The sequence below is a fragment of the Sipha flava genome, unplaced genomic scaffold, assembly GCF_003268045.1.
Source record: "Sipha flava isolate LNK unplaced genomic scaffold, YSA_version1 200_pilon_pilon, whole genome shotgun sequence".
Taxonomy (NCBI): Eukaryota; Metazoa; Arthropoda; class Insecta; order Hemiptera; family Aphididae; genus Sipha; species Sipha flava.
The window spans coordinates 230,100-302,188 of record NW_020272785.1 but is presented as its reverse complement, the minus strand read 5'-3'; the positions used below and the strand labels follow the sequence as shown (position 1 = coordinate 302,188).

Sequence of the window (72,089 nt, the reverse complement as noted above, 5' to 3'; positions counted from 1 at the left end):
TCTATCTTTTTCATATAAATTTATTAAATGTATACAATTTTCTTCGATAAAATAACACAGTGATTTACGAATTTCTACTCCAACCTTAATACAATTAAACCAATTATTTTTTTAATATTGTATAAATCAATGTTTTTATAAACATAACATCACATCACTTCATTGAAAAACAGAATACATTATATGCATGACACAAATGTAACAGAACTTAATTTAAATTAAATACAAAACCATTAAATATAAGTAAAATAATAAAATTAAATATTTTATTATTTATATGTAAAAGTAAACTTACAGATTTACAAACCATGAGTATAAGAATAAGCAAATCTTCTCTTAAAGAATACTCATTTGTAACTTGAAGTGTATCCAAAATTGCTTGATTTAAGTACAATAAAATTCTATAAGAAAATAATAAATATTATATATCTATACATAGCAATATGTTCTACTTATCAATAAATGATGATGAAGTCTAACAAATAGCAGGTAACCTTAAAGTGAAGCAATCATTTAGTAAATATAAATTTTATAGATTATAATAAATCCTCATTTGAAAGATTTTTTAAAATTTTTGTCTAAAAGCAAACAACATATTTTATATAAATAAGTAAAAATATGTTACTAAATTTTACTTTAGCATTTAAATAATAAACTAGTTAGCTATAATTTATAAAAATACTAAACATATTATAATAATTTTAACTCTAGTAAAAATGTAATATTAGCAAATTGAATTAATAAAAGTGCATTATACTGTACATTTGAATAAAAGTATAATACCTATTCAGAAATATTCTGAAAAACTTTTTTTGTATTTAAATTCATATTTTACTAATACATTTTTGTATTCAGATAAATGGGATTGTTACAAATATTTTAATGTGTATATAACATTTTTTTAAATGAACCATTTTAATTATTTACTTGTTTTTAATAACAAATGCTACACAGGAATGAGCATATCCTCTTACTACGACATGTTTCATGATTTTTATTGAAACATGCTTCATATTTGCAAAATCAGACTTATATAATTTGCAGGCCAAATAAAAAAAATCTAAAACCAATACATTTATTATAATTAAATGTTTGATTTAAATATGAATAATATATTTTACTTACCATTCCAATGCTCACCTAACAAATGCCAATAATAACGCTGTGATAAAATATTATATTCTAATATTTTATAATATATTTCTCCCATAAACAATTCAAAAGTATCATTTCGAGTTACATCAAGAATACACTTAAGAAAATCATCAATAGGTAAGTATGGGTGCTCTAAAACATTAATAACATTATAAATAACTTATTTTTGTGTCATAGAAATTTAAAAATGTAAAAGAAAAGTTATTTATTTTCTTCTTGTATGAATAAATGTTCAAAGATAATTTTGTAGGATTGGTAATAGCAGCATGAGAATTTTAAAAAATATTGGTACAGGAAAGACGATACAAAACCGGATAATTCAGCATACTGTTGCGTGCCAGTCTGAGTGTACAGACTAGTGCAACGAGAGTAGAGCACAACCAATTGTGCAGCTTTTCAATCAATGTAGATTACGAAATGTAGTGAGGTAAAATAACTCTTGACTTTAAAATATTAACTTTATTACAAATAAGTCCAATTAATTTATTATGTAAACCAATGTGAAGATGCTTGCACTGACCGGACTAAAACACTTCTGAAAATGGGTCTATTCTGGATTCTCTTTTATACACTGATCTCGAGTGAACTCCCTATCGTTCTTGATCTCATGACTATTCAACATAAGATGTGGTCAGTGATATGTCATTTCCTAAATATCGAGTTTTTCTGTCAGTCCAAGATGCGGCTTTTATCTAATCATTATTGTGAGCCCAGCCTAGGATTGTTTGTTACATTTAGTAGCGTAACTAGTGGTGGGGTTTGGGGGTTGTGACTCCCCGAAATTTTTCTGAGGTTTTTACAAATTTTAGTAGGAAAAAAAATGGTTTATCTTGAAGACGCGAAATGGTTGATTGATATGAAATATGAATATTATTCGTATTATAATTGATAAAAATATTAACATGACAATATGGACCGTTTTATAACGTTCCGTTCAACTTTATAATATCAATAACCTTGCTACTACGATTTCTCGATAGTCGATTGTATAATACTTTTTTTAGTGGCATCACAATATGACATTGAAATTTAATTAGTAATTTAAATATTTTACTCATAAACCTAACTTAATCTTACTTCCTTATCCCTAACAAACACCTGCAGAAAACGCTTATTTTTTCTAAATTCACATCCCTCCCCCGAAAACCAATCCTGGTTGCTCCACTGTAGACACGTAGCTAAGGGAAGGCCTGGGTGTGTCTGGCCCACCCTAATATGTATCCGGCCTTAGCCCGGCCCACCTAAAGTATTCAGAGGGTCCCATTATTACATGATTGCTTTAAATTTTTACCAAATTTTTAATATTGCCTAAATATGACGCAAATAAATCCAAATACATCGGGTTTTAATTATAATCTAATGTAAGTAATGTAACTTGTAACTAAATTTAAACGATCAATTAGGAAATAATTGCTATTTATAGCTAAATATGGTACTATACTACAATGTCACGTTGTTCTTATATTATTTTTATATTTAATTTGAGTAAGGGATATTTTTATGATTTTTGTTTTGTTTTTATAATTTTATGATTTAACTTTATTTGTTTAAATACCTACTTAGTTACATTGTATGTATTCTTAAATATTGTTATGCTTAATATGTTACTAATTGAGGATAAAAATATTTCTTTTAATCTTATAATATTATAATAAAAAGATAATTATGTTGTTATTAATAATAGTATCATATCGTAGTAAATTCTTATTATATTGTTTTAGAGTTTCTTAGCTCACGCATGTGCATCTATTAATTATATATAAATGCATTGTCTCTGATACTACATGTACTTACATGTATGCATTATATTTAAGATTATCCCCTCTGATTACAATATTCCTATGTATGTGTGAATTGTCTTTAACTCCTGAATCAAACCCGTAACAGTACAACCAAAACTACCATATAAATTAATTTGAAATTTTGTTTTATTTGTTATATAATTAACATTTACACCAAACTAGGTTTTAAATAGGGTAAAGTAATAAAACATGAAAAAACTATGTCCCCGCCAAGACTAATCCTATTATATTATATAATTGTCATTCAGATAAACCTTATGAAATGGTTCATAACCATAAGCGCGATTGTGAACACCAAGACCATAACTGGGGGGTCCAGGGGTTCGGACCCCCCGAAATTTTCGAAAATAGAAACATTTTAGCGGTGGATATAGTTTATTAACTATAAATTGTATTAAATAATAATGTTAGACCCCCCCCCCGAAATTTTTTTCCAGTTACGGCCTTGGTGAAAAATGTATAAAAAGTTACTACCAGATCGCATCCAAGAATTGTTACTTAGACTTCAAAAGGTATTACATCAATATTTGAAAAATTAAACAATTATTGTTCAAGGAAGTTTTAGGAATCAAATTATTATTGTTTTTTTAAACTTCCTTGACATTTTTAAGGTTAATTGATAAAATATTTAACCGATATGAACCAGAGGAATATTACTCTATGATAGGAAAACGAGCTATATATTGATAACAATATTTGAATTTAATTCCAAATTACTTTTAAAAGTTACAAAATAATTATATTTGAATATCAGTATTGAAAAAAAAAAAAGTATGAAGAACTTTAATAACATAATATTAAAAAAGTTATATAATAGAGTTTATTCAACAAAACAGGTAAAATGGGATATCATGGCTAGTGTTTGTCTACAACGTAAACCAGTTATTACAAAATCATTAACAGATATCGAGGTAAATTATCAAAATATTTTAAAAGAAATTGAGTTTGAAAAAAGTCTAAAATCAGACCATGAGCTTCGTCATGAAAAAGATATTTACAGAATGGAAAAATTAAAAAGTGGTACAGTTATTGATTTTGATAGTATGGATCAATCATCTAGCCAATCAGCACAAGATTATTTAGATAAAAACAAAGAAGAACTTTTAAAATTCAAATTTGGTAGTCGTTTAACTGAAGCAGATGAAAAAAACGATAATAAATCATTAAAACGTAAGTTAGAAGACAACTTGGTTTTAATAATAAAACAAAAGTTAGGACATGAAGATTTTTGGATTTTACCTCAAGGTTTATGGACAGATGGAGAACAATTAAGAGAGACAGCAGAGAGAATAATAAAAGAATCATGTGGTAAAAATATTAATGTTAGATTTTATGGAAATGCTCCATGTGGATTTTATCAGTATAAATATCCTAAAGAAAAACGAGAACAATCTAAAATCGAAGGAGCAAAAATATTTTTTTTCAAAGCAACAATTTTAAATGGAAAAGTAGAAAAAAAAGACAATTGGTTAGATTATGAATGGGCAACTTATCAAGAACTCAATAACAAACTTAAACAACCGTATATGAAAAATGTGAAATTATTCTTGTCTAATTATAGTATTTAAAAAAATATTAATGTGTATAGTACACATATAAACTTATTAAATTCAAACCTTTGTTAGCTTTATTGATAATGATTTTTAATAAAGTAGAATTGCTTTCTAAATTTGGTTGTTTGTATTCAGTACCTAATTTTTGCTTTTTAATATCTTCTTTTTCAATATCCTTGTAAATATAAAAATAAAAATGTTAATAATAATTAAAAAAATAAAAAAATTGTAATGCTTACAAGAATTAAACTTCTATGGCAGCAATTAAGAAGATATTTCCATGTTACTTGGTAATTATTGTCATCAACATGTTGTATTTGTTGACCACTGTTATAATTCAAAAAAGCTATTATTTCATCACTTTCTAATAGCTGTTGAATTTCTTGTCTTTTTATCTATAGTAAATTATATTAATTATTACAATATATTTGTACTTTTTAAACCAAGTGTGGTAAAAACAATTATTAGCCATAATTCAGATTTTGACAAATTTTAACATTTATTGCAAAATATTTTATAAATTAAAAATATTAAATATTTTGATATAAAACAATAAAATTAAACCTAATAGAAACTTATTAAAAAAAAAAAAGTTATACATATTTTAAACTTTCTTTTCTATGTTGAATAGGGAGTACAGAAGAATATTTCATTCGAATAGTAGGTAAATAAGAATATATAAAACACCGATTGAAAACTGAAATTTTTTAGATATTAAAATATAAGTTACTTTGTTTTTAACTATACCAAATCAAATCTAATATAGTAATATCATTGATTAAGCATAATCAATAATGAATTAATAATATAATTATAATTAATAATAATATATTAATATATGAAGTTTTAGTAGTTAATTGTGATAATTATTTATCTATTATAGTCACATTATATTTGATTATTCAAGAATAAGTAACACCAAAAAATAAACCCTGGTGATATAAGATCTTATAATAAAATTATCTGAACATAAAAAAAGTGTTTAAAACACAATATAAACACTTATAAAAAAAACAGTACACAAGGTAACTCTTATTGAATTTGCATCTAGAAGTTTACTATCTATGAATGCCTATATTGTTAGTTGTTATAGAAGAATAATAATCAAATTCAAACTATAATAATATATTTATCATTATTTATTTTATAAATAAATATTTATTTTATTATATTATTAATCAACAATTATCATTATTATAATTACATATATATTATTTATATGAAAATCAATTTGACACTTATGGTAGTGAGAATAATAAACATGAACCTAATCTAATATATAAGACTGGATTAAGATTTTATTGGGCCTGGAGCCTAGCAGTCCAAATGGCCATTAATCTTTATACTATCTATTACCAATAACTGAATTTCATTTCTTTAAAAAAATGATACAAAGCAATCGATTATATAGAAATACCTTTAACAATTTTTAATATTTGTCAATTTTCATTACATGCAAATATACAATATTATTCATCAAATGTAAAAATATAATTATAATATTTTAAAACTAATTTTATTCTCTTATTTTCTCTTCTCTTTTTGAAACTCCACAAAAATGTCTTCTGTATTTATTTAATTGAGTAGAAATCTCAATTACAGATACAAAAATTACAATTGCGAAAATTAAAAAAATGTATAACCATAATAAAATTTAAACCTAAAATATTTTGAACTGGGTTTATGGTAGAAGGCCACTTACGGACCTTAAATATTTTTAGGCCTGGAGCCCTAGGTTCCGTGTTTAATCCGGCCCTGAACATATACTCCAAATTGAGTTCCTAAAATTTACTAACTTAAAAATAATAATAATAATAATAATAATAATTAATTAAATTATTAAATGTAATAAGATGACAGGCAAAATAAGATTCAGATTCAAATTTCTATTGAAAATATTTTTCAGTGAATATAAGTATGATACAATAACATTAATATAGATTATATTTGTTAGGTTGCACCAACCAATATTTAATTATTATCATCTGCCCAATTGGAAAAGGTTTAAACTTAATATAATTGCATATTTATTTTATATTATATAATATAATTCAATTTAGCTAACTATTAAAAAAAAATGCTTAATTAAAAAAGTTTTTAAAAATATTTTAAAATATGAGCTATAATTTAAATAAAAATACATAATATATATAAGTATATTACAATTACCTTTCTTTCTGTAATTTTACGGGAACTCAAACTTTGCAAACAACTGCTTAAATCACTGTTTATACTATGTCGATTATCACTATCCATTTTTAAATAGAAATGTAGAAAAACTTAACTAGACATTGAACGTTGTATTTTAAGAAATTAAATTAAAATATTTTTAAATTTAAATCAAGCATAAATTTAAAAGAACTATTGTCATTCATCATTATATTGAGAATAGCACCAATGCATCATATTTTAAAGTGTAGGTTGAAATATAATAATATAATTTATTCTAAATATTATTGTGTATTATATATGAATCTGTGTAAAAATGTTTCAGGATTTATCATTTCAAATAAGAACTAGACATAACATATCTTGTACTACCGATGTATTATTGATGTGATATTGTGATATCGAGAAAACCAGTATCAAATTTGGTTTTGGCGGCATTTATTTGTTACTAATTGTGACCATAGATAATTGAATAATTATCCAGCGTGACGATAGTAGCGCGAAGCTAAGTAAAAAAAAAAAGCGAGGCGGTCACTACCGTGGTATATTACACGAACCAGAGTTTGCCCATTGAATGTGTGTAAATTTGCCCGTTTTCTTTAGCCAGGGCTACAGACCTACATGTAATGAATGAACGGATTGGTCTGTTTGTGGTATCAATAGATCGGGCATGATTTGTAGATTATACCTTTGTCATTTTCGAAAAAATTGGTTGAATAATAACGAATATATTAGCAAAAAAGTCAAGTATTTTTGAAGCAAAAAGATATTGTGCTCGACCGTTTTTAGTTATTACGTTTCACGCAGCAGCGCACGAGACCGTATTACCCCTTCTATTCCGTATACGTTTTCGTCACGGGCAGCGGTTGCGACTTGCGGTTCCTGCCGTTGCCCACGTCTTCGCTTATCGTATTCGTTATTTCTGTTATCGACATTCATGTTTCTGGTGACGTTCGGTGTAGATGTGTTTATTCGCCGCCGCCAGTGGCGTATTTGAGGGGAGCGATGGAGGCAATCGCCTTCTCCGAGAATTTTTAGACCAAGACAAATTTAATATAAGTAATGGGTATTTTACTAAGAAACAAAAATTATGATTTATTTTATAGTATTACTACATTTGAAAACTTTTCAAATTTTACACCAATTTAAATAACGGAAAACATTAAATTTTTCATAACGTTTTAATTGTCAATAATAGTAAACGGAAAATTTTTTAAACGCTTTAATTGAATAACGTTTAAATTATTTATAGCGTTAAACACTCAATTGCTTATAACGTTTATATGTCCCATAACGATAAATAATACACCTATATTATTTTGATTGAAGACCCAGTCCACACTTAGTGAAAAATTAGATAAAACACAAGCGAAACTTTCAAAACACGGAGAGGTGTTAAAAAAGAATTACACAAAAGACCATTCAAAGTGGATCTGGCATTAGATTAAAAAAAAAAAAAAAAACCACAAATATTAAGGATTCACCTGGTATAAATATTACCAAAATTTTACTTGTAAATTTTGAGTCTGAATTAAAGGAAAAATTTGAGTCGCCTCCCTCTAGAAATAAGTCTAAATACGCCCCTGACCGCCGCGCCAGTATATAATAGAAAAACCACGTTTTATTTGTTGTTATTGTAGTAGGCCGTACTATTTATAACATAATTATAATTATATTATAATTTGTTATTTGCTATTTCTAAAACATATAAACAGAAATTAAGAAAAAGGAGAAATAATTTAAAAAAAACCACAAATACAATGTGTATGCTGAATTTATTAGTGCTCTTATAAACATTTACGATCCACTAAAAAATGCGTTATCTCATAAATTACAGATAGAATTAGTTTATTCTGCGTGCCATAATAAGAAAATACAAATAACTCAAAACTATATTATTCAGCTTAACGTACCTAATGAAAATTAAACGGTAACTTTTAAAACAACGTTAGATTATTTATTCAGAGAAGTATTAATAGAAGGCGTTAATTGCAGTGTCTGTAATACTAATACAGATCATATGCAGATAACAAATATAGTAAATACTAAAGAATATTTGTACTTTCAAATACAACTTTGGAATAATGTCAGTACCAAAATATCAAACCTAACCATTAATGCATTATCCATTACAATAATTAATAAAGTTGATGGTATGGTATGGAATCGTATGGTTTAAAATCTGTCATCTGTCATCATGATCTATCTATGAATGAAGCCCATTATACAAGCATAAGTTCACATCAAAATAAATAGCTACGATGTAATGACAATGCAATACATTTTGAACGATGGCCTCGAGGGGGTAAAAATGTATATATTATAATAATGAAAAAAAAAAATTGAATATGATATTTAAAAAAAACATATATAGTATATATAATATATATATTAAATAAGCAAACATCATAATAAAATAAATTAATAAAAACATAAACAATTTCATATTACATGTCAGTACATAAAAATATGTTATAAAAAACTACTGATATCCCAACAAAAACACTTCGTCGAACTCCCTGTAAAAAATTGCTAAGTAAAAAAAACTAGTCATCTATAAGACTTCACCATTATAAAGATGTGATATCATGAATAAATGCTAAGTAAATTAAATTTTCAATAAATTTATTCAATTTCAATCATTTATTTACTTGGCGAGAATTTATTTATTTCGACAAATAAACATGTCTGTTTATAACTGGACTATTTAACAAATTTCCATGACAAATGTTACTAAATTTGTTTTATAAAAAGTCTTGATTATTAATTTATAAAGAAAATTAATTCTCGCAAAGTAAATAAATGATTTAGATAGAATAAATTTATTGAAAATTTAATTTACTTAGCATTTATTCATGATATCACATCTTTATAATGCTGAAGTCTTATAGATGACTAGTTTTTTTTACTTAGCAATTTTTTACAGGGAGTTCGACGAAGTGTTTTTGTTGGGATTCTATTATCTATGCACAGAACACGGCGTTATGACAGATTATATAAAATATAAATATAGTTTTCATATAGCCTGTGATTATACCATCGAGATGTCTGATATCTGTGGTATATACATCTCGATGGGTTTTACCAAGGAGCGTCTAAAAACAGGAATGCACCATATGCATTCTGCGCTTGCGCGTAATTTATTCACCACTATCATAATGTTAGGCTGTTATCAATATATTATATCAAATCATAATAATAAGAGTTATGAATCAAACTATTCAAAATTTAACTACATACTTCCTATGTAAATAATATATTGTCATTTTATTTTAGTTGTAAAATAATAATGATCAGTTTCGTTATAATTTTTTTTTGTAGTAGTATATTATTGGGATGTTCAGTTTCCATTCTAATTTAATGTATTATGTATACATTAAATTTTTTCATACGTATTTTATAGTTACTACGTATTTACAATTATAACTATAAACAAATTAATATAAGTAATATAAACCACGTGCTAATCGCAGAATTTCGAGTAGGAAAAAGTTGCTAAACAGTATTAGCTACCAAATGTATCTAGCCATTCAGTATATACGCTCCGCTTATATTTGTTACTATCATTAACTTTGTCTATGTTGATGTTAAATTAAAAAGTGTTAAATAAAATATCAGTAATACCGTAATAAGTATTATTGATAAAGTTATTAATCTATCTCTAATATTCTTACATCCTAATATTGTGTTACCGTGTTGAACTAACAACTCAACACACTACACTACTTGGTTTTGATAATTCATACTTTTACTTACTATTAAGATATTGTCATTTATTTAGATATTAGATAATATTGTATTTTTATGTTTGAGATGTTTGTGAATTGTATTGTTAATACTCAAAACATTTAGTAAATAGCCTTTGTGTAATAAATTTGGTAAAGTCTGGTTTATGAAATGTTCAAATAGGTAATTGGGTAAATATAGATATAAATTAACATTATTAAAAGCCATCTCAACATATTAGATAGTTATTGCTGTTATGATTTTTTTTTTAATTTATCTGGTATGTATAATGATGAATTTACTGAAATGGTCGAAGCACAAAAAAAATGTAAAATACGTATGTAGTATATTCAAATTTTTAATTATTTTTAAATAGTTGGATTCAAAACTCATAATATTATTGTATTATAGTGATTTGAAATAATTATAGACTTATATAATATATACTTATATTATAAGACTCTGGAAATAATATATTGATAACAGTCTAACTTTATAATAGTGGTGAATAAAACGCACATGCGCAGAACGCATAAGGTACATTCCTGTGTTTAGACGCTCCTTTTGACCAGACCATGTTTTGAAAATGTGTGATACCAATATAGTGATGCTATTAAATTTTGGTCACATATTTTCGCGGTTTTTTTTTATTAGATATTATCATAACTAATTTTTACTATGGCCATGATGTTTGTTCTATTAATTTAATAATTTAATATATGTACATTTTATATATTTTGAATAGCATATTATTTCAATGTATCTATAGTTTTAAGTTACATAAACCAGCAACTTAAAAGGACAAAATATATAAATTATGTCAATGAATATTATTATGTTTAATGTTATCACAGAATATTAAATTATTACTATTAAAATCAGTAACCACCAGTGTTGCCAGTATTTCAAAGGGAGAAGGTCGTATAGGAGCTTCAAAATGATCGTACTATCAACGAAAATAACGTATAAAACTTTTGACTTATGGTTCTCGCTATTAAACCGTGATAATAAGAACAAGTCTAAGATAAACGTTATCTATATTTGAATTTTTATTACAGAATAACAAAACTAAGAATGACGTATTTTCAAATCAAATAAAAATCAAACACAAAATTAATAAATCCATAATTATATTTTCATAATTAATTATAAATACAAAACAAAATAAACATTGCTAACTTCAATTTCAAATTGATAATATAAATAAACAAATGAAATATTAACAACTTTTAAATATCAGTTAACCATAAAATAAACAAATAAACAAAACAAATCATAGCACCCATCATAGAGTTTCAACCATCAAATACAAATCCTGCAAAAAATAAATACTCGTTAAATAAGTTAGATATATATTGATTTTTATAACAGAATTATAAAATTTCTATTTCAATATATTTAAATAAATAAAAATTGTAATTTTAAATCTTATAAGTGTATTTTATTATATAAAAAATATTTTTATTTTTAACTTACCAATTATGTTATCCAATGGAATTTCTGATTTGTTAAAAGCTTTAAGAAGTTCACCAAATATCTTCTCAACAAATGCACCTTCATTTGCACTTTTTGAATCAGTAAATAGTTGTATAAGTTTGAAGAACTTGGTTTGAAACTTATTATTAGAAAAATTAAAAAATAAAAAACATTAAAAAATTTCACGCATATACATGTTTTTACACACCCAACATCTGTGCTTTCATCTATGATGACACTGTAAACTCCCGTTGGATAATGTCAAATAGTGATAATGTCAAAGGTCTCTGTGGTCGGGTAGCTTAGTGGTAGAGCAATCGTTCGGCAAGCAAGAGGCCCGAGTTCGATTCCCGATCCAGCGGCTTGATTTTTGACATTATCTCGCCACCGAGAAGCTAACAACACTAAAAAAGTTGATTTTAGAATGATGGCTAATTTCCTCACTATGACTTTTACCAATAAAATTGTTCACAATAGATGTGGCTTTGGTATTACCAAGATTTATACCACTTGCAATTTTTGAATCGTCAAATGCTACATTATATATTGCAGTTATGTAATCTATAACATTAAAGGATAAGTTGAATTCACTTAAAAGGCGATTTAATAGTAATTCAGCTTTCTTAATTTTCTGTAATTCATTCAATTTTGTTTGATTATTTACAAAGCCTTTTATAAGAGGTTGCAGACTCCCGATGGAACGCACATTACGAGTGTGTATTTTTGGGGTAGAATGCTTTTTTATTACTAACAATTCAGCAGTCATTTTTTACGAACACAATTGCACTTAGCCATCAATTGATTATTTGGCACCGGAATCAACTAATAAGAAAGTTTAGAATCTTGTAACCACTCACTTCTAAATTTTTGTTTTTTATGTTCAAGCTTTTTGCTACTTTCCCCTCTGCAACATTTGACGTCTCTGGATCGACTTCATTTTCACTATTCACTGTTAAAAACTCAAATGTGAACAAAAACAGCTTGATGAATAAATGAAAGTAATAAAAATAATTCTCGACTAAATCTAATATTTATACTGAGTACTAACAAAATTTAAAATTGACAATATAAATTGGACATTGGAACACCACACACGCAAATACGCAATACAGCACTGATAACTATACCTTATAAATATTAAATTCGAAGAATAAAAATATTAAAAATATCTATGAATATGTACATTGGTATTATCATTGTTTATTTTTGAATTATTCTATAACAGTAGTATATTTCTCACTCTAATCGCTGATAACTTACTATACTTTAGAAATTCGAAGAATACAACTATTAAAAATATCTATTAATAGGTACATTGATATTATCATTATTCACTTTATAATTATTCTATAAAGATCATATGTTTCTCATTCTATCAATGGTTCTGGTGGAGAATCGTATAGAGGCTAAAACGATTGTATTTCCCAATCAAGATCGTACCATCTGGCTATACTGGTAACCACACGTTCAAAAGTTGGTTAAAATCAATTTTACGGTTTTTATTACACGGTATACCTTGATGTAACAACATGGTTCAACCAATCAAAAATAATTATTTTAGAAGACACGACACGGCATGGTAAATGGTATATAAGACTGTGGTATAATTGTGTTTATTATCTATATAATTTTCACCAGTTTTTGTTGATAACTTAAAATGAATATTATATCTAAATCCTCTATGTGTGTACTCCGCTGAAATATTTACTTGTAGCATTTACAGTAAACTACTGATTAGTGCATTGATCAGTTTTCAGAAATGTAATATCTTATTTAAAGTTTGTTGTACTATAGATTAAATTTCTAATCTTATGTTAAATAGATTGAGTCGACACTGTGCACGAATTTAAAATTCGTGATTTTGTGAATTTACTCTGGTTTAAGATATACTTTATTTAAACATTTATGATATAAACTAATATCTAGTTATTGGTTTATTGAATATAGTTTTAAATGTATAGTTTCATCATGGTATAACGCTATTGAAATATTTATTTGCTCTCAATACTATTTTTCACTATTAAACCTGCTACAATGTCTTTTGAAACAAAGCGTCGGAACATTTTACAGTTGATGAGAGATCGAGAATTGAACGTAATATATATATATATATACTTTTTTTATTCGTTATATCTTTATTTTAAAACAACTTTTGACTATTAGGACCACATAAAGACCAAATATGCATTAAAAAATAACTTGAATAACAAATGTATTTCAAAACTTGGGTTGCTCACTAATTTAAATGGCCATCAAGGGTGTGTTAATTGTCTACAGTGGAATGGCAGTGGAAGGTATCTAAAATATTTTTATATCATACATTTGATAATCTTATTGGGAATATTATTTTATTGTATCTTATAAATATTTTTCTATTACTTTTTAGTACATTGGCATCCGCATCCGACGACTTTCAAGTTATATTATGGGATCCATTTGCACATAAAATTAAAACTAGTATTAAAACATTACATCGTGGTAATATATTTACTGTTAAGGTACGTTTTATGTATATTAAGATATAAATTACCTATTTTAAATTGATTTAATTTATTCACTGTGGTTGACATCATTAGAGTCACTGTATGTATAAAACACCAATTGGTATCATACATTTGTAATAAATTTCATATAGCTTTATCGTTGATATTGTTTAATTAACTTATAATTTAGCCACCTTAATTATATAATTGAGTTAATTATTTGTCCAAAATTAAATTTCTTTATATTATATTTGAAAATTATTCAATGTTATAAAATCTTTAAGTATAATTATGCATGAACATGATAATTAAATTGACAATTCTATATTTTGCACTTCAAATCAAATTATATTTTATGAATCCTATAAATATTTTTAATATTTGTTTATCATTTACTTGAGATAATTATGATTTTTTTAATAATGTTATAAAATATCATGAAATATTTTTTTATTTTTAAGATAGGTATTAAAACTGAATATATATAAATATTTCATATGACAAAGTAGAGCAACAAAATTAAACATGTGAATATTAACAAATAGATAACATAAAATAGAATAAAATAAAAATAAGCTAATCTATACATATTTTTATTTTATTTTTAATTTTTGTCAAGCTAATCTATACATTACAAAAACTAGGTTAACAGTGATAGTGATATTAAGGGCTTAGTGAGACTATTATAGCTGGAAGATATTTGAAACTTTAGATCATAAATTAATGTCCAGGTTTTGTATCCAATTGACTGCATCCCTATTAACTGAATGGATATCGAATGCCTTTTAAATTGAATTAAAAATATATAATTCCACAATAGTTAAGAAGCTTCTTAGACTGATGAAATTATTTTTCAATTTTTCAAGTAGTTTTTCTTGTATTATTCATATGCTGAGAATAAATATGAAATATTTTTAAATATGATTAATAATTAATAAAACTTTCCTGTTTAATATATAAACCTATATACTTATAGGTTTAAATAAGACTGCCAACTTCATTTTTTTCTTAAGGTTTTAAATATGCTGTAAATGATTTTTTTTTTTAACTAATTGTAAAAGTATTAAGTAATTTATTAAAGTGGCAATAAAGTGATTCTGTTAAAAACTCTAAAATTTGATTTTCATTCATTATTTATATTTAACAAAGTTGAGTTTAGATAAATGTACTCCTAGTTAAGTATTTAATAGTTTTGCTATTTTAATACTAATTTATAGAATTTGCTTTCAAGATTTTGTGGTAAAAAATTAATATTGACAAAAAAAAATGTTTTCAATGTTTCAGTATTTATTTATTGTTTAACCCTTAGTTATTGTCTTTTACTAACAATAATACATTATTTTCTTGTTTGATATATTTTACTGTCTGTTTGAAAAAGTAAACATACTTAGTATTTATTTTTGAAATGAATTGTAAATAATATTTAAAACATATTTATTATGCTTAGTTATAATTGCAGTACAATTATTGTTTGATATAGTTTTTACCTAATTGCAATGATGATGTAGTTGCAACTGGAGCAGCTGATTGGAATTCACATACATATAATTTAACTACAGGAAAAAGATTAAGTATTTGCACATGTGCTGAAGGAAGAGTAAAAAGAATAGCTGTAGCAAATGATACACCCAGTGTTTTCTGGAGTGCATCGGAGGACGGCATTATTAGGTATATATTTTTACTCAAAGTGAAATTTATTTGTATAAAATCTGTTATACATAAATAAAATGTATCATTGTAAATATAACATTATTTGTTTATGTTCATACAGACAACATGATATGCGAATGAATCATGAATGTAGTTCTGACCATAATAAAATAGGTATTTTGTCCATTTATAATTATGAAGGAGAACGTATTGAAGCTAAATGTTTGGACATAAATCAACTAAGAACTGAACAGCTTGCAGTTGGTGCTAATGATCCTTATGTGAGATTGTACGATCGCAGAATGGTTCCCTCATTGTCCTTAATTCCAAACCACAAGGCATTTCCAGAATTGTATTCAGGTTTAGTATTCAATTCTAATTCAGATCTAAATCGGTCAAAAAAAGCTAAACGAACCCTTGATGATGTTGTTCAATACTTTGTACCTGGTCATATTCATCCTGATAGACCTGAATTACCTCCTAATAAAAACAAAAATATTGGAATTACTTATTTAACTTTTAGTCCTGATGGACAAGAACTTTTAGTTAATTATGGTAGTGAATACGTATATCTTTATGATTTATCGAAACAAGTTCAAGATGCATTTTCCAACGTTCCAAAAGTGATGAAAGTTTATCGTAAGTTTTTTCAAGACATAGCATTAAAATTTAAAAAATGTTGTGAAAAAATGTTTTGGTTTAAGGAGAAAATGGAGAAGGAACTTCTAAAGACACATTATTCAATCCAATTCCGGCTACACATACTAAGTTACCACTAAAAGTTGAAGAATTGAAGTTAAAGGTTAAATTTTATCAATTATTTTGAAAATATTTAATTTTATTACTGAAAATAATAAATATATATATATATATATATATATATGTATATATTTTACAGGCAAATCAGTACTTTGACAAACAAGAATATACGGCTGCTATTAACTTTTACAATTATGCCATACATATTTTTAAGTCATCTAGTGTATTGTTTTCGAATAGAGCTGCAGCTTATATTAAAAGAAAATGGCAAGGTGACTATTATGCAGCTCTTAAAGACTGTGTGACTGCATTAAAATTGGATCCTGATCACATGAAAGCTCATTTTCGTCTTATAGTATGTCTATATGAATTAAGAATGCTAGATGATTCTAAAATGTATCTCGAAGAATTTAAAAAAAGATTTCCGTCATACAATACCAGTGAAGCTTTCTTAACAATTCACTCCAATATACATCATTCAATACGTAGAAAAAAAGAAGCACTCATTGAAGGTAATCACTACATTGATATTTTGATTTGTTTGTTCATTAGATTTTAGTCTTTTTATAATTTCTCATATACTTTGTTGGGTATTTATTTATAATTTACAGAAGAAAAATTGAGAAAAATTATTAGTGAAGTAGTAAAAGATCGAAACCTGGCACAAGAACCTCAAAATACACTTGAGCCATATCTTCGTAAAAAAGCTAATGATTACCATCAAAGATATTATGGACATTGCAATACATCAACTGATATCAAAGAAGCTAATTTTTTTGGAAGGTAACTAGAGTTTTTTAATTTTTTTTTTTTTTTTTTATTATTTGAAACAGTTAAAGTTCAATTTGGTTTATAGCCAAAGTCAATTCATAGTTGCTGGTTCAGATGATGGTTTATTTTTTGTATGGGACAAATATACAGAAAATAATTTACTTGTATTAAAAGGAGATAGTTCAATTGTAAATTGTGTACAACCCCATCCTTCAGAGTTCATGTTAGCAACTAGCGGTATTGATAATGAAGTAAAATTATGGACTCCATTACCAGAAGTAATTGATTTTACAGTATGTGAATTCAGATTTCTAAAATAATAATTTATGCTATAGGATTTGGATAATAAACATGAAATAAAACAATATAATGCAACAGCTTTGTTAAACCAACGACGTATGGTGGCTGATCCATTTGAATTGTTTATGAATGGCATGAGGAGGTCAGTTGAAGAAGAAATGGATGCGGACAATATGAATGAAGCAAGATCAATGTTGGAACAGTTTTATGGTTACCGCTTAAGTTAAAAATGAATACAAAATATACAAAATCGGTAAGTTTTTAACAATATATATTTTTACAATTAAAATTCTAATATTTATGGTAATTTATCAACAACAATTGTGTCTTTAACAGATTCCAGTTTTAATTCAATATCTTTAACATCTGGTAAATGCATACCTCCAATCTGAAATAAAATATATTATCTATTATCATTAATCAATTATAATACTAGAGTGTGAAACATTACATTTTTTAATATTTAAAATTGCCAATTGTATGTGGTGCTTCTTGTGTAAAATGTTTAAACATATGAAGTATGAATATTTATTAAAACTTGTATTTCGTAAATGATTAGGTACTATTGTTAAATTATTTCAAGGTACAGAATGTAACTATTACTTTTTTATTTTCATTCAAATTTTCTGTTAATAAAACTCACTTAGGTGTTTTATTTATTGTTCAAACAAACTCATAAAATATAATTCTGTATTCAATAACTATATTATTATATTAATGTAATATTTTTATTATTAAGCTGAAGGTTATATAAATCATTATAAAAGTGTAAGTAATAAATAAGAATAAATATATTTATATTATGAATATTATTTTAAAAATATATGTATCTTATTCATATAGTATTGTCATTTAATTTTAATAAATTATTAATAATTTAAATTTGAAAACTTTTTATTAATAAATATGAAACTATTATTTTATGTGATTTCATTGTAAAAAATTTAATTTTTGATTTAATGCTTACGGTAAATTTTTATGTATTCATAAAGTTATATTTTTTAAAATTAAACTAAATAAGTTTTTTTGTTTAGTTTGAATATAAAAAATAAGTAGCTCAAGTCTCAATATTTTTTAATAGTAAATTTTATACATTTTAATAAATAGTTTTAAACTAAAAATTATCCATGTAAAGGAAGATGTCCGATTCAACCACTCATCAACAAACCCAATTAAACTGCAGAACTTAGAAATTAGAAATTTTGGTGTAGGGATTGAGATAAGAAAACATTTTATCCTGATTTTACACTGGAGGTGGTCCAGAGATAGTGTAAAGGAGTAACAACCCATTTTTTTTACATATACATAGTATTAGTTAAGTTGTAGTAACAATCATGACTTAGAACTTAAAGCACTTGAAAATACATTTATAAGTGCTATGCACTGAAAACAGACGTATATGTATAAAAAAAAAATTGAATCTTACTTTTTAAATTAATAAAATTAGCAATAAGCTAAAATGTCTATTGCCACAAATAGTTCACAAATGTTCAACAAAAATACCTGATTTTTGTAGGGTATTTAACAAGCAATTATTTACATGGGCATTGTAACATTGTTACAGCTACAATTTATACAATTCATAACATTTAGTTATAATTTGTAAAAATATTGTTTATTTAATTTTACTATGAATCATGATTATATTTAATACATCATAGTAGTTAGGACTTTCTACGTAGAACCACTGACCTAAAAGAAGAAACTGTTAACATCTGAATCAATTGTTTCAATATAAATTTACCCAACAGCTGTAACCTTACCATAAGCAACATCCAGAAATACCACGGATTACAAAAAATTAAACAATTTATCAGTTAAATCAATTTACTTTTGGCTAATTATTTTAAATTAAAATTAATTTTCAGTGTTTAATAAAGTGAATATTAAAGGGACAACAATGTAGATGTGTAATAAGAGTATAATATACAGAAGTTTAAAAAGCTTAAATTTTACTTACAGACAACAATAAGTAATTCACATCCAATGACAGTTGACGTCGAATTTTATCATCATCAGAATTCACTTTGTAGTTTGGATCTCTAATTTTCTTCAATTTTCTTAAGCTTTCTTCAGTTTTTTTTATTGCTTTCATAACATCATCAACATAAGCAACATATCTGTAATACATATTAATTAATTGTAAAAACTAACAGATATATATTCTAAAATAGAGAAAGTCCAGAGGTGTTTTTGTTCTTCGGTGTCATTTATTTTACATATTTCACATCCATCGCATGATTATAGACCTTTTATGAACAAACTTGGACTCTTATCCCTGGTTGATAGAAGAGTTGCAGCAAATTTGGTGTTTTTGCATAAGTTGATTGACGGACATGTGAATGCTCCCTTTTTTCTTTCTCTAATTAATTTTAAAATTCCCTCTCACATAACTAGGTCCTAATTCTTCCTTTGTTATTCCTTTTTACAGCACCAACTACGGTAGAAATAATCCCATTCATCATATGATGTGCATTTGTAACGAGCACCTATGCTTCTTTTAAAACGCTTAATAATAGTACTTCAATATGTTATTATTATTTTTACCTTTTTTTTTACTTTTGTTTTATATTTATTTTTTATACAATTGCCATTTGTCTATTAGATATTGTTTGGCGTTGCTTACTTTATTGTTATATTTTTCGTATTTACTATCATAATTGTGTTGTACTTTTGAGCTCCTAGCCCGTTCTTATTTATAAATAAATAAATATATTTTTACTTACTGAGTAACAATATGATCCAATACTTGCTTTTGGCAGATTTTGTTTTGTAAAGTTTTCAGTGTTGTCACAATTGATTTCATATAAGCACATGGTTCTCTTGGATAATCTCGATTTGTATGTCTAAATAACCTTGGTACATCGGTTACTCTTATTACATATGACATTACTTCATCCGTCACAGATTGTAATTTACACTTATTTATATCATTTATTAAAGAGTTTAAATTTATGTCTAGAATACAACCTACACAAAAAATGGGTAAATATATAAAATACAATTAAAAGATATAATTATACCAAGTTGTAGTGCACTCACTTTTTTGTAACTCTAAAATGTCAACTGGCACCTTTGTGCATAATAATTGTTCAAACATTAAATATATATCATTTAATTTAAAATAAAATATTTTCAAATCACTTTCCAAGTCTTCAAGAAATGTAATACGAGTGCTAAAGTCATTCAATTCAGTTTTTGATTTAACATTAGCATCTTTTGCCCAAGTTTGATACCTAGATATTAACTGCAGTATAAATTTGAAAAATCTGAAATAATGTAACATTATGTATGTAAATTAAACTTATTTTTCCATTAATCAGTTCAATTTTAATAACCTATGACTCAATTGAACTATGAATATGTTTGGATCTAAACAAGAATTCATACAATCCCATACTGTTTTTGTAACTTTAAGTTTAAATGTTTCATCATTACATAATTCATAACTTTCATTATTCATAACATTTTCAGCACAAATTCCAATTTCTTGAAACCTTAAAATATAAATTCAATTCAATAATTTTAAACCAAAATCTAAGAAAAATGGTAATCTGATTTATTCTAATATAAATACTTTAAAATATAATCAATTTAAAAATGGCTTCAAAGGAAAAATATTAAATAATGAAAGTATGTAAATGTTACCGATATTGATAATAAATCGGCAAATTCCAACATTTTTTAAAATCGTTCCAACTTTGCATTTTGTGTAATGGTTCAGTTTCATACTGTGAGATTGACAGTTCATTTAAATGTTTCATAAATTCATTAAAAGTTACTTTATAATTCTAAAATAATTGTATTTTAGTTATAATATTGTTTAAATTATTTAATTGTATTATGAAAAAATGTATACTTGTATGAAAATATCAGGTTCCCTGAAGTTAAAGATACTTTGTAAATTGTTTTTTATTTGATCAAAAACAACAGGCCAAAAGCTTTTTGAAATAAAATCAAATTTCTCAAACACATAATTTCTGAAAATAAATAAAATATATTTTAGTATTATATATATTTTATATTCAGAAGGAAAGTTTTAAGTTAACTAGTATACAGCATTTTTTAATTAATTTCTGCTGTATCTGACAATTAGGGTAATACACTAGTTAGATTAGTACATATAATATATTTTAAAATAGAAAAAAATTTAAATTTTTATCAGTTTGTAAATGGATTATATTTAGGTTTAAGACAATATTTTTGGTTATAAAATATATTTTTTGGAAAAAATTAATTCCTTCATGAAACACATTAAAATTGTATAACTCTACAGGCTTTAATAATTAGCCACTTTCTATGATAACTTTGAGGATAAGTTATACATTTAATAATAATAAATATTTTTATTTTTTTTTAAATAAATATTTTAAGTATAAATGTTAATTAAATTACTAAAACTTAACTCATTGCTAAACAAATTAAATTTATTATTTGGTCCATTAATACATTAAAAAAATAAAAATTTTAGGAATGCACATAACAGTTGAAAAAAAATTAACTAAAAGCATAACAACTTTTAATAATTAATAGTTTTATGTTATTTAAATAAATTTGAAATAATAAACTTTATAAGAACGAAGGGACAAAGAATTATACAGAGGGCCACATTAGTCTTCAATTATTAAATAGGCTGTAGATATAGTGGCATTGATTATAAATAGTATTAACTTAATACTATTACCTATATGCATTATACCTTACGGTCAATGAAAATTTCTTATTAATTGATATATTTTAGAACAATTCATAAACAATATCAATTTTAATAGTATGTTATAAAAAAAAAAAAATCTCTAGAAAATGTGTCTTTGGAGCAGCACTATTCAACCAATTGTTTTATAATTATGCCATAGTTCACTAACATTATGTATAAATTAATTTAATAAAATAATAAAAATTTAATTAAAAATAAAAATTAGTAAATGGTTAATACTCATAAATTAATATACAGTATGCCCCATAAGTCCCGTATCACCCTTAATATCTCCACGAGAAATCAATATATTTAAACGCGGTTTTTTTTTACAATACTTAGTAGTAGAATTTTTATTCAATTTTAATATATTTTTTTTAACCATTTTAAAAAATATGCTCAAGAAAATGGCTATCTTAAAAATTGAAAGTTCTGAAATGCATAAAAAATGTTTTTTGAATATTTGAATTTTTTTAAAAAAAAATTGAATTTTATGCCATTCAATCAGAATTTGCATATTAAGTATTTAAAAAAAAAAACCGTGTTTAAATATATTGATTTCCCATGGAGATATTAATGGTGATACAGGATACGGGACTTATGGGATATACTGTATAAATAAACAAATAGTTTATACATAGAAATAAATGCTTAATCCAGAGTATTATTATATTTGTAAAATACAAACGGTTTTCAAATTAATAATTCATCATCATAATGTAATACAAAGTCAATAAAATCGAGATTAATATATAAATATATAATTTTTTTATATACTATTTGTTTATCTATTAATATATTAAATTAATTTTGTCTTAATAATTAATAAATACAATTGTATGTGAAATATACTCATTATTTTGATCAGCTGCAGCTTGAAGTAAATTTTTTAAATCTCCTTGGAGGAATGTATAACATTGATTGTACAACTCTTTTAAGCCACCTTTACAATTTCTTAAATAATTTTCATTCAATATAGACTCCATTACTGGTTTAATAATATCAACCTGACAAATATTTTCTGCAGATTTAATTCTACCTAGAGATAAATACATTTCAAGCAACCGTTTCATAGTATTTTTTTTAGTTGCCACCGAAGAAACAAATACTTGATTTAATTTGTCCATTAGTGAATCATTCAGTAATGATTGTCTCTAAAAACAAAATTGTACCCAGCTATAAAATATAAATATTAAATTGAATGTTTCTTTTTACTCTAATTGATTAGTTATTGTAACGGTTATACCTTAAGATGTATAGTTTTCAATAAACTACTACATTTGGTCATACTAGACACAAGTTGATTATATTCAGCCACAGCTCGGGATAAAACAATTATACTATCATAATTTTGTTCCAATAATAATTCATCTAGTTTGTTTAGAGATTTTTGTACTTTTACAATAGCGTTAAGTGCCTGTTTATCTTTACATAATCTCTTATTCAATTGTATTTCACTGTCCAGATCATGCAATGTATTTTCTAAATTACTTTTAGTTAACTAAATAAAAATAATAACAGAATTAAATTTCTAGTTATGTCTTTATGTACGTAATAACATACATTAACAGAATTGCTTAATGAACATAAACCAGGTTTTAAGGTAGCCAATTGTTGATCAATACCAATTAATCCCTTAGATAGAAGAAAATATTTGTCACAGTCATCATTTAATGAATTAATCATCTTGTTTCGTAGATCTTTAAGAAAGATACCCATTTCAACTCTCATGTTTTCTAGTGTCATTTTATTGCGATTTTCAGTTAAAAATTCATCCACAGAAAATGATTCCTATATAAAACATATTTATGAATAGGTACCTAAATATTTTTTAAGCAGTATTATTTTAAAGTGTTCTATAATTATAAAATAAACTTTTAAGTTATCCTAAATAAAATAGATTTTTGAACTTTCATAAATACAAGGTATTTAATTTTTAAAGGATTTAAATTATAATTTAATGTAAAACTAAAATTATAAATTGTAGAATTAAATTCAGGAAAGTGATTTTATATTGTAGTATGAAAAAACAATCATAAACAGAGAAATATTAAAAGCATTAAGTTATTTATTCCTTAAGATTCAATTAATTAATTAAAATTTTGAGATCATTTTAATATTTTTATTTTTTATTGATAAAAACCAATGTTTATACAATGTAACTTGTAAGTAGTAGTATAGCATCTACCATGTTTATAATATATTTTTTGTAGAATTATAACCTATTAGTTAATAGGTATATAGTATTAACAATTGGTGTTATCTTCTTAGTTCTGTTTAATCAATATATTTTATTATTAATTGTTAGAATTAAACACATTATACACAAATTAAAAAAAAAAAAAGATAAATAAAAAATGTCTAATAAAATACCTTTGAGAATGTCTCCATATCAAACACAACATTAATGCCATCAGCGTCCATATCTTATATTGATTGGAATTTCTTATAATGAAAGTTACGAGAAAACGTTTTATATTTATCCGCAAATGAAACGTTAAAGTAAGTGATACATCATTCTACATTAGTTACATTATAAAATACATCGTATAACTGATAGATTTCCGCTGATTGGTCAAGTTAATATTAACACCTATTTGGTATGACTATTTGAAAAAAAATCGTGGATCACATAAAATGCAATATTGATATTATGCCGCCGGTGGTGTAGAAATTATAACTACAACTTACACTTCAGTATTCGTAGTGCAATTCGTATTTTTTTATAACTATACACTATAGTAAATACAACCAAATACAACCATTTAACATATTCAAATGATAATACGTATCACCAACTACGACTTTCTGATAAAAAAAAACATGGTTGTGTGCATAAACATATTTTACAACAAATTAATTTTATTATAAAACCATAGACCTTATACAATAAGTATAAAACAGAATAGAACATAAACAATAAAACATATACAACCCTCCATAGATTGCTTTCTACGCCGTATCGCAGCTGTCTCGACAAACCGTTGCCGCGTCCAATGTCTACGTGACGACGTCTTCGCGGGATAGGTTAATAATATTATTACATTATTATCTCAGAGACGGTCGTACTGAACGTTAAACGTTAACGTAGTCAATCGTTGTGTAAATATTGTCATCCATGTATGAAAGGTATTTATTATAAATTCTGTACTGTCTTTCACAGGCGCAATTTAGGGGGGACTTGGGTGTACTTAGCACCCCCATTTTCGAAATTAGCACCGCCAAATGTGTTCATGTTAATTCACATTTAAATACACATTACTCATTATGTATAGAAAAACAGTTTTTATTCTATAAATATAAATTAATTTATTATTTAAATAATAGTGGTGGAAATTCGTCCTTCATCTCTTCGGTCCTCAAACTGAATAATAGTAATAGGTAGGGTTACCAAATTTTGAAATCCCTAAACGTAAACCATTATACCGAATGACTCTTTTTTTTTTTTATTTTGATATGAAAACAAAATAGGTATATAATTTTGTAATTTAAATGTTTATTAGCTAATATAAAAATACATTTATATAAATGAATTGCTGTTCGTCAGTCTCGCTAAAACTCGAAAACGGCCGGACCAATTTGGCTAATTCTTTTTTTATACATTCCTTGAAATACGAGGATGGTTCTTACGAAGAAACATTTAAAAAATTACCTGAAGAAGTCTAAAAACAACACTTTTCTATATTCTCATACAGAATATTAAAAAAGAGTAAAATTTAAAGTCAATTAAATTTAATTCAATTTTTCAGTTTGAACTTAACCAAAAAGTTAACATCTTAATACAAAAACGATAATTTCCAGACAATATAAGTATTTAACCGTCTATGATAGATTATATATGTTCAAAGCGCTATCCACGGACATTAATATCGAAAACAATTACTGGAAATTATAATTACCCACTCTATCGGCGTTGATCACTAGCAGACAATGAAAGATCAACAATTGTCAAAGTAAATGAACAAGTTATTGAAATAGAAAAAAAAACTTTCAAAACTTACATTAATGTTGAATCTTGCCATTCAGTAAAATCTATCAAGTAGGTACATATGTAAATATGTAACCAAAGGAAGTGATATGGTAATGATTGGATTTGGTGCAGAGAATTCAAATGATGAAGTACTCAATACCAAATGGGCCGCTATGTTAGCAATAATGCAGCATTTCGGTGATTATTTTATTTTCCAATTCATAAAAGACACCTCACAGTTGTTCACTTAGCCGTGAATTTAGAAAATGGAAGGTGTATATATACCTAAGTGTATATTCAACCGATGCAATAGGTCGAATTTATTCTGTTCATCCAAAACCAAGCAATAATGAATGTTTTTATTTATGGCTGCTATTAGTCAATGTGCGTAGTCCAACATCATTCCAACATTTACGAACAGTTGATGGTGAATTGTGTGGATCTTACACAGAAGCCTGTTATCGTTTGCTTCTGTTATAAAACGATACACATTGGGGTCAAACTCTCAATGATGCTGTAATTTTATCACAAACGCATCAAATACGAACATTGTTTTCCACTATCATATGAACATGCTTCCCATCAAAACCAATTGATTTGTGGATAAAATACTAAGATAATATGTGTGACGATGTTTTATTTAATATACGCAATAGAACAGGGAATCTGAATTTACAAATATGTGAAAAAATTTACAATCAGGCATTAATTTCCATTGATGATAGAGGATATGTACTTGATGATGTCAATTGAGGATGGCTGCGCCCAATTGCCTAATGCACAATGCTTTTCATCAAGAGTTACAACGTGAAAAATCGTATGATTTAATACTTTGAAAGAATCGATTCAAATAAATCTTCCACTATTGAATGAAGAACAAAAGTATGTATTTGATACTCTTATGAAAGTAATAAATGATGGAACTGGAAGGATTTACTTCTTGGACGTTCCTGGTGGTACAGGAAAAACGTTTTTGATTAATTTAATATTGACAACAATATGTACGTGTTATAACTTGACATATACTTCCATAGCACTCTGTTACATTTTAAGTCAATCCATAAAAATAAATAAATGCTTTAACTTCCGAGCCCTGCTGATAACCAACTTTGTTTTTTTTTTTTTTTTATGAATAAAATAGTATAATATAATATTCATGTATTTTGTATGTACATTGTACAACAAATTAACATTTAAAATTCATTAATTATATTTAATAATTTAGAACTCTAAGTTCTTACTTCATGTGAATTTGTTTGATTCAATTTATTGTCTTTTTAAATGTCATATTCAGTATCTTTAGATAAATGGTAATCATTCACAATTTCCTGTAAAATTTACAATTATTAGGTACCTATAGAGTCTATAGGTACCTAATAATTGTATAGTATAGACTATACCTGTTAGAACATTTAACGAGTAAGGTAATTCATAACCAATCCTTGGAACCTTAGGCATTTGCATATTTATCTATAAAGTGCATATTGAAATTCTGATTCGATACAAATTCGATTCATAGTATGTATATTTTAGGTATAAAAATTGTTGTAGCATAATTTTGCATATTTTGTTATTTTTTATACCAATTCGCATATTTGGGTTTTAGAACATTTATATTCATATTTTATGGATTTAACAACATTTTTTAATAAAATGTATAGTTTAATAATAAAATATTAGATATATGACAACCAAAATTCTAAGTTTTATATCGTTTGACCAAATAAATTAAATCATCAACGTCTATTATTTGTATTACTCCGGCTTCAAATGCACTTAACAATAATATTATAATCTTTATAGTACCGAGAACTCGTAATAATGACCACCGTTGGCCCGTATTTATTTTTATACAAATTTACCATTGTATTGTTATTTTGTAACATGACATAAATAAATTGTATCACCATAGGTAATTCGTAAACAATTATGTTTAACCATTAGGTTATCAGCTTATACACAATATCATTTATGTTCGTTATAATACTGCATACATCTGCATACAAGCGACTTAATTGTACAGTGCACACTATTCAGTAGTCAGTCTATTATTTTTTAAGGAATTATTTTCCAATTTTCTATTGCATATTATACCGCATATTTTGATGTTTTTTAACGGTACAACGCGATTGCACAATTTTTCCTTTTTTGACCCGACTAATTACACCACGATTGCACCCTGATCCCTTTTTATCTGTTAAGATCACAAAACCATAACGCACCAAATTATACGTGTATATACTATGTATAATCATTTTTGTACAACATAAAATAATGTGTACAATACATACTTAACATAGGTACATGTAATTTAGAAAAAAACAATTTTTAACCAAGACAACGATGATAATTTGTTGACAGTTCTAAGCCTGTATTAAGTGAAAAAAAAAATTGTGAATTAATAGGTAATAAGTTTGAGTACATGTATATGAAAATTATATGTAGAAAGTATGTATTGTATACATTATTTTATGTTGTATATAAATTATTATACACACATATAATTTGGAGCGCAATGGTGTTGTAATTTTATCAGGTAAAAAGGGATCAGAGTGCAATTGTGTTGCAAATTTTTTGCGCAATCGTGGTGTAAAAAATAAGTAATTAGTTGGGTCAAAAAAGGAAAAATTGCGCAATCGTGTTGCAGCCGTTTTTTAACGCAAATTTATGCGTATATTTTAGTACTTTTAAGCACATAAAGTTCTGAGCCTTTTTCATAAATAAATGTCCTCAATATTTAATAAATTGAATCGTATCATTCTTACCTCAGTATTTTTATCTGTGTTTTTGTCTTCATTAGATTTTGTTTTTTTTTTTAAAAAAGATAGAATTGTATTTTTTCTTTTATTTCCCATAATGTTATAACAATTAGAATTGCAGTTATAGAAAAATAAATAATTTTAAATTTAATAATAATATTATAAAAGCATTAATAACGTAATAACCGTTGAGCACTTCATGTACAATTGTACAAATAATATTTTATATTACACCATCAACAATAATAACTACATAAAATTATAATTTTTTATTTTTTATAAATTTAATTGTAAATTTTTTTTTCCATGCGCATACCTATTTATAGATTTATTTGTACCAATTCTATTTATTATATTTTTATGTAATATTAAACTAATTATTTTTTGCAATAGGTTGGTATATATTGAAGATTGTTTTTATTTTGATTAAAATATATTTTATATAAAATAATTTTTAACCTGGTGGTTTTAGACTCTATATTAGATTATACTTATTGATTTTAAAATATGAACTTATGCTATAATGAACGTTAATACACTTGCATGCATTTTACAAAAATTAGTTATCGCAGAAAAAATTCATGATTATATTAATTATCTAAACGATTAGATGCACAGGTAAATCATTAAAGTATTTTTATTGTTATTATTGACACAATGACGTAAACTGATGGTATACTAACACAATTGTTCATATTATTATGATATGACAGGGGTGGCCAAATTGCGGCTCGCGAGCCGCATGCGGCCCTCATCATAGTCGTATGCGGCTCGCGGTCTTATTTACAAAAACCAAAATATTTTAATTTTTTTGTATACATTTATAAAAAAAAAATTTTATTGCATAAATACGAGGCTATAGTGTACAGATTAATAAACAAAAAAAAATTTATTTATATGAATAATAAATTAAAAAATTAAACATCAAGTTAAATTTGTTTGTGTGGTATTTTTTTCATGTCCACTTTTTTAGTAAGCTTCTTAAGATCTGGTTGAATTGATGTAAGAGTAGTTCTTAGTAATTCTGTGAGATGATCATTAGTGAAATTTTAACGATATTTTAACTTAGATATTTATATATATATATATGTTTATCAACTGTTAGCTTTCTTAATTACTTTTGTAGTATAGAAGTACCGATTAGATAATTTGACTCTTAATATAATCTTATTAATACATGTGGCTCGTGTACATAGATATGTTGGCCACCCCTGTGATATGATAATAATGTACTTATTTTTCTTTCTTTTTTTCATTATTTAAAAAATGTTTGATTTTCAAATGAGTTGATTGTAATCCCCTATTAATAAATCAATAATTTGGAATGATTCATAAAATCGACCTTTCCTGCTTTCAAGAATCAGAAAAAGCCGAATGGATATGCTACATTCGGTATCTTATATTAATATATTAATATTATTATTTTAATATATTGGTTGTAAAAACTAAAAATAAAAATTAAGATTATAAATTTATAAATACTATTTTAATAACATTAATAATAACATCAGTACCGGTATATTATTGCCTATATCAGTATTTCAACATTTTCAAATTATTCATTTCATTATAATATTTATTTGATTAATATCAAATAAATAATTAATAATAAATATATAATAATATTATTAATTAATAATATTAAAATATCAATATCTATTGACACAGATAACTATTACATTTATCTAAATAAGATAACATAACCGGAGATCCGAGTTGGGTCCCGAGTACTAGGTGCTAATCACAGGCAGTGGCGTAGCTATCATAGGGCAAAGCGGGGCAGTGCCCCGGGGCGCCTTGGACATTTCTGAAACTAAACTTCCCTAAAATAATTGACAATGTGTCATGGTGTTTAATAATAACTTTTCAAATCATACGTGGTGGTTCCAGTAACAATCAGTATTGAAATAGAATAATAATTCATGCAATATCCTTTTGTTTTTTTTAAATACTTAATAAACTCAATTTTCTTTTTACCTTACACGATTGTTAATTAATTTTATTTGTCGTTCCATAATAAATAAGTATTCATATTAAAAAAAAAAAAAAAAAAAACAAAAAAAAACAATAATATAGTCATAATATGATGTGTACATCTTGATTTTGCATGTAAAAATAATATTAGTTAGGGGTCCTAATTTACTCACTGCACCGGAACCCCTCCCCTGTGTAGCTACGCCACTGAACACAAGTAGTGTACTAGTTGGGTCCCAGATTTGTATAGGTTTGTATAAGTACTACACTAGTTGAGTCCCGGATTTTTAAAGGTACTACACTAGTTGGGTCCTGAATTATTTTAGGTATTGCACTAGTTCTTGAATATTTTTTGGTAAGTACTCTTTTCCATTAAAATATAAATAATTAGAATTGTGTTGATAAAAATACTAAAAATGTTAAAATCATTATATAATATAAATAAAAATTAATGGAAAATAAATTAAAAAACTAAAAAAAACTACAAAAAGCATTTATAACCATACCTGTGGTCTAAATAGATCATAGACAGTCCTAAGTCTGTTAAAATGGGAAGGAAAATGTTAGTATAATATAGTACTTATCAACAAATATTCAGGAACTAGTGTAGTACTTAAAAGAATCCGGGACCTAACTAGTGTAATACCCAAAATAATTTGAAACCCAACCAGTGTAGTAATTTTAAATTTGGGACCCAATTCAGATGTAACCCGTATAACCACAGATCATACAAAACAGACTGTATAATTTTATTATATAAAATTATTGTTTAATATAATCTCTGGTTATAGTGAAAAGACAGAAATTATTTAACTAGAAAAATAAAAATAAACCCGTTTTGAAAATTTTAACAATTTCTTAGTATATTAATCTTTAAACTATTAGTTACATAAGTAGCTAATCATTGAACTTTTAACTAACTATAATATTATATTTAAAAAAATAGCAAATGACATAATCCATTGTAGACGATTTTCTATAAAGAGAGTTCTGAGGGTTTCACTCCAACACCCCTTCCCAGGCCTCCTATCATGCCATGCCACTGATTGGTTTGATGTGATAATACACATTATACATAAGAGTATTTTTTTTTTTTTTATCAGAATCATTATGTTTCAAGAGTCTACAGCCATTATTATTACCTAGTACTAAGCGATACTTAGTAAAAAAAACTCGGGAATACAATACCATATATGCAAAAATTTAAGTCTAATTTATAGTCTAATTTGGAATTTATTGCTTTTACGTGAATATAATTTCCAAGCAAATTAAGTACTACTCTTTTTTGATATTTAATTATTTGAAAACACACTGTTCAAAAACGTACTATGAAATAGAAATTTTAAATCTAATCATCAGGTAAAATTAATACATTTTATCAAATTATTTACTTAAAATTATATTCATAATAATTATTAAAATAATTGATATATATTTTAGAATATACTATGTCGATATAAATTACTAGGTGCTAAATAATTTGTTTTGTAAAAAGGTGTAAAACAATTTTAGATTAATAAATAAAAGCAATTTTTACTGACAATAAGGAAATGGAATTTTAAGTAATTTAAAAAATAGTCAAATAATAATACAACACAAAATATAAATTTGAAGATATATTATAATTAAAAAATTCAACATATTTAATATACTCAATTAATTACTTAATATTAAAAACATATTTTTTTTTATTATATTATTGTTTGTTTTTAAAGGACTCTATTCGCAATTTTTAAACAATACACAATGAATAATAATCGACTAAGAAGAAATGATAAAATATGGAATTGTAATTATATTATTATGCTTTTAGCAATAACTACAATGGTACGTATAATTTTTAGTCACAGATATTAAGATTATGTAACATATGCTTATGTAGAATAATTGAAATTTTCGGGTTATATATTATAAGGTTTAGACCATTTGAGATTATACCTTAATTTAGCAGTTCCCAAATTGTGAGGTGCACTTCTCTTGTGAGGCGCAAGGTAAATATTTATATTGTACTACTATATATTCATTTTTATATTGACAATATTTTGCTTATATTCAAATAATCAAAAATATTGTTCTATTTAATCATGAGAGGCGCGATTAATTTTTTTTTGTTTTGGGATGTCTGACCCAAAAAAATATTGGAACCGCTGCCTTATTAGGTATATGATCTAAGATATAGGCAATTAATCCGGCTAGTCTTACAACTATTATGTATCATAGATGAGTAAATTTAACACGTATTATATATGGGCGTTTGTAAATTGCGCCCGTATTAAGTAGGTAGTAAAAATACTATAGTAAATTGCGCCCATAGTATCATCTACTATCTAAGTGACCTTGATTTCATCATTACCTGGTATTTTTAGAGCCAGAAAATGTTTGCAATTATTTTAACTATGAATTAATGCCTATGATGCCTGAAGATAATCGACTAAGACAATTTTCTTGCTATGTTTAGAACACGTATATTTTATTCGCTGACTTTCCTTCGAGTATTTGAACATCAGCTTCCGCTACATTAACTCAGACAACTAAAGGACAACTCGGCTTGTGAATCTTTCCTGTACTCACTATATTTTTTATTATTAACATTTTTAACCTAACAAAAAATATTAAAAAAACTATAATTATTACCATAATATTTAAAAGAAAAAAAAATGTATTTTCCTATTTTTATTAATTAATTTATTCATCTCAAGTAAACTAAAAAAACATTTTTGGAGGACAGTGATAGTCGCCTTCTCGTGATGTCCTCTGGGTAATGCAAAATGACTATCATAAAATAATATTTTTTTGGGCGCAATTTACTATTCAGAATTGTGTACCTGAAAAATACAGAGCGCAATTTACTATACAAAACTTTATACCTGAAAAATACCTGGTGCAATTTACAATTGTTTCCCTTCGTTAGGCGCAATTTACGTTTGCTTATATATATATATATATATAGTAGCTGACCCGATAAATATTGTTATGTTATATAAATTATTTCTAGAGAATATTTTGCTAGAAAAAAATAACTAATTTAATATAGGTGTGTAAGAATGTGGTGTATAAGTGAAAGAGGTATGGAGTGCTGTAAACGGTGACGGATTATAAAAATGAAAAAATATCAAATATTTAATTTTTTAATAATTTATTGTTTATTGATCCTTTAAAATTATTTATATATATCACTAATTATGACAATAATAGTAAAAAACAATATCAATCCCTTAATTCAACAGAGTGTACAATATTTTTTGTTATCCCATCTTTCGCCAACAAACTGAATGGTTCGAGAGCACGCCACGTATAATTGTCCGTGTGAAAAATATGATGTGCTCAAATCCAAGCTATAGACAGACATCGTTTGGCTTTGAGACTTATTAATAGTTAATGCAAATGCCAATTTAATTGGAAATTGAAGGCGTTTAAATTGTATTGGCACATCTGTGGGTATAATAGGGATTCACGGTAATAGTATATTTTCACCTCGGAATTTGCCATTTAAAATGATGGCATAACATTTTCTTCGATAACATTTTTCATTAATTTTTTAATGACTAATCGCGTGCCGTTGCACAACCGTAGTGGGTTCAAATTACGAAGCAAAATAATCGGAAATCCAACCTTCAGTTGTAAATTATGCGGTGGCATACCTAGTTAATTCAATGAGTTTAAAAACTCTGTTAGATAATTTACAGCTTCAGTAGCATCGCAAACTGTATCAATAGATTTGTATGACACCAAATCTCCTGGTAACAAATGTTGTATCTTCAGATTCAATTCGTTGACGTCCATATTTTTTACTGCTAAAATTGCTCTTTTTACCAGCCACTCATGATTTATGTATTGTCCGTATACATCGAGAAATATCTGGTCAATGAGAGCATCTTGCAAATCAATGATTGTGCAGAAATTGGTCGGTAATTGTATGCATCCCGTTTCATATGTAGTAACTTTCCTATCACCGATATTCTAACAATTGTTTTGAGAATCTTCTGCAAGCAGCTTTTTTTAATTGAATCGTAGGTATCGTAATCCTTTGCTCTCTATCTTTACATACATGTCGACCATGAATTGTCGACAAAGCTCACGACATCGTAGAATAACGTTATCCTGATCGCATCTAATCATCAACCGATATCAGTGGCGTATTTGAGGGGGTGGTGATGGGGGCAATCGCCCCCCCCCCCCGAATATTTTTAGACCAGGAAAATTTTATATAACTAATGGGTATTTGAGTATTTCATTACAAAACAAAAATTCCGAAAAATTGTGTTGATGTTTGTCAAGATGCTTTGTCATCAATAGAAAATTGTAATAATATCATTTATCCAACTGTGCATAAATTACTTAGTATAATTGCTTGTTTGCCTATTAGTGTAGCATCCGCAGAACGCAGCTTTTCTACGCTTAGAAGGTTTGGTCCATGTGTTTATTATTAGAATAACAAAATGGCAAGCTTTTATAAAATATTTTAACTATAATATATATAATTATTTTATATGAAAAATGATTATGTTTAAGTCGATTCAAAGAAAATAAATCTTTGACTTAAAAATTTAATTTAACGAAATCGAGTATATTTTATAAATATATTTAGTGTATATTTATATTGCTTGAAATTAAAGACTTGTTATTTTTCTTAAATTACATTAAAAACAAATTTATAATTCTTCTCTTTGCTTACTTTTGTTGCTTTTTTTTGTTAGATTGAAAACATGGTTAAGATCCAAAATGGGGCAAGAACGCTTGACTGGTTTGGCTTTGCTAAACATACATCATACTATAACTATATCAATAGATGATGTTATAAATAGATTTGATAATAAAAAAAATAAAAATATAGATTTTGTTTTATAAATATGTTGCTTTTTTTATCATATTTGTTTAACTTATTACTTTATAGGTTATACAGGTGCAATATAAAATTCATTATGTCTTGGTAAGTTTGTGTGAGTAGTTGGGTAAACTCATATTAAATTCCCCCCCCCCGACATGAACTCTCAAATACGCCATTGATCGATATGCATAATAATCCTTGGAACTAACATTCTTGTTTGTTTTGGCACTTGTTGCGGGATCTTGTTGTTTAATATTTATGCAATACCCTTCATTTAATACCAAAAATACAATTAATAGCTTTTAAATAGTTTTTAATAGTTTTTTAATAGTATCATTTAGTAATTCATTTTCAATTGCGCAGTTATTTACCTAGTCAAAAATTATTAATTTAAACTACGATTAATTAAACAATAGCACTTTGGAGTATAAAAATAGATAAAAACCTATTCGCAGACCTACCAAATATACATATAAAATTTCATTCAAATCAGTTAAGCCGTTTTGGAGGAGTATGGTCACAAATGCTGTGATACGAGATTTGTACATATATATGTTACGGTAAATGATATTTTATATCGGAAATTAACGTTATTTACCTAAGAATGTGGGAATTATTGTTATTTTCTAGTGAACAACGTTAATAACCCTATGATTTGGGAAATGTTGATTTTATTTTAAAATAATGGCCAACGAGCAATGATAAAGTGATCGCTAAACTAATTGTGATACTAATTGGGAAAGTCAATAAAACTTTATAGGCCACAGATAAGGTGGACACTGGTCCTATACAGTATACAATTACTATACATATTATAACATCGGTGGGGCCGCACAATGGGAGGAATTGCATTTCTAGCTAGCCAAAAATTTAGCACCTATCAAACGAAGTTCGACACTCACAAATAAATATTTTTTTATTGATTTAATATGCACAAACATTTTCTTACTTTAATTTTAATAACTTACTTCAATACTTATCTCGATATAGATAACTGTTTAGAAAATACAGTTGAGGCAAGTAAACATTGAAATTAAGAAGTTGGATAATATTACAAACAAAATAATGTTATTTTTTAACAATAAACATTTATGTAAGAAATTTAAAAAAAATGCATTATTTTCAAATATTTAATTTATCTTATACTTAATCGGATAACAAAACAATTCAGAATAACTACTACTTATTTCACTGTTACAAGTTTCTATTTCTTTCTGTTCTAAGCTTTCGATATCAAGTAAATTAATGGCTTCTGGAGATAATTTAGTTTTTGATTTGTTAAGTTGTGTTCTTAAACTTGTAATTAATAGATCAGATGACACTAATAAGAAATTAAAAAAATATGTGTTTGTATAAATACGTTATGATTTTCGAAAATGATGTACTTTGAATCGATTATAGTTTTTATTACTTGCCTCTTGGGAATCTTCCTTTGACTTTCCCTTGCCTCTAAAGTGGAATTATTTCGCTTATAATAATATTTTCAGGTTATCATCTATCTTTAACTAACTGAACTCTATCATACGAAGGATATATATCAGCCTCATGTTTTTTAGCACCTAATCTAATTTTGTGATACGAATTTTTAGTCATGCGAGTATTAATGATAAATGCTACATCCTTATCATCTGTGTAAGAACTATATTTATTTTTTGTTTCATTTTTATAAAATTTTCTAATGTTTATCACACGTTGAGGAGAATAATCGGTTGCGTGAGAAACAAGATCGAATGCAGCACGTTTTTCTTCAACATACAATGTCAATTTTACTGTACAGATTCATTTATATGATGAAATTATTTCTCTCAAGTTTTTTTATTTGTCTGCGCTTAGAAAATATATCTAAAAAAGATTAACGTGGCCTACCAGAACTTGTAAAAGGTTCATACGATTCTTTACATTTCTTCAATAAAAAAATTTTAAATTCTAAATCCAACCACATCATTTTTTTTAAAAAAAATTTAGTCAAAAAGTGATTTGAGTCTAACTATTTTTTATTTAACTTACTACTAAATTCTTCAACTTTTTTTAATACATTAATCAAATTTCTCATTGCCTTCTAAACTCCCACTTTTCTCCCAGCCTATGAGTTTTGTAAGTAATCATTGCGTTTCGTGATTCATAAGTACTTGATGCAAAAACATTATTTTTCAAAACTTCGAAAAAACAGCGATATTTTACGTCGCTTTTTTCATCCAGAAAAATATATTTATTTCAATAAGGGGCAAATTGGGGCAACTTATAAATGTCATATTTCAAAATGTATATATATAAGCTTAAACTAAATAAAAATTCACACCTCTAAGAGCCTCTAAAAAAAATGTCTACAAAATGAAAATTAAATAAATTTGAATTTCTTTAAATTCATGATATATATATATATGAATTTTTATTACGACATTTTAATTAATAAATAGTACTGAGAACAAATGTAACTTAATTATTTCTATTGGTTAATTTATTTTTGATTTAGCAAAAAACAATTAGATTTTTACTTATGAAATAACGACAATGGACAAACTAAAATGAAAATTGCGTGAATAACAAGCGATTACTATATGATACGCTAAATTCAATAATCTTTCAGTACTTTACCTACTCCTATCAGTTCATTAACAATTATTACATAATTTGATATATTTACCATCGTCATGTCATATCAGTGGTAACAAATATTCCTGGTTGTAATCGTTAATCACCATACCTAAATTTTCTATTTTTGGCCAGCTAGAAATGCAATTCCTCCCACTGTGGGCCGTGGAGGTTAAATTTGAAAATATCATACCTAACGAAAGCTTATACAGATTATTACTTTAGTACAGTGCTTCTTAACAGGGGCGATATCGCCCCCCGGTGAGTGGTGAAGGAGTACTGAGGGGCGGCGAGTTCGTTTAGGGTAATTGGGGGACGGTGAGCTCGTTTTGGGCGATTAGGGAGCGGTGAACTTTTTTCCGTTCAAAATAACGTACCAAGATTTATCTGTAATTGTTTTCTGTTTATTGATTTTTAAAATAAATTTGTGATTATGAAATATTAACTACATATATCAGAGGCAGTACGTTATTATCTAATAACAAAAAAAAGAAATCGACTAGATATCGTCAAAAGAGGAGGCTTCATCTCACAAATTTTGAACAAAACGTAAAAAAAAATTGGCTTTGAATCACCAAGCATTTCACTGATCAATACATTTCAAAACATTAAAATTATCCTTTTAAATTATATTTAAATATAAATTTTACATTTTACTTTTACTATCTTTACATTTATATCTATATTATTTATTATTAAATTATAAACATTTTATGTATACTATTTATATTTTTATATTAATGAAGTGAAAGGGGGGGGGGCGTTGAAAAAAAAATTTGTTTCTTAGGGGGGCGGCAGTTTGAAAAAGGTTGAGAAGCACTGCTTTAGTATGTGTTCAACTGTCGTCGTATTTACCACTTATTTAAAATGGCTATCAATATACAGACTGTTCGCACAACTTTCAACGAAAAAATGAAAAATATTCTTACGAACAAACGAGACAACAACTCATTTTTGTCTACTAAAGATTACAATGATGTTATTGAACAAGTTAAAAAATCAAAAGCGTGTTTAAAAACTGTCGGTGAAGCTAAAACAATGAAGGACTATCGTGTAGTACGTAAGATAATTTAAAAATAAATGGAAAAGAACGCCTTGTTAGACCAGTTTACGAAAAATATGTTGTATTACTTTAAAATTGACGAATTGTTTGATATTCTTCACGAAACACATTCTGCCATCGGCCATGGAGGACGAAATGATGGCAAAACTGAAAAATAAATATTTCAATATAACAAACGAAACAGTTATGGTTTATTTAAAATTATAATAATGCATTTTTTCTATTTTTAAATATAGGTATCTAGGTACATCATTTTTCAAATTTTAGTAGGTATTTTTTGAGATTCACGTGCATATCTGGTATATAAGAACAACTTACTTGTGTATTTGGTCATTAACGTGATTATCTGGTTTATAACGATAATTACCTGTGTATTTGGTAAATAACGTTAATAACCGGCGAATAACGTTAATTTCCATTTAACATCATTTACCGTAACATATAGATATACGAGTTATAGAATTATATAGATAGTTTTCTGTTTTGTATTTTTGTTTATGCTTACTTTTTTAAATATTAATTTTAAAAGTAAAATATAATAAGTAAATAAACCATTTCGTTGATAATTTGTTAAAATAATGAAACTAAGTTTAGTATTACGGCGATTTATTTAGAGTACCTAATAGAAAATTGTTTGTACTCGTTAAGTTTCAAACATTTGGTACATTTGTTATAGAAAAAGTCTGTCAGAGTAATAAACCATTACTTATAAAATGGTATCATGAGACGCAGAAACAATACATTTCTGAAAGACAAAAAATGATCATTTACTACCTATGTTTTAACGATAAAATATATATATATTGGTAATTGAACGACTTGTAAATTACTTTTGTGGTCAACTATGATTTTAATACCAAGCAGGTATGCACGCGGTATGTGACGAGGTCGCAGGCCACCGTAGACTCGGATAAAACAACTGCGACGGTTTGCTCGGAACACAAGACGTGCGCGAGGTGTACGAACGAGACTTCGGGGTGCTGCAGTTGGTCAATCGAACAACAGACGTGCGTGAGCACAAAACAAGTGCGGCCGAAATCGCTAATAGTACACAATGAGACGTATTGCCCGCGGTTCGCGGTGGTGGAAAAGTCGGTGATTGTGGGCACGTCGTTCAAGTACACCGTGCGGATATCGAATGATGATCGGAACGGTTCGGTGGCCGCGTTCCTGCGTACCACCGAGATCACGTGTTGTTTGGAAACCTGCGACTTCGACGGGTTCGTGGTGGCCGACGAGATCGTGTGCGCGGAGGTGCACACGCCGTTATCGTACTTCTCAAATCGTACCCGAGCGCTAGTGATGTACGTGTACGTAACGTTTAACGGGGTGAAGTTGAATTTCGACGAGGAAACCGAGTACTACTACACGATTTACGATCGCAAGTGTGCAACCGCGGACCGAGACGAGGGTTGCGCGACGTGTTTGTGGAACGATCGAGACGGCGGAATCGAGTACGCGCACTATTTGAAATGGTGTCCGGTCAACAATCGGTGCACCGGTTCGTACCAACTGTACGACAAGCGGGAGGTGCGGAACCATGAGAAATGCCGGACCACCGCGGACGAGGTTCGCGTCGAATGCGCCGAATTGGGGATCCGGTCGTTTTGGCCGTTGTACGCGCCGAGGATGGGTGGTACGGTGTTGAGCATAGTGGTGCGCAACCACCGGATGTTGGCTGAGGGCAAAACAGTCGGCGTGACCGTAGCGGGACGCGAGTGCGCGAACCCGGTGGCAGCGGTTGATAACGAGACGATCGCGTGCACGGTCGTCAGGTCAGAGTCAAAGCTGCAACAGCTTGTCGGCCCGGTTCGGGTGACGTACGTCTCGTCGACCGCTAGGTTTACGTTCACGTCCGCCGAATCGATGGTCTTCGTCGACCCCGTGATGACGGCCGTACATCCGGTTTGCGGGTCACCCGGTGGTGGAACCCTGTTGACCGTGACTGGCCGATTCCTGGATGCGGGCGCCGACGTTCACGTTTCCGTAGTTGTGGGCGACGGGGAACACGAGAACGCGATTGCGTGCGAGACGGTGACGCGCGGTAGCAACGCCATCACGTGCCGGACGGGTGCCATCCGTTTGCCCGTCGCGCGCGGCAGGGTGCGCGTGGAATTCGACGGTAGCCTGCGCGAGTACGCGGGCCCGGAGGCGGCGGTGGCGTTCACGTACGTGACCAACGACCCCGCGGTCGACGCCGGACAAGCGATCGAAGGCATCGTATCGGGCGGCACCGCGGTTCCGATGCACGGTCGCCATTTGACTTGCTTGGAGCGGGCGACGTTATACGTGATCGACCGGCACGGCGACAGGCGGTACGCCGCAGGCCGGTGCCGCGTGCTGAACGACTCGCTGATGGTGTGTCGGGCGCCCAGGCTTGACAGCGTGCTGTACACCGGGGAAACGTCGACGGACCTCCGCTACGGGGTGATGGCGCGGGATTTCGGGAGTCGCGCGTTCGACTTGCTGCACCACGGCCCAGTTGCGGTCGATTTCGTCTTGCATGCCGACCCCGTGTACACGGGTTTCGAGACGGACGATACGTTCGGCACACTCATCATCTACGGCGACTCCGGGCGTGGATATCGCGTCGAAGACGTGAACGTGACGTTCCGAAACTCATCGGGTACCGTTTGCACCGTCACCGAGGTCGTGCCCGGCCGCATCATATGCGCGCTGACGTTGCCGACAGCCGACTTTGGAGACGTGCACGGTATCGTGGTCACTGTTGGCGACCGGTTCGTGACCGACGTGGCGAATAAGTTCATTCTTCGCCACTCCGTTACCGATTCGTTGAAAACGCTCACCGCCTCCTGCGGTTTTTTCATAGCCGTTTTGGTGGTAGCAACACTTTTGATCACGAGTGCCGTATTATTTCGCTCGAAGACGAAAAAGCAGTACACACTCAAGTAATACGACGCAAATCCTTACATCCCAACCGCGTTTTATCTTTTTTTGTATATTACATTTTTATTTTATGTTTGAAACCTGTAAATAAATAAACCTACAGTTTATGATGATGAAATATTTTATTATAGTTTGCTGTCTTATGCTATCACGCGATATATGCGTAAACCTGAAAATCCAACAATCATGCGACGGTGACATCAAAATATTGACGAATGCTCGGCATTATTATTGACGTCAGTGGCGGATCCACGGGAGGGGTTTTGGGTTAAACCCCCCCCTCCAACATCACGAAAAATATATATTAAAAATCAATAATTTTATGAATGAAGAAAAAGATTTTTTTTTTAAAGTATAAGGCAAAGTATATACATTTTTTTTTTATTCGTACAAGAAGTAAGTTGTCTTAGATTTAAATAAATGTATTATACTGCTGACTATTATTTTAATTAAATTATTTCATACACTTAAATAAAATTAAAAGTTTTAAATTAAATTTTTCTTGTTTTTTTGAAAAATTTTTCAAAAACCTCATCAACTGATACACTAATATCTTTATGAATATTCATAGAAGCTAGACCATTGAGCCTTTCTTGACCTGTTGTATTTCGCAGATAGGTTTTGATTCTTTTTAAACATGAGAAACTTCGTTCAGGCGTAGCTATTGAAACGGGCAAGATTACCATTATACGTAAAATTTTGAAAACATTGCCAAAAGACGAATGTGCACTACTGCATTAAAAAGTAAAAACCCTTGATCAGTCACTGACAGCAATATTATAAATAATATCCCAAGTGCCAATGAAAACAATTTTCAAACCCCCCCCCCCCCCCCATAAAAAAATCCTGGATCCGCCTCTGATTGACGTGTATTAGTTATATAAAAATAAATGACATATTTTCCGACTGAAGAATTCTGAGGTGGATCAAGGAGGGAAGAGGCTGTAGCTCCAGGTCGCAAGTTGAAAGGAACCAAAATGTGTTTTTATTATTGTTGGCTAACAAATATAATTTCTGTTTTATCAATCATTTCTGACTGTACTATAGTATACTATATGGTACATAAATATACTATATTTATTTAATTAATATTTATTACAAATTACTGAATCTGAAAAAAAAAATTATATTGTTGTGAGTGGAAAAGCCTCACCAAATGTAATAGGCGCTCTTAATATTATGACCATAATCCAGCCCTGTTGGTTGGTAACATTTTACTACCCAATAAAATTGCAAGACAACTGTAAACTGATATATCATAAAATAATAATTGACATTATAATTGAAATTCAATGCCAGTTATAATGTGTATAGTTTTAACACTAATGTTAAATTTAACCTATAAATATTTCGTTTCGCGACTGAAACTCGAATGCAGCATTCACATTTATAAGGCGATGGTGACGGCTATGTCTGTCGCCCAGTGTACGAAATGGTGAACATAGGTCCAAAACGTGTAATTTCTCGTGTCAAATATTGAAGGATTGGTGGGTACCCCTAGCACCAATATTTGTTATAGAACATCATTTTTTTGATACAATAAATTTTTATTAGACATAATAAACTAGGTTACTTACCAGTTGTCCAGTTATTACTTATTTGTAGAAATGAAGACGTTCTAATATTGATGAATTAATAATGATAATTGATGATCTCAAATTATGACATTAAAGGTATTGTATATATACTATAGACAGTAGGTACCAAGTAGTGCAGTGTTTCCCAAACTTCTTATCTTTACCGCCCAGTTTCAAATAAAAAATTCGACAGACGCCCCATTAAAAAAAATATTGTTACAAAAGTATTCAATGAAAAATGAAATTTATTATTAATAAATATATATATATATATAATGTATAGGTACAAATGAATAAAAATATCTTAATGAGATGGATAAGGTTGGTGTTTTGCTAGAAGTTCGTTGATATTAGTTTTGATTTTTGTAAACAGCATTCTTAAGTACCCACGATTAGTTGTTTGTAACGTTTGTTTTTTTTTAGTTAGTAGATTGGTTACTGCACTAAATCCACGTTCAACCAAGTAGAATGATGGAAATGCGATCAAAAATGTTTGTACAGCAGCCCACAATCCAGGATAAAGTATAGGTACCTATCTGCTTTTGTAGCCACAATACTTGGTAACCTTTCTTGAACTTCAATTTTAACTCCTCGTTTGTAGTTATTTCTATAAATTTTTCTTATTTTGCAGAATCTATGGTTTCTATATTTGAAAATGGATCTAAAACCCATTTGGGGTAACATTTGGGTATGCCCATTTTAAGAATACCACCCTCTTTTTGTAATGAAATGTCACCCAATTAAGTTTGTAACTTCCATTGCCCTCCTGGATAATTCTAGCGCCCCCAAGGGGGCGATATCGCCCACTTTGAGAAACACTGAAATAGTGCTAAGCACCATATCCGGATTATGATACAAATATTAAATTGAAAATTTACTGTATATAAATAACACTAATATAAACATTTGGTGAAAATTTCAAGTATTTAATCTTGTTATTTTCATGGGTTATTCTATTATCGCGTGTATTGTTATTGTTCAGAAGTGCTATAAATAAATGTTGTGTTGCGTTCTATGTGTTATCTGATATCAATTATACTTTTATTAATATTTAATAACAGGCATGAGGTAATGTTATTTATTTTCAGTACTCACTGTTCTGTAGTCTGTACTCGATAGTCGATAGTTACTAATTACTACTTACAAGTTATGGCTCAGTAATTTGTTATTACGTTAGTACAGCCAAATGGTTAATATTTCTTTCTCATAATGCTAAATTATAATTTATTCTAAAGATAGACTGTTGTAATAAATATTAAATGTATTATGTATAACAATATTATGTGCTCGCCTGGATTTCTTCAGTTCTTTAAACAGTGGTGCACACTCAAAAATGAATAGGGGTAGCATATTGAATGGAAAAATAACACCCACCCACTAAATCACTTTCAAGATTTAATAATAAAGTATTGAATATTAATAAAATAAAATACAGGTTCTCGTTAGCTATTAGTTTTTATTGATTATTGTAAGTCTTAATAATTATGCACACTTGGAGTAAACATCAAACTTAAATTAATATAATAAAGCCTTTTGCAATAAGCTACTATTATTTGAAAATGTATTAATTATAGTATCTGTGTCAATTTTAATATCATTTTCACATGATAGTAACATTAAATTTTTTAACCGACTTTCACACATGGTACTACGAAGTTTGTTTTTAATAATTGTCAATTTAGAAAAGGTTCTTTCGGGTTTCTTTAGTTTTTATTACACGTAGCACGTTTAAACCGTTTTACCAATAGAATAACGAACGGTTGTACAGGCTTGCCTATTTTAATGTCCCTGAATAATTATTATTATAGTTTATGTAGGTATAGGTATAATTGAATTGATAACCTCATATAAGTCATGAGACTTCGGCTACCCAAACCACCCACCTCTAAAAATGTAGAGGCCATGGCTTCTCAAAAACCTCTTCAACACGTCACTGTACGTAGTAGATTTATTATGATGTAGTCATGTAGATGTAGATATTTTGGGGCCAGGAGGACCACCCACCAACCCAATTTTTCAGGGGTAGCAGCTGCTACCCTTGAACCCTCCAGTGTGCGCCACTGTCTTTAAATATACTAAGATTTATGTAGAACTCGGGTGTATTTGCTTTTAGGCGTCTTATAACATTGAGTCGATTGTCAATAGATCTGAGATCGTAATTCGTATTATTTAGGTTGATAATAATGAACAAATAGCTGATTATCTCAAAAACAATGAAGCTGGATCCGAAATTCAGATTAAATAATTGTAATCCGTAATCCGGATTGGTCAAAATAATGCTCAGAATTAGTACCAAGTTCCATAGTATATTGACTTCACTTTATATTACGACGAATATTATCTGTGAATCATAATAACCAGGATATCATTAAAAAGTACTCAAATCCGCATTATGATATGACCAAAAACACCTTAAAATATGCCTTAAAAATATAAATTAAAAGAAAAGAAAAGTATATCAACATTTAATTAAATTTATTATCTTTTACTGACAGTTTATTTTATTTTTTTTATAATTTAGTCTTATGAATTAATAGATTTATAAAAAAACTAAAATGGACTTTTGTTAATAATTTAAAAAATTGTGATAAAAAAACAAAAATGTGGACATTTTTCTTATTATACATAAGTTAATATTATTTTTCAGTCAATATAAATAATATTTATGATAAATTCTAAATAATGCATTATATAATTATGTTTATTGGCCAATAATAGTACAAAAACTTCGAAAATAATACTAAATACCTAAAATATTTTAAACAGAGCGGATAGAGCCGTCGGGACACCAGGATTTTCCCGGTGGGCCGCTGCTTATATTGACCAAAATGGACCAATGAAAAATATTATTACTAATACTACTATACATCAGGCCCTATTATTTGTACAATTTCGGACTGCACATTTAATTTTACTGCTTTAAATGAAAATTTAGTCTCGCTACTGTCTTAGAAAAAGGAATATATTACATACATAATATATATATATATAATGTCATTAAGTCCCATTAAGAGTCAAATCAAGAGTCAAACCAAGTAAATCCCATTAAGACAAGGGTCACATTTGGTTAAAACTTAAAATAAAGAATGACTTCCTAAGGAGGTTCAACATTTATTATTTAACTCAATTTTGTTGAATAGTTGCATCGTATACTAATCATATTTTATATATTGAGATTTATTTTGTATCGTATCAGTTTGAACGCAAGATTTCTCTCAGTGAGATGAACCCAGATTAATAAAAGTATATGATCTATCGAAAGGAAATGTTTTTCAATCGAATTGACAAAAATTCGAATAGTTAAATTAATAAATGTAAAAATATTGTATTATATTTAAGTGTATTCTATGTTTACCTAATTGTTTGTTTTTACACAAGTCTTAAAACTCATTTTATGGTTTAGAAGCAAATTACGTTATGTTACCTATGCCCTTCCTCATAATTACGCTACTGCTAATATTAATGATCTGATGTATACAACTTACAAAAATTATTATTTTAAGCATGTAAATATTCCTTTAAATAAATTATAGTTAAAACATGTTTTAAATTCGGTTCCACGACAAAATATCCCCGACCAAATATCTCTAAACCAAAATATCCTCGACAAAATATAATATATTAACTGTTGCAATTAGAAGTAACAATCGCACTTTATCTAATCTAGTATTATTCATTATTTTGATAATGGTATTATAGTGTTTTATTATATATCATTACCTAAAGTCCGTGTCGTGAACGTTTAACAGTCTTAAATCAAATTATTTAACTAATACTTTATATTTAATTAAAAAATGCTAGAATTTATTAAAAGCCAAAAAGGCAATAATTTACTAATATTTGAAGGATATTTATTCAGTATACATCGAAGAGTGAAGAAAAAATAATTTGGCGTTGCACTGATTATAAAAAAAAAAATTGTTTGACAAGATGTTACACAACCACAGACGACGAATCAGGTTTGTTGATTTATGATTACATTTTAGGACGCGAATATAATAATAAAATATAAGATTTTTAAGTAATATAAAATTGATGACAATTGTAAAACGAATACTGCTCATACAATTATTCTCAATAGGCCTGGATATAATATTATATTGTCATATACGTATTGTCACAATTATTATTATTTTTGTAGGGGAATTCCTTGATAAGAGGAGATCATGAACACGCTCCAGATGCAACCGGATTAGAATCAAAGAAGGTAATAGAACGAATAAAAAAAGCTAGTGATTCTAATCAGACAACAAGAAATATTATAAGTGAGGCATTTCTTAGTCACCTTTGCCAATTGGAGCTAGGTTACCTTCAACTGTTGTGCTTAGTCGAACAATTCAATGTTCTCGAAATCGAAATAATGTACCTCCGTTCAACCCTGTGACTGTTGATTCTTTAGTAATACCTAGAGAATACACATTAACCTTAAGTAATTTACCTTTTTTGCTATATAACAGTAAAAATAATGAAAATTGGAATATTAATAACAGAATATTGATATTCACAACAAATGAAAATTTAAATATACTGAATGTCTCCGAAATACGGTTCGCAGATGGAACGTTTAAATCTGTACCCAATATATTTTATCAACTGTATACCATTCACGGTAACATTGACTGCACTGTATATCCACTTATATATATATTAATGTGTAATAAAAACGAAAATAGTTATTCCGAAGTACTAAATCAAATTAATATACTCAAATAAAATTTACAACCAAAAACTATTGTGATAGATTTCGAACAAGCATTTATAAAATCATTTAAAGAATTATACACTGATGTTAAAATACATGGATGTTTTTTTTATTTTACTCAGTGCTCAATGGCGTATTTAAGGTTTTTACGCCTATAGGCACTTTCCAATTTGCCGCCTCCCCCCATCATTCCTAAAATTATTTATAAAACATATTTAAATGTACAATTTATTATATTATATTAAAAAATATACATTATTAATGAACATTAAATTACAAATATTAAAACTTTAAATTTTTTCTTCTACTTTTTCCTCGGCAAATGCATCAATTAAATCATCGCAATTTAAAGTCGACAGTAAATCCGCTTCGATATTCAATATAGCCAAACTATTGAGTTTTTCACTGCCCATAGTCGATCTTAAATAATTTTTGATTCGTTTAAGACATGAAAAAGAACGCTCAGTAGTGCAGTTAGAAATTGGAGTACAAACATATATTCTAAGTACTATATCTATATTAGGATACACGTCAGTAAGAGAATCTTCTCGTAATAATTTACATATTTGTAGAGGAGAAATGCAATTAATTTGTTTATTTGAAGATTCCAAATAGGATTTAAAATGTATACATTCTGTTGAAAATGTTTTCTCAATATCATCTTTGTAACATTCTTGTAACTTATTGGCAAATTCTATTATTTCCGAAACACTTAAAGAAATAAGCTTGTGGAATACGATAAATTTTGTATAGTAAAAATCATAAGCCTGTCGCCGTTTTTCTAATTCACTTGCTATTCGATCAATAACCACATAAAATGTAAATATTTTAAACTTTTCACGACCATTCATTGATGTATCAGTATCGCTTTTTTCATCATAAAATACTTTCCTTTTTTTTAGACGGGACTTTGCATCTTGATATAATTCAATTCCTGACATAGTTTTTGCTTGTTCTTCAAAATGGTCAAATCTATTTCGAGTTTCTCGAATAAGATTAATAAGCGATGTATATAACTTTGAAGCAGTACCAATGTCAATTACAGTATCTTGTAAAGTTTTGTTAGTTATATTAAACTGTTCTAATACATATGTCCAAAACACGGTCAAAAATGCGGTTTCCAATGATTGTAAACTTTTAAAAAGACCTTTGGCTTCGTTTCTGGTAATACATTTTTCGTTTACATTATTCTTAATAAGTGATAATGAGTTTATTATTTCTGACCATGATGCATTTAAAGCTCTACATGCGACAAGTTTTTATTTAAAAGTAAATTGTGTCTTTTATTGTGAGACTTTGAAGTTATTATAATCTAATTTGGTTTTAAACTATAAAATGTTTGTTTTGTCATTTTTTCCTAGTAAATTGGGAGTATCAAATCCTAGTGTGTGTACTGTTCGTATGAAGTTCTGTACTTACTTTCTCATCCAGTACTCGTTATCGTGGTCAATTGTTCGAGAGTAAAAATATCTTAGAGTTATAAAGTATAGGTAAATCCTGTGGTACTTGTTAATTTGTCCAGTACTTGTTATCGTGGTCATCAAAAGGAGAATTAAAAAAGTTTTAACTGAAAGATATCGATATTTACTCTTTGACAGTCTGAGACACAATAATCGAAATATATCTGTTACATATGTCAAGCTTCTGCGTGGCGTATACCACAGGCCATACTGTAAAATACTATAAGTAGATCTATGTGAAAAATGTTCGTAAGGTTGATGAATCAGGTGATCGACAAAACGCATATGAAAATGTAAAATTTCTAATTGTCAAATTTAAAAGAAAATTGTTAAAATAAATTAAATTTCCACTTTAACTATTCACATCTGCAAAAGTCCTTCTACAAAAGTAAAATCACATAAACCATTTTAATATATCAATTACATAAAATAGTAAAAAAAAAATATGATTAATACATAAATAAAATAATTAGGTAATTGAAATAACTCATCAAATAATTAACTTCAGTCTATGAAAATATTTTGTAAAATCATGACTATACATTTAACTAAAAAGATGAAGAAAAACAATATGAACATTATGTTATTTTATGAAAAAGTATTAACAAAGGATAAAATTTAATTTGACTTTTTGGTATTTCAATATTATCACATACATAATATTTAAATATAAATTATAATATTAGTGTTGATACCTACTCCCTATAAGCAAATCTTAGTTGGAAGTATGGAGTCTAGTACATAAATATTTATAATATTCAATGGCATATCCAGGTATTTTTTTTGGTATTTGGTATTTTTAACATATTACATTACAAAATAAAATCATAATAGCATTAACATATGAATTAAAAAACCATAAAATAAGCCTACAACTAAATTAGATTTTTAATTTTAGTCGTCTAGCTTTACCAATTTGCCACTATTGGAAAACTTATCTATTACCATATCGCCCATTATATTTACATATCTATGAATTGAAAAAAGATCTAGCCAATAAGCCATACCTCAGGTGTAGTATTCTGAAGATATTTTTTCAAACTCCTTAACTTTTGTCAGTAGTGACAGTTAAAAATGGAAGTATTGACTGTAATCAAAAGAATCGAAGCAAATTTAAATACCATACAGTATACACCAATAGAAAATTATAGATAAATAGTATTTGAAATACAATATATGATTGTTTAAAAGGTGGTGGTGTGCTAATTACAATAAATAATAAATACTATTCTCATATTTTACCTTTACCTCCCTGTTCCGTAGAACATTTATATGTTATTGTCAAAATTAATTTTGTTTACTATATTTTAGTTAATGCTTATTTTCCTCCTAGCTCACATATAATATTATACAATAAACATTTTGATATTATTAACGATCTATTAATTTCCTATCCCTACATTAAAAATGTAATTTTAGTAAGTTATTATAATACGCCAAACATAAAATGGTAATTCTTTTCTCCTTCCTCTTCACCTAACTATTCAAATTTAAATCAATTGTCAGTAAACTTTTCATCTAAAATTTCATTTTTAAATTTATTCCAATTCAATACTGTTTTAAATAAAAATAACACCATTCTTTATCTAATTCTTTCTAACATTGATAATATTACAGTTTCTAAATTTATGACTCCTCTTATTCTTTGTGATATTCACCATCCATCTTTACTTATAATTATTCCTATAAATACTTATTAGCCTATTGATTATAATTTATTTACTTATGATTTTTACTCGTGTAATTACTCGGATATCATTAAATGCTCAGGCTCAATAAATTGGGTTGAAATATTTTCAAATCTTAATGTAAATGAAGTTACAAATTTATTTTATTCTATTATTTATGAAATTATTGATATATTTGTTCTAAAATATCCAATAAAGTTTGGTTTTGAATTAAAAAATTTAATATTTAAAAAGAAAATAGCTCATAAAATCTTTAGAAACTCTGGTGCTATTAACGATTATAATAAATTCTCAAATTTACGTGCCCAGTGTAAAGCTCTTTCTAAATTAAATTACCAAAATTATTTAAAAAAATATCCAGGAAGATTTTAAACATCAACCATCCAAATTTTGGAAATTTATTAATGAAAAACGCAAAAAAACATTTCTACCTGACTGTATGTATTAAAATAATTCTAAATTTAACTCTCCAAATTCTATTGTTGAAACCTTTACTCAACATTTTGCTATTGTTTATGAACATTATGATAACTCAAAATATATTGATCTAAGTGCAGTTTCTTCGAATAACTCATTGCTAGCACCTTTATTTTCATGTAAAATCACCTTAATCGAAGTTTTTAATGTTTTAAATAACCTTAATTCAAAGTATGGTCCTGGACCTGATTCAATTATGGTGACCAGTTCTCCTAAAAAACATCAATAAGTCACCGTCTTGATTCAGCTGCTGTACGCATCATCTTATCATTATAGATGTATTTTCCCTCTCTTTTTTGGACATTTAATTTCTAACCTAGTAAAGTACATACAATTTACAGAAATAAACCATAATTGAAACACAAAAAACTAATTATATGTATAAAAAAAAAAAATCAAATTATTACTTTAAGTAACATATCTGCACTGTTGAAATTCTATAAAGAACTGATTCTCAATAACAATCAGCTTTTCTGTTGAAAAAATTAAAATATTAGTATATTTTAGGGTTAACAATTAAAAAATATTTTATTATCATGCAAGTATGACTAAAATACAATTAATTAAGCATACATATTAGACATACAATAAAGATTTATAACAATACATTCATAAACAATGAGTAATAGTATTTGAAGTAATAATTATTAAAACTACTCAACACCAGATTAAGCATGTCAAGGCAATAGTGCAGTTAAAGCAAATACAGCAAATATTGGATAATAAAAATAAATTATATATAAAATTATATCAAAAAAAAACATCTAAAATACATATTAGTTTATCTGGCAGATATTATCATAATAAAATGATATTTATGTTTGTATAATGGAACCAACAGCATACTAATTGACTATTTGGAAATACTTCCCTGATAGCATTCATAAGAGCACTTTCATAATCAGTGACAAGACGGATTCCATTATAACAAAGAGGTAAAATATTGCGCAGTACTGTTAATAACGTAGAGTAAGTTTCTTGTGTTTCACTCCCCAAAAAGGCATAGACCATTGGAAATGCCTAAATGAAAAATAAAACGTATTAAATCATATCATAACTGTATATTAACAGTATTATAACCAGAAGATATTGCTTACATCTTTGTAGAGTACTTGAAATGTTAGGAAAGATTGTCTGGCAAGTACCCTGGCACTTGAGGAAGTTTTTACTCGTATGTGGCATCTACTCCAACCAGCTCTACTGAAGCTAACTCTTCGCAATATCTATGGATCGCATCAATGTTGGCAAAAACAACTGCAACACTAATTCCATTCACAATCAGTTCTTGTTGAAAAAACGTTGAGGGTATAATTTGAAGTGTGGATGCATAATTTGTGTTTTGAGGATCATTCAACATTGCAGCAAATTCATGGATGGTGTGCGGTGTTTTTGGTCTACGCAACCTTTTCATCTTTTTCAACCTTACTGAGGACTGGATGCACGAATACTTTGTGGCTGCTTCTTAGTGTCTAGCAAAATTACAGTTCAATCACAAATTACAATTTAAAAAACACTGTTAGTCACTTGTTAGCAAATAAATATATTAATAATAAAATAATGATTTTAATAGTATTATAAAACATAAAAAAAATTATATTAGTCTAATCAAAGAAAATTGTCCTAAATTTTGATTTTGTATATAAACATGCTACAAGAAAAGATCATTAAAATTTAATATTTTTAAATCCTAACATATCTAATCAAATAGAAGTGTATTAAAATAATTAGTTTCATTTGAATTATAATTTTATAACTCTGATAATTGCATACACATAACAATGATTATACAATAAAGTAAACTTAACTAATTATTTCAGTTATAAATGCTTCGTACTAACGATGTTTTAATTGTATGATCAAGACCCCTTTCACTGATTGCATCCCTCAAAAATGGTACATCTAAGTCAAAACTAAGTAACAAGAAATTGTATAAATTATTTGATTAATTATTAAATATAATCGCAGAAAGTTTTCTCATGAAATAATCGCAGGTGATAGTCTTAAACACAGACTTCTATACTAGTATAGAACTTAAAGTATATTACTTTAGTATAGAAGTCTGTAGTCTTAAACAATAACCAAAGTGATAATGATTTATAATTTTAAAATGTAATCAGTAAAACCGTTAAATACATAAAATACATAAACACAGTATTGCCTAATTCTTTGGCGTTAAATTCCTGGCAGTAAAAATTTTGATTCCGAACAGTTGGTATATCATTATAAAATGTTTTCTTATCATTTTTATCTCTTATCAATGAGGAAAACTGACCCAAACCCGTTTTATTGTATTCATATTATACAGTGTAGGAAATTCGGAATATTCAAGTAGCACATAATATTGTTATTTTGTTCCATGGCTTCATGATGATAAAGGCACAACTAGTACTATAATCCAAGGGTTCTTATCAAATATACCAAAAAACAAATATGGAAACGGGTATTACTGTAACAGTGTAATCATTATGTGTGTTTGAAGATAATAATTTAGGAATCATTTTTGTCTGTTTATAATTTATGTTTTTGATTGAAAATGTTAATTGAATTAAATGTGTGTAATTTTTTTTATAAATTTGTTTACTTTTTAAATTAAATTTTTAAGACGTTAGGTATATTTTTAATTAATTCATTATGGCTGATTCAGGACAATTTAAAAAGGTGAGATGCAATTTATCTGCACTATATTTAAATCCATATATTAATGCATTGAATATATTAGACAATTATAAACATAATAGTATTGTTGAATATATTTTTTTTAAATAAAATATCACTAAATATATAATATAATAAATAATCATTACAGCAATACCAATGTTAATACTTATATATAATATGTGTATCTATAAATTATTTCTATCGCGATTTGCGGACGTTTCGCGCCTGCTGTTTCGTCCCGTCAAAAAAACAAATCAATGGACGTTTCATCCCCGTCTATTATTAAGATAGGACATTTGGTCCCCTGGAATTTTAAATTACTAAATATTAAGTAAACATAAATTATAAATATAAACTAACCTAACATCCACGATTCTTCTATCTCATGTTTCACTAAGAAAAATATTTGTTGAATATAATCCTTTATTATAATTGGATACAATGTTTGTTAACTATCATAAATTGGCTTCATTTTTTCTATTTTTGAATGTAGCTTATCTTAATTTATTTTATAAATAATTTCAAAGTATTTTTTTTACTTATTTATTCTAAAAGAAAAAATCCTCAAATAGTTTATTAATAAAATAATTAATACATAAAGTAAAGAACAGATTAAAATTTAAGTTTCTGATTAATCTGTTTAGAAATAACAACCAACTCAATATTTTTTCTACTGTTCCACAAAAAAAAAAAAAAAAAAAATACTTACAGTGGTGGATTCAAAATTTTTCTACAGTAGAGTGCTCATTATTTATATGATTATTAAATATTAAATTAATTATAAATTATTTATTAAATTAACATACATTATAAAATAAATAAATAAATAAAATACATTTGTTAATACCTAGTAATTAAAAAACTAATTGAAGGTTTCTTTTATGTTTTTTTCGTAAATATATCCAATATAATAATACTTCTTCTAGAGTTAGTATATCAAACTATATCTTTATTAATATGAAGTATTGATATTTCTTTGAATTTATTCTAATTCATTGTGGATCTGAAGTGCTGATGTGACAGGTATAATACATAATATTTTTAGAAAACAAAGATGTACATGTTTAGGCTTCAATAGGAGTATCTGCTTTGTCATTAACAATTAGATAATTATTATTTTTAATGTACATAAATCAGCGATAATGTTATAATGGCCTTTGATATTCAACAAAACCTTCTGCCTGACAATAATATAGGTATTTATTCAGTTTTTAAAACCACATCTATAAAGGATAATTTATAAATAAATAAATAATAATCATAAATAATAGTTTAATCTAGATTGCATCATATCAATTAATGTTAGCTGTTTTATATTATTTTTCATAACTGATGAATTATTTATAACTTTTATTGAGAGATAATATTAGGCAAAATCTGAACTAATATTAATTTTGTTTGGCTATACAAAGTTAATTTCAGGTAAGTTATCTAATGTATAATTGTAAAAGTTTTAGTTAAATATCTGAAATTTATTAGGAAGTTAAATTATAGCAGCATTGATTATTGAGAAAAAATCTTTAATTTAGCTAGTTAAAATTTGACATTAGTTAAAAATAATTTGTTTAGTTTTCTGATTATTAAAATATAACACTAATAAAATAAATAACCTTTTTATGAAATCATTCTACCATGTATAAAGTGTTTCTTGTTTAAAATTTGGTGTATACAATTTTTTGCACAAATTGAACAAATAAGAAATTAAATTAATGGAAGATATATGATGATTTTAATCTTCAAGTATTCATCATCCTTAAAATAATTGATAAATATAAATGCTTACTGCTGTACTATAAAAGAAAATAATTTGGTTTTATAAAATTGTATAAAATTCTCAATAATTTATTAAAATTTAATTTTTACACAATTATTATTTCTTCAAGCAATATTATTTTATCTTAACTTGTATTTGGTGATCCACGCCAATATTGTCATTTTCTGTGACAGGTCTTAACAAGAACTATTTATTATTTGAAAAAAATGGAATTCATTTTAATTTTTTTTTTTGTTAAAACCATAAAAATAGTTTTTTGTTGATAAAATGTTATGATTATGTTCATTTCTTATTTAGTGAAACATTTCAGTAGATAAAAATGTTATTAAAAATAAAATTATATTTATTATAATAATTTTGAAATAGCAACAAAATTTCAACTAGCATACCAGTTCCTTTCAATGCTATATTCTATTTAAAAAAAAAAAATCAATAGTATATAGAAAATGGTCACTTTAAATATACAAATATGTCTTATGCCCATTACTCCCTTATGCCTGCCTAGTGTGAAGAAAATACGCATTCTTGTACATAAAAAAAATATAAATATTCCATAATAAAGTTCCAAGCGTAATTACAAATGTTCTCTGGTTCATAAGAAGCGTAAATCTATACAAATACATATACATACACATAAATCTATAGATATTGTGTCCAAGAACCACATATAAACTTTTGCCAATAATTTCCATACTTCACTTTTTAACTCAACAGAAACAGGCTTGCACCACTACAATCTACACTTAAGTCTATCAGAAGGTTGATTAAAAAAGAGCTTTCCTCACAATCTTCTATTTAAACTACATTTATACCTACCATAATGTTATACAACATTATTTTTATAATTATAAATCAGTATTTATTTATTCATTTATTCTATTATAAACAGGCTTAGCCCAATGGTACAATATATGACATAATAGTTAACATGTAATAGCAATATAAAGTAGTTATATTGATAAACTTAATAAGCTACATTATATAATTTTAAGAGCTAAATATAATTGATAAAATGAAATACGAAAGTGGAAGGGTGTTCATTGGCTAGTCGCATCATCTGATCAATTAGATCATTCCTACCACAGTTTGTATTGTGATAGCGAATGACACAAAGGGATGGTGTGATCTAGTGGAGTGAGTAGGAACTCTAAAGTAAAAGAGGAGAGAGGTAGTGTTTATAAGTCCATCTACCAACTTGCTCAAGAATGATAAATTCACTGACACATGCTTGTCTGTTAATGACTTGAGTTCAAGATGCTCTATTACCGGTAGGTAATTATGTGAAATATGTTCAATTTTCAAGATAAAAGCGACTGATAATTAAAATCACCATTGTACTTGTTCTAACAGCAAAGATCAGTCACTGTAGAGGGATTCCATGGAACAGATGCATATTCTTATAATATAGATCGTACAAGAGTACAGTATAGTGCTTTGATCAATGATGACAGTTTAAAGCTCTTTATAGTATGAATTAGAAAACCAAGAGTCTTAAAGGATGTAGATATAGACTCAATGTGAGAGAAAAATTAAGATATGGATAAAATAGAATATTTAGATCTTTTTTTATAGTGACTACATCAATATCTGTATTATTTATCCAATATGAATAGATAATATGAGAGCAGCATCTGGTAAAATACATTGATTGACATTTTTCAGTGTTAAACTGCAAGCCAATAGAATTAAAACATAAGATAATAGCATTCAGTTCTTACTGCATAGTCATACAATCCACTACGGAATCAATTTTACAAAAAAGTTTTAAGTCTTCTGCAAACATGAGGAATCTGGAACTTGGGTTAATGGTCTTCAAACCATTAACAAATAATGAAAATAATAAAGGTTAGGTTGTCCTTATTGGGTAACTTCAGATGTGACCCTTATTGCAGCAGATTTAACACCATGAATTTTCACATATTAGATTCTAACCAGGTTAGAATGAATTCACCAAAACCTGCCTTTTACAAAATTTCCATAAGAATTTTGTGATCAATTCGGGCTAAGGCTTTTAAGAAATCAGTAAATATTATGTCGACTTGAGAATGTTTTTCAATTATATCATGAATGTAATTATTGAATACAATTAAGTTTAAAGTAGCTAAGCATTATGGCCTAAAACCACATTGCTCATCTACTAAAACTGAATTGACAAGGAATTTACCAATAACTTTGTAAGTGTAGATATTCCTGTGCTATATAATTATAAATATAACATTGTGAACCTTATAAACCATATTATTTACATATAATTAATAATTAATTTAATTTGAATGGTCATGCTGTTAAAAAAAGTCAAAAAATAAAATTATATATATATTAGATTTAGATTGCCTATTTGGCTAAAAATGTTTTATAAAATATAATAATTTTGATATTACGATTGATTTTAGAATGATATTACATAATCATGTGTCCATTTAATTTTAATTTTGTATAGGTACTTTAGAATTTTATCCTAAATGATTAAGTTGATCAAAAAATTGGAAAATATTGGAATACATTTTTTTTGTATTTTTCAATATGTTTGAATTTAAATGTTTTATTACATTTATATATAAATATAGGGTCTATTTTTTTGTTTTTATTTAAAACACTAAAAGTGTTTTTAGTAATATTTTTTTAGTGCTAAATTTTTTATTATTTATTGTGTATTTTTAAATAAGCTTAAGGTTTCAATTAGAGATATAAATTAATCTACCTAACCATTTTTTGAAGAAAATATGTATATAAAATTTTAAATGTGTATATTATTATTTAGTATATAGCAGAACAAAAACTTAAAGCATTTTCTATTGGGGCAATGGGAAAAACCCAACCATCTAAAAAAGAGTTAAGTGAACAAAAAAAAAAGGAAGAAGAACATGCTGCAGCCCAAGTAATTGTCAATTTTATCATTTTCATTTACTCAAATATTTTAGTTGGTAGTATATTTTAAATTTTATAATTATCAACTTCACAGGCTTTTGAAGAGTTTGTAGCCACTTTTCAAAACGAAGGGAAAAAGTCCAGTAAAGTTTGGGTTAAAGCTGGTACTTATGATGCTGGAAAAAGACGTAAGAAAAAATATATATGTAACAATAGTTGATTATAATTACTTTTACTATGTAATAGAGGAAGATACTCGAGAAAAGGGTAAATTATATAAACCTCAAGCCCGAGGAAATGCAGACTCTTTTGATAAAGGAGACGATCTTTCTCGTTTTATGGGTGAAAGAAAAACTGAACGAATACTTACAAAGAAAAAAAAAGAAGGCGAAAAGAAAAAGAGTAACTTAGAATTATTCAAAGAAGAACTTAAAATGTACTTAAAAACCATTTATAGAAATTTTACATTTTATATTTATTTTCTAAATATTCAAATAATTGATTACAAAAATCTATTTAAATAATTAGGATCCAAGAAGAAAGAGAAGAAAGACATAAGTTTAAAGGAGTTTTACAGAAAACTATTGAAGATCCTGAAATTAAAAGTACATATTTTAAACATTTACTTATGTTTCTTGTTATCAAATTTTATAATATTTTAAAAATTGGTTTTTAGATTTAATTATGGTCGAACCTGATGAAATCAAAGGCTCTTTTGATTCAGGTGATCCAAACACTACAAATCTATACTTAGGAAATCTTAATCCTAAAGTAATATATAAGATATGTTGTGTCTATAATAAATATCATATATATGTTATTAAATATTTTAACATTAATTGTAGATTACTGAAGCTCAGTTAATGGAAGTTTTTGGAAAATATGGCCCATTAGCCAGTATTAAAATTATGTGGCCTAGATCTGATGAAGAAAAAGCAAGAGGGCGCAATTGTGGATTTGTAGCTTATATGAGTCGCAAAGATGGCGAAAGAGCTCTTAAAAATTTAAATGGTATATTTTTACTTTTAAATATTTCTATATTAAATATTTAATATATTTATCATTTTTAGGAAAAGATGTTATGTCATATGAAATGAAAATGGGTTGGGGAAAAAGTGTACCCATTCCTCCTCATCCAATTTTTATTCCACCTGCATTATTAGCTATAACATTACCTCCACCTCTTTCTGGATTACCTTTTAATGCTCAGCCTATTTTGCCTCAAAAAGATAAAAAGGTAAGAATAATTAAGCTTAATTTAAATTATCTATAAATAGTATTTATTGATAAAAGAACTTGATAGATAATTTAATATTAATTTATATTTCATAACAATAAATATTTAAAGATTTATAATTTATAATTTATTAATTTTTTTTTCAAAAGATTTTATGTTTATTTTAAATTGTAAAATATTTCTTATACTATATAAAACAATAAGATTTATTTTTATATATAATGGGCACCGTTTATAAGACACACTTTGGAATTAGCACTAAGCGGACTTTATAATCAAATTAATTTTATAGGCAGAGTAGGAAAAGACAATCAAACATTATAATTAATTGTTAACTTTCTTTCACTATTTTACTTTTACTATTATAAATTAGATATTAGTTAGCCGTTTATTTTTTTCTTCTATCATATTGGTATAGCACATAAGCATTATTTATTCTTTGCAAATTTTTGTTGCTTTTTTAAGAATGTAAGTATGTTCAGATTTTGCTCTAAAGTATAAGCCAGTTTCATTGGTGGGACATCTCAAACAAATTAGAGGATTTATACTTTACACCTCATAAAAATTAACTAAGAACAAATTATTTTCAAAACTTTGCCAAAAAAATCCATATTTTTACCTTCATTTTATGAAATTTGAGTTTAACTGAAGTTTTAAGTGTTTTGTAACTAAATTACTTTTTAATAGTCTAATAAGTGGCTGAATATTATCCATGAGCCTTTTAAGCAGTGTCTACTGTATAGAATATATATTTCAATATAATGATTTTATGTGAAAATTATTTTCTTAGTTTTAGGCATTTTAGCTATTGATGTATCCTAATTGTGTATTTTATTAAAGTTTATACAACTTATATTTATTGTAGAATCATGGACGTATAAGACAAGATGGAGTTTATATTGATAGAAATCAACCTATAGAAAAGGTATCATTTTTTAATATTTTGTTATTTTAATGGTTTAAGTATATAATTTACTCGATCCGACTATCTCTTAAATACTGCCCAAATATACAGCAGGCAGGCAGCTTAAGGTTTTTAAATAATAAATATAGTATATATTATTGTCGGATCGAGACATTATGTGGTTTCAATATGTAATTATTGATGTTTAATTATATTGAATTAAAATAATAATATGAATTATTATAATTTATTAAAATTTACATAAGTATTACCATAAACAATATTTTATACCACTTTGCTTTTTTGTGACAGATATTACCGCAGACTATCATTAAAGTGGTTATACCCACAGAAAGGTAACATTTTCATTTGTCTGATGTAAATTAATTAATAACCTTAAGGTATAAATAAGAATCTGAAGATATTTCCTAACTATTTATTGTTGCCAGCCTGCTGAAGCAAAGTGAAAAATTGACAATTCAAAAAATATTTAATTTTTAATATTTATGCTTTTTAAAATCTTTTTTTAGGAATTTATTAATGTTGATCCATCATATGATAGAATTTGTAATTCGAGAAGGGCCATTGTTTGAAGCTATGATAATGAATAAAGAACTGAATAACCCTATGTTTCAGTGAGTATCTCAGAGAGATTATCTGATTTATATTTATATAAAATAATATTTTTATACTGTTATCAGGTTTCTGTTTGACAATTGTTCACCAACTCATTTGTACTACAGATGGAAGTTGTTTTCTATGTTACAAGGTGATTCTACCAAAGAATGGCGTATTGATGATTTTCGTATGTTTAAAAATGGATCAATATGGAGACCTCCACCTATGAATCCATATACTGTTGGCATGCCGGATGAATTAGTTCCCGAAGAAGATTTAGTAACAAGAACTAAAGGAACATTAAGTGTGTCACAAAGAGAGAGATTTGAAGAACTTATAAGAAATATGACTCCTGATCGGTTGAAAGTAGCTGAAGTCATGGTATTTTGTGTTGAACATAGTGATGCTGTAGAAGAAATATGTGATTGTATTCAAGAGTCATTGTCAAATGCAACAACTGCATTGCCCAAGAAAGTAAAAATATGAAATAATTTATAGTTTTTTGTGATAATTCAAACCATATTTTACTCATAATTTGTTTGGTTTAGATTGCTCGGCTTTATTTAATATCAGATGTTCTACACAATTGTGGTCTAAAGGTTATAAATGCAACACAATTTAGAAGAGGGTATTTATTTATTTCATTTTTATTAAGAGGTTAAAAATATTAATTTGTTGTAAATATTATTTAAACAACAGGTTTGAAACAAGATTAATCCCTATAATGAAAGAAGCTCTTAAGACTTACAATAGTTTAGACTCTCAAAGTCAAGCTGATGGCTTCAAGCATCGTATAATGCAAATTTTCAGAGCTTGGGAAGAATGGGACATTTATCCAAAAGAATTTTTGTTTAGATGTCAAAATACTTTCCTTGGACTTTCGATAAATGAGGTAAATATAATAAAACCTATCCTATTTGGACCCTTAATAAAACAGAATCTTGTTCTGTGTGAAAATTTATAATGGCCCTAGCAGTCTTCTATAATTTAACATGGGATTAAACTCTTAGTAAAACAGAACCTATCTAATGTAAATCTGAAAGATATTTTTAATACCTCCATTTATTTTGCTATCAAACAATTATTAAGGTTAGTGATTAATCCATTGATGAATAACATTTTATCTTGAATGTATATCAACAGTGCTTATTATTGTCACTGTGGTTGTATTTTTCCTATAATTTTTGTTTCATATTGTCTTCATAATGTCTGAAAACAATTTTTAAGTTCAAAAGAATAAATGAAAGGTAAAAAGGTAAGCTCATATGAAATATTATTTATACAAATAGTCTGGAACAATTTTATATAGATAAGTGTGATTGTGAGTTATTGGAAATTATATCATTGGCAAAAATACAAGTTGAAAAAAATGTTGTTAAAAAACAAACCAGACAAAATACTTGAATTTTGAAATTCGCAATTGTATTTTAAAATACTTTATTTCATTAAATTATTATTATAGTTTATCATTATTTTGAAATATTTATTTAATAGATAATATGTAATTATTTACTAAAAATTAAAATTAATCGTAATCTATGATATTTATTAATTTTTATTATCAGGCGGAAACTGCCTAAATTTTTTTTTATTTGTTCCATGCTGCTCCACACAAGACGGTTTTACTGTATATAAATACACACACATACACACACATATATATATATAATTTATTAGTATACTTTACTTTATTTCTATTAAAATTGTTTGGTAACAACTATATTAATGTGTATGCAGTACTTTATGAGATTAAAAATTAATCACATGTGTTTTACAGAGTTCTTTTTTTAATTTTCTCAATTATTTTGAATTTTTTCAAGCAGTAATATTTTATAATTATCAAGTCTGGTACAAGACTTTGTTAACATTATTTACATTATCTGGGGTTGGTCTCTAAAATAACAACTCTTAATGTTTGAAAAGAATGTTAAGGCATTCATTCAACTTGTTTATACCTCTTTAAATTTAACAGTAACATGGTGTTAGCTAAATTCTATGAATTTTAGAATATTAATTTCTTATTAAGTGAAAAACTCCAATTATATTATTAAAGATAAAAAATTATGAAAATTATTTTAGCCTTTTTTAAAATTATTTTATAATTAAGTATATTGTTCTTGTATCCTACAAGTAGTTTGAAAAAAAACTTGCTACACCTACTGTCAATATTCTGTCCAATAATTAAAGTGATGAACTGATAAAAAACAAACATTTAGTCTCTATAGCTTATCTATAATATCAATATATATTATGTACATAATAATTATCTATAACCTATAGATCTGTATCCCATTGAACAGTTTTTATAATTGAACTTTGAATATTTAGGTACCTCCAGAATTAACCAGCACTCATGAAGATTTACATTATAGTACAAATTCAAAATCTGTTGATGATTCTGAAAATATAGATGGTGCTCCTTTATCAGATACTGATAATCCAGATAATGAAGATTTAGATGGTATACCTTTGGACGGTGCTGCATTGTTAAAACATGCTTATGATGATACACCTCCTGGTAATGCTGATATTGATGGTATACCATGTAAGTTGTTATTTAAATGTATTTAACAATTTTTAATTCATTGTGATATGCAAACATTAAATTTACTAAGTTTCTAAATAATTTTTCATTGAATTTGTTGTTAATATACATTTGCCATTTTAAATGACAAATGTATACATGATTTATAAAAAAAAAAATTTACTTAGAGTTGCTGGCAATTTTTTTTACAAATTTATAATAAAAAACTAATCTATTTCTTCTAAGAAGAAATTGTCGGAATTCTTTCTGAATACTGTGTACATGTCTATGCATGCTTATTCACACTTTAAATAATAATACCATTATCCAAATGTATTGTTTAATGTATATTTTCTATTCCAATTAACTAATTTATTGTTTTTCTTAAATTCAACTAAAATTAACTTTTTAGTAAATAAAATACTACCATATATTACTGTCAAATATTTTTATTTTTTTTTCATTTTATTACTTTATTTATATTTGCATTATGTTTTATAAAACAAAAATAAATGTGCAATTAATAATTTGGATATTTTTACATGATTCTAAAAAAAAAAAACTTAGATTATTATAAATTACAAATTAATCTTTTTTTATAAATAAACCTGATAACTAATAAATTATTAATTATTTTATTAAATGTAAATATTTTATGTATGTAGTAATAGATGAGGATATTGGTGGCATGCCATTAACTGGCGATTCAACAGGGAAGAATATCAAAGCTGCTGCATTTGTTCCATCTAGATGGGAAACTGTAGATCCACATGAAGCCGAAGAACAGGCAATGACTACTAGCAAGTGGGAGATGTTAGAAAGAGAAAATAAAAATTATAATAGTGAGTCTATAGATCTAGACTCACAAGATGATGACTTGAATGAAACAAGGTATTTTCACTTTAAATTACAAGTAGTATATTGTTATTATAAAAATATATATTTCAAACATATTAGTCTTAAAAGTATATATAGTTTATCAATTTAATTTTCAGAGAAACTGCTGATGACCGAAGAGCTAAATTAAGAGAAGTTGAAGTAAAAGTTATGCAATATCAAGATGAGTTAGAATCTGGCAAACGAGCATTGAAAGGTGGATGGAATATATATCAACAAGTTGAACATTATAGACGAAAACTTCTCAAAAAAGTACAGAAATCTCCGGTAAATTACCATACATAAATATTATTAAGTAGTCTTTAATTTAGAATTTACATGTATAGGAAAAAAGAATTAAAATTGGAGAAAGATAAAAAAGATAAAGACAAAATTAATAAAAGATTAAGTCCTGATGAAGACTATCGAGATGTTAAAAAAAAGAAACGATCTAAAAGTCCTTCAAATAGTCCTGCGTATAGTAAATGGTCATCACACAGTATGAGGTTGGATAAAATTTATCAGTATATTTTTTTATAGGTTAAAATAAAATATTTTGGTTTCAGAAGTGATAGTTTAAGTCCTCCTTTGAGAAAAAGACCTAGCTCACCTCAACGTAATAATAAAAAATCAAGAGTTTCACCAATTGATTCTCCTCGATCGATTTCTAGAAGAAGAGAACGTGATCGTGAAGAAAGACATAATTATCGACATAAAAGATCACATTCACGTTCGCCTCACAGACATCGTGTACGTACACCACCAACACCTGTATCACATGCATCAAGAAAACACAAACATAAATATTAACTAAGAACACTGTATTCATATTAGTTAATATATAATATAGTGGTTTTCCTATATTTATATATAAAATTATGATTATTTGGCATATTCATTTTGTCAATCCACAAATTTAGTTATAATTAAAATAAATATATAAATTCTGTAAAGCTATGATTCCTTTACGATTTATAATATAATTTAAATATTAATTTTAATTGTAGGTAACTCAATTATTTTATTAATAAATTATTTTTTTTTTTTTTTTGTAACTAATAATTATTGAAAGTGTTTCAATAATTTTTTCTTTCCAAAGATTTGTTTTTACTCTATATTCAATCTGAAACTTGAATTAAATCATGAAAAATATTTTAAACTGTATTTCAGTTTATGATGTGATCCTAATATCAGATTGGCTATTCAGTAAAGTAAATTATTCAAAATTAATAAACTGGTCATTTACTGAGTCATTGTTCAACTAGGTAAAGTGATTGGAGAGTAACTGTACTTAATAAAACGATTGGTGTTAAAATATTTAAAATTTAATTTATGGTCTAAGAATTATTTTGAACACTAATAAAATCAGAATGTACAACATTGTTATTAAAACATCAAAATGACAACTATTTATATAGGTACATATATTTTTGTAGTTCCTTTCATTTTAATACTTATATTTCAATATTTTTATTATAAATTCTTGTTCTTGACAATACATTACATAAAGATACATTGACGACCACAAAAGAATTTCTTTAATATTATTAAAAATAAATTTAAACAATATAATAATAAATTAGTACATTGTAAGGTTTAATCACTCAGAATCATCTTTGTATTCGAAAACTCAATTATAGTTAACTCGAGTAACCCAACGTCGTTCGGCTTGTCAGAGTTAACTCCGCGCTATCGTTTGGTAACGCCCAGTTGTTCACTCGGGGTTAACTCCGACCACCGTAATTAAATAGGTTATTTTAACTCACTGACTAATGTTTATTTATTAAGATAACGAAAAATTTATCATTCAGTTATTGAGTGTATCGAGATAAAGAATAATTATTTATTAAGAGTACAGCTGATAATAAATGATAAACTCTATTTTACTAGTGATGGGCACTACCAGTGGCATAATTGTGGAAGGGCAAGTGCCCCTTATGACCATATGTCTATATGCTATAGCTGAAAATTCGTAATTTCAAAAATTGAATAACTTAAAAACTAATGCTTTTCACTAACATTTTTTCACCTTCATTTTTTAAGTAACTAAGTTCCTTGTCATGTTTAAAGCTGTTAAATTTATTTATAACTTACCCCAGGGCCGTATTTACAAATTTACCGCCCCCGAGCATATAATTTATGCTCCCTCCCTAAAAAAAATAATTAATAATAGTATAACTTATGAAAATCATTTAATACTTTTTTTAATTAACAAATTATAATATAATAAAAAATTTTTTTTTGTTTTATTTTTTATTTTCATTCGGTACATAAATTTTAAAATTAATTTTACTAAAATATTTTGTCGCCCCCCGGGCATGTGGTTACTCATGCTCTCCCCATAAATACGGGCCTGGCCTACCCTCTATATTGTAAAAAAAAGTTACAAAAAAAATGACAGTCACCCTCAAATATAAAATTAGGTTCCCTTATGAAGTAACATGTATCGTCTTAAAAAAAAAAAAAATAATTATTCAATGAAATAATAAAGTTTAAAGTTATTATTATACCATTGATTATTAATTAATTTAATATCTACTTACCATAAATTGAATTTATTAATGTATATTTAATCTATGTATTTACTGAATAAAAAACATTTCCTAAATTATCAGCACAATTTTTTATACTTTTCATTTGGTTTACTGTGAAATGTTCTTTATAAATCACACGATTGGAATCAAAATTGTCAGGTTCGCGGACGTTTCGTCACCGCATATTATCAAGATAAGAAATTTAGCCCCCAGGAATTATTTAGATTTATTTATACACAATTATTTATATTAGATCACTTATTCTTTACAAAAAATATAAAATATCATTATCATTACTACATTTAAATTGAATACAATGTTGTTTTATTTTATCTTCGTAATGATTTTTTTTTTTTGGCAAATTTATAATTTCATTTTTTTCGTGGTTAACAACTCCATAATTCACTGACGTGAATACACTGACAAACTAGTACTGCGTAGTGTGCTCTGTGTAATATACTATTAAGGTACCTGCAGTGGTCGAAATGGCTTAAAATAAGTGGAGGGATGCCTTACAATTCAGATTTCCTGATATCATCATAACATTCTTCACTTTATGTAGCTATATTTATTATTATTTTTTTTTTTTTATAGTTCACATAAGGTATATTATCTTAGTCCGTAGCTCTAAATACGGGTTGCGAAACGGCTTATACTAAACAACACGATAAGCTGGGCACCCGGGCTTGAATGTCAAAAACAATTATTTTCACCAAAAAAAAAATTTTTATATATAAATATAAAAATGATAATAAGTATATCATTTTAAAATACAAGTCTTAGGAAAAATGCGTTATTCTAGAAAAAACAGATAGAGGGATGAAAACTGTGATTACACAAAAGTAGAGAGATGCCATCCCTCCGTATCCCCCCACTTCAAGCACTGGGTACCTGTAGACTATAGAGAGAAATACAGCTAAAGTTAGATCGGTCTAGCTAGACTGCACTAGAAGTGTGTTTACACTATAGTGAAATGTGCTCTAAATAGAACAGTTTATGAGAGCGCATAGATTAAATCTACGGCCCATATACATTAGTCAGCCTTTATAGATTAGATACCTAGTTCTTATTGAGAGAGCATTTGGGAAAGTTGGTAACAATATTTCTTTGAACGAAAAATTTCGGACCGCAAACGCGTTGCAGGTTGTAGTGTGTAGTTAAATTACAAAAAAATAAGCTCCCAAGAGCTTTTCACGGTCTCATCTGCACCTGCCACACTTTTCTTATTTATAATTTTTCGGAGTTCACTATTCATTTGGCACCCAAGATTGTGTAACTTTCTTTCAACTTCTGCACAAGTTATTTCTAATTTTTGTGCAATTGTTTTCATACATTTTACCTTTACCTACCTGTCTCTGTGTTACTACAGTGTACAATTCCACAGTGCAGAAGACGATTCAAGAAGCACAATAAGTTGATAGGTTTTTTGCTTGTTCCACACAACTGTGGCCATTGTACAAATAATTCAAAACAAAATATGTATACAAAATAAAAAAATAAAAAAATATCGAAAACACTGTTGATAATTAATTTAAATATGTCCACGTGCTTTATTTAGTCTATTCAACTGAACATATAGATCTAGACTGCTCTAGCTATAGTATAGAATCTCCGTGTACATTGTAGATTTTCATTTACTCTATTTAGTCTACCTTACACCCTAGAGAAGCAACCGCTAGAGCGCTCTAGATCTTGTGTATACTTCTAGACTGAATGTAGAGAGCTCTAGCTAAAGGAACTCTACGAGAAAAAAATCTACAGTGTACAAGTTAATATCAGTTAGTATAATATCCAGAGCAGGTATAAAATATTTAGTCTTTACAATACAAATAAAAAATGTTAATAACATTTTTCTACTGTCTAACAAATAAATAATAGTGGAGCAATATCATCCGTCGATAAGAAGACCTTCGCATTAGCGCAACTAGAGGGGGACCTAGGGGCTTAGCCCCCCTAAAATTTTTTTGATTATTTAAAATTTAATGATAATTTAAGCATGGGATAGTGAGATACTAAATAATATGAGTATATGACGCAGAGAATTATTCAAAAGTGAATTGTATAGATATAAAATATTACTATTATAGTTTATTTTGTAATTCCTACAATCTTACATAATTAATATTGTTATCTAATAAATGTGACGGACGATGGTGGAAAAGTTTGGTGGTGTTAGGTCATATTTTATGTAAAATATACTACATAGAAGTAAGTACATGATTTTTAATAATATAGTATGGTAATAATATTTTATGATTGTTTTTATTTAAATTAATAATTATTGTTCTATGGCTGCGGCAATGGGGGGGGTAAAGCCCCTCATGGCTCATACTGACTAAATTTATTCGTAGGGCTTCAGCCCCCCCCCCCAATATTTTAGACCTAGTTGCGCCAATGAACCTTCGATTAATTTTTTTTTTTTGTATTTCATAACAGTATCATAAATGAATGTTAATGTATTATGTTGTTTGGAATTTAAACAACTATGAACTAATATATTTTTAGCAATTTAGCTATCAGTGGTCCAGAATATTAAATTATACCTAATATTAGTTTGTTGTGATAATGTAAATAAATACGTTATTTATAATAATACGGCGTATTATGTTATCGTATGCCTACTACACAAAAAAAAAATTGATCTTAGAATATCTAAAAGGTTCATGAGAATTTATCTCTTATATCTTCCGTGGGTAGGCCCCTTAGAGGGGCACCAATTTTTTTTTTTTTGCGCCGAGGCAGCGGCGCTATTTTACTGCGGCCGAATTATCGCAGCAGTGTGCGGGCGGACTCCTTTACAATACGTGTGTACAAATTTAACGCAACCGCCACCGCGGCAGTGTATGGGGACCTTAAGCCATCGGCCGTTACGTATTAAAGGAATTTACGGCGACGAAACTACGGAGCTCAATCATTTGTATGCGCGAAGGAGTAGCGCTTTCTGTGGCCGTACTATCGTTAGATTGGAAACATTACAATAATATTTATTTTTATTAAATTTCAAAAGATACCATTTAGCTCAACATCAACGATCACATTATTATTATTCCTGGAAAAAACGAATTGCCTAATAGTTTAAAATAGATCGTGTGGGCTAGACGTGATCAAATCCGCCGTTTGTCGTAGTGGTGGGAGAAGTAATCGTCGACGTCGCCACCGCCGTCCATAGGCGACAGCACATTACAAATAAAAAATTTAATTCGACAAAAAAAAACTTGTCTACGAAAAATGGCTAATAGAAAGATTTAGTGTTTTTAGAGAAAAATATTTGATCATCAAAATTAAAGAATACAATATCATCTAGGGCATGACATATCCATTTGTAGATTAAACAACTGAAACGGTAGTTATTTAAGAATAAAAAATTAACAATTTTCAACAACTTAAAGAGATAGTATTTCTGTTAAAAACGTATAAAAAGCTAAATGGATGTCATTCCCTAAATAATGTTGTTATCTTTAATTTGTATAATAGGTTTTACTACGCTAAGTATAATACTTTCGGAGTGAAACCTATTTTTTGAAAACGTGTTTTTATACCGAAATATAGCTGCTCTGAC

General features: G+C 27.3%; 9 protein-coding genes across 15 annotated transcripts in view; 4 read left to right on the top strand and 5 right to left on the bottom strand.

The window, feature by feature from the left end:
* LOC112682245 (serine/threonine-protein kinase ATM) overlaps window positions 1–7,474 on the bottom strand; it is a 42,944-nt gene extending 35,470 nt beyond the window's left edge. The window contains 7 exon segments of the mRNA XM_025552778.1: window positions 1–84; window positions 296–401; window positions 928–1,060; window positions 1,126–1,287; window positions 4,574–4,685; window positions 4,750–4,905; window positions 6,680–7,474. The exon segment at window positions 1–84 is cut by the window's left edge and continues 9 nt beyond it. Of these exon segments, the coding sequence (XP_025408563.1) occupies window positions 1–84; window positions 296–401; window positions 928–1,060; window positions 1,126–1,287; window positions 4,574–4,685; window positions 4,750–4,905; window positions 6,680–6,766 (840 nt within the window). The 5' untranslated portion in view covers window positions 6,767–7,474.
* Window positions 3,697–4,558, top strand: LOC112682246 (39S ribosomal protein L46, mitochondrial). The gene has a single exon (XM_025552779.1). It carries the CDS (start codon window positions 3,731–3,733, stop codon window positions 4,523–4,525), a length of 795 nt encoding a protein of 264 aa, XP_025408564.1. The 5' UTR covers window positions 3,697–3,730; the 3' UTR covers window positions 4,526–4,558.
* A 4,153-nt stretch (window positions 7,475–11,627) lies between the features above and the next one.
* LOC112682244 lies at window positions 11,628–13,189 on the bottom strand. Of its 6 annotated transcripts, none has more exons than XR_003148473.1 (6): window positions 13,142–13,189; window positions 12,739–12,830; window positions 12,338–12,442; window positions 12,090–12,285; window positions 11,882–12,020; window positions 11,628–11,720 (listed from the first exon to the last, which is right to left on the bottom strand). XR_003148473.1 is itself a non-coding variant. In XM_025552777.1 (2 exons), the coding sequence occupies exons 1-2, from the start codon at window positions 12,645–12,647 to the stop codon at window positions 12,143–12,145; spliced, it is 453 nt and encodes a 150-aa protein (XP_025408562.1). In that variant the 5' UTR covers window positions 12,648–13,135; the 3' UTR covers window positions 12,029–12,142. The 6 variants fall into 6 exon arrangements, 1 of the variants encoding a protein (XP_025408562.1); XR_003148472.1 differs by lacking the exon at window positions 13,142–13,189 and adding an exon at window positions 12,930–13,135; XR_003148471.1 differs by lacking the exon at window positions 13,142–13,189 and having other exon boundaries at window positions 12,739–13,135.
* Window positions 13,190–13,540: 351 nt separating this feature from the next.
* Window positions 13,541–18,505, top strand: LOC112682242 (WD and tetratricopeptide repeats protein 1-like). 2 transcript variants are annotated; one of them, XM_025552775.1, is made up of 12 exons: window positions 13,624–13,642; window positions 13,704–13,975; window positions 14,045–14,175; window positions 14,268–14,379; window positions 15,845–16,032; window positions 16,136–16,653; window positions 16,719–16,816; window positions 16,913–17,285; window positions 17,385–17,556; window positions 17,630–17,822; window positions 17,880–18,097; window positions 18,181–18,505. In XM_025552775.1, exons 2-11 carry the CDS (start codon window positions 13,916–13,918, stop codon window positions 18,069–18,071), a joined length of 2,037 nt encoding a protein of 678 aa, XP_025408560.1. In that variant the 5' UTR covers window positions 13,624–13,642; window positions 13,704–13,915; the 3' UTR covers window positions 18,072–18,097; window positions 18,181–18,505. The 2 variants fall into 2 exon arrangements, with proteins under 2 accessions (XP_025408559.1, XP_025408560.1); XM_025552774.1 differs by having other exon boundaries at window positions 13,541–13,975.
* Window positions 18,095–25,305, bottom strand: LOC112682243 (conserved oligomeric Golgi complex subunit 2). The gene is made up of 12 exons (XM_025552776.1): window positions 25,232–25,305; window positions 24,914–25,146; window positions 24,104–24,331; window positions 23,787–24,041; window positions 23,393–23,694; window positions 21,704–21,824; window positions 21,493–21,635; window positions 21,183–21,341; window positions 20,887–21,113; window positions 20,571–20,814; window positions 19,805–19,964; window positions 18,095–18,232 (listed from the first exon to the last, which is right to left on the bottom strand). Exons 2-12 carry the CDS (start codon window positions 24,962–24,964, stop codon window positions 18,143–18,145), a joined length of 1,980 nt encoding a protein of 659 aa, XP_025408561.1. The 5' UTR covers window positions 24,965–25,146; window positions 25,232–25,305; the 3' UTR covers window positions 18,095–18,142.
* Window positions 25,306–33,005: 7,700 nt separating this feature from the next.
* LOC112682222 (plexin-A4-like) lies at window positions 33,006–42,878 on the top strand. Its single transcript, XM_025552737.1, has 3 exons — window positions 33,006–33,070; window positions 40,591–42,635; window positions 42,765–42,878. Exons 1-3 carry the CDS (start codon window positions 33,047–33,049, stop codon window positions 42,829–42,831), a joined length of 2,136 nt encoding a protein of 711 aa, XP_025408522.1. The 5' UTR covers window positions 33,006–33,046; the 3' UTR covers window positions 42,832–42,878.
* A 6,324-nt stretch (window positions 42,879–49,202) lies between these two features.
* LOC112682227 (zinc finger MYM-type protein 1-like) lies at window positions 49,203–50,339 on the bottom strand. Its single transcript, XM_025552746.1, has 2 exons — window positions 50,332–50,339; window positions 49,203–50,154 (listed from the first exon to the last, which is right to left on the bottom strand). The coding sequence occupies exons 1-2, from the start codon at window positions 50,337–50,339 to the stop codon at window positions 49,203–49,205; spliced, it is 960 nt and encodes a 319-aa protein (XP_025408531.1).
* A 2,114-nt stretch (window positions 50,340–52,453) lies between these two features.
* On the bottom strand, window positions 52,454–54,616 carry LOC112682226. Its single transcript, XM_025552745.1, has 5 exons — window positions 54,376–54,616; window positions 53,707–54,006; window positions 53,618–53,636; window positions 52,945–53,557; window positions 52,454–52,853 (listed from the first exon to the last, which is right to left on the bottom strand). Exons 2-4 carry the CDS (start codon window positions 53,946–53,948, stop codon window positions 53,336–53,338), a joined length of 483 nt encoding a protein of 160 aa, XP_025408530.1. The 5' UTR covers window positions 53,949–54,006; window positions 54,376–54,616; the 3' UTR covers window positions 52,454–52,853; window positions 52,945–53,335.
* Window positions 54,617–55,168: 552 nt separating this feature from the next.
* Window positions 55,169–66,806, top strand: LOC112682236 (U2 snRNP-associated SURP motif-containing protein). Its single transcript, XM_025552763.1, is given in 18 exon segments — window positions 55,169–55,195; window positions 59,731–59,847; window positions 59,932–60,025; window positions 60,084–60,273; window positions 60,366–60,442; window positions 60,514–60,608; window positions 60,683–60,848; window positions 60,908–61,074; window positions 61,940–61,999; window positions 62,291–62,334; window positions 62,509–62,613; window positions 62,680–63,070; window positions 63,145–63,224; window positions 63,296–63,488; window positions 64,925–65,141; window positions 65,786–66,011; window positions 66,116–66,502; window positions 66,563–66,806. Coding segments are annotated over 18 exon segments (2,880 nt in total).
* Window positions 66,807–72,089: the final 5,283 nt, after the last annotated feature.

Coding starts and splice junctions, on each gene's coding strand:
- LOC112682246 (XM_025552779.1), top strand. CDS start 3,731: ATGAAGAACTTTAATAACATAATATTAAAAAAGTTATATAATAGAGTT.
- LOC112682244 (XM_025552777.1), bottom strand. CDS start 12,647: ATGACTGCTGAATTGTTAGTAATAAAAAAGCATTCTACCCCAAAAATA. Junction 12,286..12,337: donor TATTGTGAACAATTTTATTG/GTAAAAGTCATA, acceptor CAACTTTTTTAG/TGTTGTTAGCTTCTCGGTGG.
- LOC112682242 (XM_025552774.1), top strand. CDS start 13,916: ATGTCTTTTGAAACAAAGCGTCGGAACATTTTACAGTTGATGAGAGAT. Junction 13,976..14,044: donor TGAGAGATCGAGAATTGAAC/GTAATATATATA, acceptor TTTGACTATTAG/GACCACATAAAGACCAAATA. Junction 17,823..17,879: donor TATGGACTCCATTACCAGAA/GTAATTGATTTT, acceptor TTTATGCTATAG/GATTTGGATAATAAACATGA.
- LOC112682243 (XM_025552776.1), bottom strand. CDS start 24,964: ATGGACGCTGATGGCATTAATGTTGTGTTTGATATGGAGACATTCTCA. Junction 24,042..24,103: donor CATTAAGCAATTCTGTTAAT/GTATGTTATTAC, acceptor ATTTTTATTTAG/TTAACTAAAAGTAATTTAGA. Junction 21,636..21,703: donor AACCTGATATTTTCATACAA/GTATACATTTTT, acceptor CAATTATTTTAG/AATTATAAAGTAACTTTTAA.
- LOC112682222 (XM_025552737.1), top strand. CDS start 33,047: ATGCTTTTAGCAATAACTACAATG. Junction 33,071..40,590: donor TTTTAGCAATAACTACAATG/GTACGTATAATT, acceptor AATACCAAGCAG/GTATGCACGCGGTATGTGAC. Junction 42,636..42,764: donor AAAAAGCAGTACACACTCAA/GTAATACGACGC, acceptor ATTTTATTATAG/TTTGCTGTCTTATGCTATCA.
- LOC112682226 (XM_025552745.1), bottom strand. CDS start 53,948: ATGAAAAGGTTGCGTAGACCAAAAACACCGCACACCATCCATGAATTT.